General features: G+C 30.4%; 9 protein-coding genes and 1 pseudogene across 14 annotated transcripts in view; 7 read left to right on the forward strand and 3 right to left on the reverse strand.

The window, feature by feature from the left end:
• Window positions 1-2265: 2265 nt before the first annotated feature.
• Window positions 2266-4654, forward strand: LOC107911834 (UDP-glycosyltransferase 83A1). Its single transcript, XM_016839785.2, has 2 exons — window positions 2266-2885; window positions 3577-4654. Exons 1-2 carry the CDS (start codon window positions 2405-2407, stop codon window positions 4464-4466), a joined length of 1371 nt encoding a protein of 456 aa, XP_016695274.2. The 5' UTR covers window positions 2266-2404; the 3' UTR covers window positions 4467-4654.
• An 8408-nt stretch (window positions 4655-13062) lies between these two features.
• LOC107911835 (UDP-glycosyltransferase 83A1) lies at window positions 13063-15456 on the forward strand. Its single transcript, XM_016839786.2, has 2 exons — window positions 13063-13694; window positions 14379-15456. Exons 1-2 carry the CDS (start codon window positions 13214-13216, stop codon window positions 15266-15268), a joined length of 1371 nt encoding a protein of 456 aa, XP_016695275.1. The 5' UTR covers window positions 13063-13213; the 3' UTR covers window positions 15269-15456.
• Window positions 15457-20347: 4891 nt separating this feature from the next.
• On the forward strand, window positions 20348-22755 carry LOC107911836 (UDP-glycosyltransferase 83A1). Its single transcript, XM_016839787.2, has 2 exons — window positions 20348-20967; window positions 21738-22755. Exons 1-2 carry the CDS (start codon window positions 20487-20489, stop codon window positions 22625-22627), a joined length of 1371 nt encoding a protein of 456 aa, XP_016695276.2. The 5' UTR covers window positions 20348-20486; the 3' UTR covers window positions 22628-22755.
• Window positions 22756-24083: 1328 nt separating this feature from the next.
• Window positions 24084-24560, forward strand: LOC107910871 (UDP-glycosyltransferase 83A1-like). The gene has a single exon (XM_016838795.1). The coding sequence runs from the start codon at window positions 24084-24086 to the stop codon at window positions 24558-24560; it is 477 nt and encodes a 158-aa protein (XP_016694284.1).
• Window positions 24561-30934: 6374 nt separating this feature from the next.
• LOC107911837 (uncharacterized) lies at window positions 30935-33235 on the forward strand. Its single transcript, XM_016839788.2, has 3 exons — window positions 30935-31130; window positions 31453-31700; window positions 32803-33235. Exons 1-3 carry the CDS (start codon window positions 31062-31064, stop codon window positions 33083-33085), a joined length of 600 nt encoding a protein of 199 aa, XP_016695277.1. The 5' UTR covers window positions 30935-31061; the 3' UTR covers window positions 33086-33235.
• Window positions 33236-34443: 1208 nt separating this feature from the next.
• Window positions 34444-35793, reverse strand: LOC107910873 (uncharacterized). The gene is made up of 2 exons (XM_041105753.1): window positions 35168-35793; window positions 34444-35076 (listed from the first exon to the last, which is right to left on the reverse strand). Exons 1-2 carry the CDS (start codon window positions 35791-35793, stop codon window positions 34854-34856), a joined length of 849 nt encoding a protein of 282 aa, XP_040961687.1. The 3' UTR covers window positions 34444-34853.
• Window positions 35794-36261: 468 nt separating this feature from the next.
• Window positions 36262-37128, reverse strand: LOC107911838 (uncharacterized). Its single transcript, XM_016839789.2, has 3 exons — window positions 36803-37128; window positions 36610-36718; window positions 36262-36462 (listed from the first exon to the last, which is right to left on the reverse strand). Exons 1-3 carry the CDS (start codon window positions 36994-36996, stop codon window positions 36418-36420), a joined length of 348 nt encoding a protein of 115 aa, XP_016695278.1. The 5' UTR covers window positions 36997-37128; the 3' UTR covers window positions 36262-36417.
• Window positions 37129-37990: 862 nt separating this feature from the next.
• Window positions 37991-44911, reverse strand: LOC107911839 (protein RIK-like; annotated as a pseudogene).
• A 9672-nt stretch (window positions 44912-54583) lies between these two features.
• LOC107911840 (uncharacterized) lies at window positions 54584-64083 on the forward strand. Of its 6 annotated transcripts, XM_016839791.2 has the most exons (17): window positions 54588-54805; window positions 55161-55274; window positions 55373-55505; window positions 55688-55748; window positions 55876-57379; window positions 57492-57523; window positions 58287-58419; window positions 58775-58872; window positions 59196-59240; window positions 59792-59897; window positions 60862-60988; window positions 61598-61713; window positions 62272-62348; window positions 62664-62798; window positions 63207-63275; window positions 63475-63768; window positions 63890-64083. In XM_016839791.2, the coding sequence occupies exons 2-16, from the start codon at window positions 55175-55177 to the stop codon at window positions 63745-63747; spliced, it is 3009 nt and encodes a 1002-aa protein (XP_016695280.2). In that variant the 5' UTR covers window positions 54588-54805; window positions 55161-55174; the 3' UTR covers window positions 63748-63768; window positions 63890-64083. The 6 variants fall into 6 exon arrangements, with proteins under 6 accessions (XP_040961691.1, XP_040961688.1, XP_016695280.2 ...); XM_041105757.1 differs by lacking the exon at window positions 63890-64083 and having other exon boundaries at window positions 54584-54805; window positions 62664-62760; window positions 63475-63597; XM_041105754.1 differs by having other exon boundaries at window positions 54587-54805; window positions 63475-64083.
• A 5473-nt stretch (window positions 64084-69556) lies between these two features.
• Window positions 69557-71148, forward strand: part of LOC107911841 (LRR receptor-like serine/threonine-protein kinase RPK2) — a 3910-nt gene continuing 2318 nt past the window's right edge. Inside the window, exon 1 of the mRNA XM_016839794.2 lies at window positions 69557-71148. This exon is cut by the window's right edge and continues 2318 nt beyond it. Within this exon, the coding sequence (XP_016695283.2) occupies window positions 69791-71148 (1358 nt within the window). The 5' untranslated portion in view covers window positions 69557-69790.

Consider the following 71148-nt stretch of genomic DNA (forward strand, 5'->3'; position numbering starts at 1 on the left):
GAACAATCCTCGACGCCAAAACCTTTCCCTTCGAGTCCCTAATGACAATCTCAAAGGACCTGTTTGGGTAAATTTTGGGTGAAAGTATTAGAATGTAATTTATTAGAAATCAAATTATATTTTGTTTCTATACTAAAAAATTAAGATTGAATCTTAACTTAATTAGCATTAATACTATTGTCAGTGGAGTGACTAAAGCGTATTATCATTTTATTTAAATATTAAGAAGGAATATGGGTAATTGTCTTTGTTTGAAGTGGCCACCACAAGGTTGAATAATTTTCTTTGTCGGTTAGTTAATTTTTTACGCACGACTTTTGTGTGTTGTGATAGAAATCAAATTTGAGTACCATACTTCTAATAATTTAATTGTTAGCAGAGTTCCACGGTTCATTGGCACTCTTAAAATTTTGAGAAATTATTATTTATTTTTTAAAATTTTATTTATCTTTTAAAGAAAAAAAAGTAAGCTCCTCAAATTTTAAAAAATTATCATTATATTTTTTATTTTTTTTGAAATTGTAATTAAAAAAACTCACTTAAAACATTTAAAAATTCTCATTAATTTCACAAAAATTTTAAAAATTTTAATTAAACCGTTAATTATTAAAAAAATCTCATTAATAACCTCAAAACTTAGTCCAAAGATCTGCCACTGACTATGGGTAAGTTGTTTTTGGCTCTTAACTATGAAAGAAAAGTTACAAAATTATCACTTAACTATTTCACTTTTTCCTTTATGGTCACCAGTCATAAATGATTGATAGAAAATTAACATGATAGCTTTTAAAATTGACATAATAATAGCTTTAACCTTCAACATTTATAACTTGTGTCAATTTAGTCTTAATTATAAACAAAGATTAACCCTCAAAATTTACATATTGTGTAATTTGATCTCTCCTCTTTTCTTTTCTTTTTTTGCCTTTTTTTTTGTTTCCCTTCCACCTAAAGAGCTAAAAGAAAAAACAAATCTATCAAGTAAATTTGATAGGAAATATATCAAAAAGGAAACATTTGAAAATTCAACATAATCATTTTTAACTTTTCTTATTCTTTTAAAATTAACCATCAACATTATAAATAAAAAGTAAAATTTAAAAAAAAACCAATTTATACGATGTGCAAATGTCGAGGGTTAAATTTTTTTTTTAGAATCAAGACTAAATTAATACAATGTATAAATGTTGAAGGTTAATGTTACTATTATGCCAATTTTAAAAACTGCTAAGTTATTTTTCGATTAGTAATTGAATGGCCGGTGATCATAAAAGAAAGTTTCAATTAATTGGGTGCCCAAAAAAAAAAGTTGAAAATTTGAGTAACTATTTTGTAACTTTTCATAGTTGAGAGAAAAAAAAACACACTAATAATTAGATGAATATAATTATAATAAAGTCAAAGTATTAATAATTCATATTATGTTATCATGCTTATAGTATTTATATGCATATAATTAATTATAAGTAATAAATATAATGTAATTTTTATTCTTCGTAATATAATATATCATTATATAATATAACAAAGCAAATCATGTGTAAGGTAGTTTCATATTATAATATATGTTACATATATAAATAATACGAAGATTTATTAATTTTTATACTATAATATAATACAATATATGTTAAATATATGTATGGCACGTTATATGAGTAAGGCTTAATGATAAATTTGATCACTAATATTTATATGTTTTGTCAAAATGGCCCTAATTGTATTTTTGAGTTTTTTGTTCCATCAACCTTTGATTTATTTTCAACTACATTTTAACATATTTAATTAATTAATTCACGAGATTTAATGAATAAATTTAAGGTTTCAATCTTTCATATGTTTGTTTATTGAGAAAATTTTCTACTGAGTTACATTTCTTTAGATAATTACGTTATTTTCTTTAAATTAAGAGTTATTTTTTAATTTAATGTATTATTTATTTATTTTATTATTTTTTTCACATGCAATTATCTTATTAAATTATCTAAGTAATAAATTACATCTCATTAAAAATATTTCACATATGAAATTTCACATCATTCCCTTTAATTATTTTAATTGTACTTTCATTAAAACTGTTAAAAAACGGATTAAAAAAATAAAGGTCAATGACCAAAAAATTAAAAAAATACAATTAAAATCATTTTTAGTAGCCATTAGTAATGCGTACTAAGTAAAAAAAATGTATGATCGTAAGCTTGATTTTGTTGTAGTGGGAGAATGAAAAATCCAACTATATAACAAGACAGAAGATGCACCATAATTAAATCACATGACACCATATTATTATTATATTATTATTTTCTTTAGAAGAGGGGTGGCATTGGAAACGTATATTGGCCCGAAATGGTTGCTATAAATAATCAAAGTGTAAGCCCTCAATTTTCCAGAAGCACAAACGAAAATGGGGAAACCACACATTGTGGTAATCCCTTATCCAGCACAAGGCCATGTTATTCCTCTCATGGAACTCTCCCAAAACTTGGCCAAACAAGGCATCAAAATCAGCTTTGTTAACACAGTGTTTAATCACAAGAGGGTCCTGGATGCATTCGGCGAGAAGGTGGATAAAAATGGCTTACTTCATCTACTTTCAGTCCCCGATGGACTGGAAGATGGGGAAGATAGGAATCAGTTAGGGAAATTAACTGAAAGTTTATGCCAGGTTATGCCTACTCAACTCAAGGAGCTCATTCATAAGGTTAATGGATCAGATGATGATAAGATTTCATGTGTTTTAGCTGATATTAGCATGGGGTTGGCTCTTGATGTTGCAGCGGAGTTGGGGATTCCTACAGTGGGCTTGTGGCCGGCTGCGGTGCTTCAACTGGCGGTGTTGCTTAGGGTCCCCAAACTTATCGATGATGGACTGATAGATGAAAATGGTAAGACGTACCATGTCTTGCTTTAACTACTTACCAGTGCAGTACCTATGAATAAGGGAAAATATAAGTTTTTTTTCTCGTTTGATATCTAATTTGATTCGACTTAGGCTATTTTCTCATAACTTTTGAACTAAAAATATTTTTAAACCATTAATTTAAGTGTTTATTATTATTAATAACAAATATTTTTAAGAAATAATATATTTATTTTAAACATGATATTGTGAAATAAAAATATGCATTTGAATAATATTAAAACTCGTTATTATTATGATATTAAAATAAAAAATATAATTTTTTTTTATCATAACTCATTATTAATATTTTGATATATGCAATATAAATTTTAAATATTTGTAAGCAATTAATATTAATTATTTATAAAATTTAATTTAAGTATATAATCTATATTTTAAATATCATTAAAATATAACTATAAAAAAATTAACTATATAATAGTATATATTTAAAATAAATTTCAATAGAAAAATAATTGTATATCCAATATAATTAGTACATAAAACACATTAAATAATAAATAATGGTTAAAAATGTCACTTGACTTTAAATATGTTTTTTCCAAGGATTCAAAAGCATTTTCTTACTTCTGAAACTGTCAGTTTAACATTACTTATAGCTTAGAAAACACTTTCAACAACGTTATCTTCAATTATTTAAATCTGTTTTGCAGGCACTCCACTCATGAAACATAAGATGATTCAGTTGTCACCAATGACGCCTTCTATACACCCAATGAATTTGATATGGCTTAACCTTGATGACTCTCCTTCAACCCAAAAAATTATGTTTGATTTTCTACTTAGGAACAACAAAGTTGTTGAAACAACAGATTGGGTACTTTGCAACTCAAGTTTGGAATTAGAGCTTCAAGGGTTCAACTTAGTTCCCAGAGCCTTACCCATAGGCCCATTTTTAGCCACCAATCGGCTCGGAAACTTGTCGGGGAATTTTTGGCTCGAGGATCCAACTTGTTTGCAGTGGCTCGATCAACAGTCACCTGGTTCAGTCATATATGTCGCATTTGGTAGTTTCACAGTTTTTGACCAAATCCAGTTTCAAGAGTTAGCTTTGGGGCTTGAAATCACCAAAAGACCATTCCTTTGGGTTGTAAGAGAAGATATTACAAAAGGAAAACACCATACATACCCTAAAGGGTTTAATGAAAGAGTTGGCAATCAATGTAGGATAGTAAGTTGGGCACCACAAGCAGCAGTTTCGGGTCATTCTTCCATTGCATGCTTTATAAGTCACTGTGGGTGGAATTCCACCATGGAAGGTGTAAGCAATGGGGTGCCTTTCTTGTGTTGGCCTTACTTTGCTGATCAGTTCCTGAATGAAAGCTACATTTCTGATATTTGGAAGCTTGGATTAAAACTCCAAAAGGATGAAGGAGGTATCATTAGAAAAGAAGAAATTAAAAGCAAAGTGGAACAATTGGTTGGTGATGAAAAGTTCAAAACAAGAGCTATTGAACTGAAGCAAATGGTTACCAAAAGTGTAGGTGATGGTGGAAGTTCTGATAAGGTATTCAAGAACTTTGTTCAATGGTTGAAATCATAGATCACTTCTTTACATTTCGTTTTCTTGTTGAAGTTGATTTATTAGGGGTTGTTCTAGTATGTTAATTTGATTTTGTCCCTTCAATTTAAGTTTCGATTAAAATAATGAATGTTAAAAAATTAAGTCAATCAATTCTCCAATAACCATTTACTCTATTTATAATAAATTGATTCCAAATGTTACGATGATTGTGATCTTATATGTTTATTTTTTTATTTATTAAATATTATGTTTACAGTTTATAAAAATATATTCCTAGATTAAAAGATGATTGATCTAATTTATAATAAAAATAGATTAATCTAAAATAATAAAATAACATTTTTAAGATAATCAAAAGAATAAAAAAAATGGATAGTGAAATATTAAATAAATAGATAAAAGTAATTTATGCTTATAAGTCAAATTTTCATCTACAAATCATCATCACGTCAAAGAAAAACATCACTTTAAATTAAGGTATAAAGTAATGACTTTTCCTTTAAAAAAAATGCTACTTAAGAATCAAACATATTGATATTAAACATCATTTCATTTAGGAATTAGTTGAGAATTGTCTATTGAATTGAATATGTGTCTCCTCCAAGTTAACTAATTGATTTATTCCCCAGAATCTTGGACTGAAACAGATTTGAGAGCTTGAAAACCCTAAATATGTCGAGCTTAAAAGTGTTAACTATTTTTTGGACGATATCTACATGACTTAGCTTGATCTAACTAAATTACATAATGTATAAATGTTGATGATTAATTTTTTAAATAAAAGATTAAATTAAAACAATATAGAAATATTGAGGTTAAAGTTATTATTATACCAAATTTAAAAATTGTTACGTCATTTTTTTCCGTTAACTATTTAATAGTTGGTGGTCAAAAAACATAATCAAGTAAAAATTTTATAACTTTTTATAACTGAATAACCAAAAATAAAACTTACTAATAGAATACCAACCTAAATAAAGTGGATGACATGTGGGAGGGTCCATGGTTTTATATTCTAAGAGTGCATCCAAAATGTTCATTAATTTGCTCTGCAGGACGCTGTTCCTGGTCCCCAAACTAGCCCTTTATTATTATTATTATTATTATTATTATTATTATTATTATTATTATTAGATATAAATTAACTGAAATTTATTATTAACCTCTAAAAAGACTTTTTGACTCCTACTTTTTGATTTATACTTTTTTTACAAAAAAACAAGCCTATTTTCTGGACTAATATAAAAACATAGTGAAACATCACATCTAATTTATGACTCATATAACAAACATAATGAAACATCACTTTTAATTTGGCAAATAAAAAAAATACAAATAAAAAATAGGCCTATGCAAGAGATTAAATTACCAATACATGTTGAAAATGCTTTTAGGTGAAAGTGGTTTTTGCTATACCAACACTAAAAGTGGCAACACCAAGAAATTTTTTTATTTTTTGGTACCACATATTAATATGAAATAAGATTTACAGAACATGTATTTATATAGACCCCAAATCTCATTTCCCTCATTTTTTAAACTATGTGAAATGTGAAATATGAGTATATATAGACTCATAATCCATTTACAGTTTGTTCTTAAACAATGTAGTAATTCTTCCATTAATTATCACACCTTTCAATCCTTCAAAAAAACTTTTCATCTTCTAGATCCTCTTTCATTTTTTCCATTCTTCAACTTTCCAAAATGTAAATCGACACCACACATATCAAACTTGCACACTGCTTTGTCGATCTATTTCCACTAGCTCCTCTACGTAATCAGGGCTCCTTTATTCATATCTCTTTGTTCCCCATTTCCTAGACCTTTTGTAGCCAACTTCGTTCTTTGTTCTTCATTCTTTGGACATGTTTGAAATTGCAGATCTGGAATCCCTTACTCAGCCATTGTCAGTCTTTAATGAGAGCACAAATCTCTGATATATCATCCCTTTTCTTTTGTATATTTTTAATAACTGATAAAATATCTCCTTCTACCTCTACAATCATGATTTCTAAATCCAACCCCAATTGAAGCCCTTGGACACATGCAAGGGTCTCTGTTGTAAAAATCGAAGGTACCCTCTCGTTTAGAACAATCCTCGACGCCAAAACCTTTCCCTTTGAGTCCCTAATGACAATCTCGAAGGATCTATTTGGGTAAATTTTGGGTGAAAGTATTAGAATGTAATTTACTAGAAATCAAATTATATTTTATTTCTATACTAAAAAATTAAAATTTATTCTTAACTTAATAAATATCAGTATTATTGCGAGTAAAGTGACTAAAGCGTATTATCATTTTATTTAAATATTAGGAAGGAATATGGGTAATTGTCTTTGTTTGAAGTGGCTACCACAAGGTTGAATAATTTTCTTTGTCGATTAGTTAATTTTTTACGCACAGCTTTTGTGTGTTGTGATAGAAATCAAATTTGGGTACTATACTTCTTTTAATTTAATTGTTGGTAGAGTTTGACGGTTCATTGGCACTGTAACACCCCTTACCCGTATCCAACACCGGAATAGGGTACGAGGTATCACCAAAACACATACACTTGTAAGCGTATTTAACCGAGTTATAAAATTCATCTAAATAAAAACTTTCAAAATAATTAACATGCTTCTATAACTTTTCACAATATATCCTCGAAATATTATAATCATAATAATTAGGGCCTACGAGACCCGTCACATACTCATGCAATTCAATGCTTCATTTCCATTTCATTCAATTCGCAATTTCTCATGCTTACAATTTAGATCATATCACTAGCAATTTCCATTTAATTCATGTACAATTCAATGTCACTAAGTTTAACACTAATACGTATTTACCATTTAACTCAACGTTTATCGATTATACCATTCACTAACACATTTATGAAATTCTCAATTTTGCAATGAAGATATCACTTTAGCTTAAATAACAACATCATCCTGGTATAAATACACTACCACTTATCCAATTGCTTTAATTCTTTTGGGCCCATTTGTCACTTACCATCCTTAATCAAATTAGGGAACGGTTACGGAAAATTGAGTACTTCACTTTCACTTTGCCATAGTATAACTATGGTCTTACATATGATCACTTATCACTTGTCCCTGATCAGATAAGTGTAGCCACTTATCACTTTGTTTCTTGATCAGATAAGTGTAGCCACTTATCACTTTGTCTCTTGATCAGATAAGTGTAGCAAAAGCTATCACTTATCACTTTGTCTCTTGATCAGATAAGTATAGCCGAAGCTATCACTTATCACTTTTCACTTGTCACTTGATCAGATAAGTGTAACCGAAGCTATCACTTATCACTTTCCACTTGTCACTTGATTAGATAAGTGTAGCTGAAGCTATCACTTATCACTTTGTCACTTGATCAGATAAGTATAGCCGAAGCTATCACTTATCACTTTGTCACTTGATCAGAAGTACTCAAATCCGGCGTTCAGCTCAATTTGATCATTTATTCATATATAAGGCTTACCAACATGTGTTAATTCATAAACCATTCATGATATTATTTCATGCCAAATCATATACTGAATATACCATACATATACTGTGAAACCTTATTTTCACACATGAGCTTAAACATGACCAATAATGCACAAATATAAGCATCATTCATATTTCATCGTTTATCAGTTATAATCAAACATATGACCATTTATACACGAATCATTCATATATTTCCCAATTTTCCTCCTCCTCCTCTCCATTCCACATCCTTAATGTGTATAACACACTTAAACAACATTAACCATAATTTCAGTATTCACTAACATGTATATTCAAAACTATTTATCCGAGTCAGAGTCACTAAATTATTTTTATCCGGAGCTACAGAGCTCTGGATTAAGATCCGTTAATTTTTCCTGAAACTAGACTCACATATCTTCATATCATAAAAGTTTCAGAATTTTTGGTTCAGCCAAATAGTACAGTTTATTCTTTAAAGTTTCCCCTGTTTCGCTGTCTGACAGTTCCGACCACTCTTCACTAAAAATTAATTATCTCATTGTAAAGAATTTGGATGATGTTTTCGTTTGTTTCTTATAAAAATATACTCATTAAGGATTCTAACTGATACGCCCCGGCCTCGGTGATGAGAGTCGAGTCGTTGATGTACCCGATCGTGAATTGGAGTAATATCAAGGTTTGTCGAAGATAGGTTAAGAAAGAAGGGATAAAGGCTCAAATTTAGTTCAAAAGGGGTTATGAAGTGTATTGAGGATGATAGGTGAATGAAAACCAAGTATTCAAGTTGAACCAACACAATATAAGTGTGTTAACCCGGGACTTATACGAATACTTAGGAAAGGTTAAATGTTGTATGGATGGAAAACAAATAAAATGGAACCTTGACCCACTATCAAAGATGATAGGAACCTCGGTATAACTTGAACGCCACACTTTGGATGCAAAGTGATAAGTTCGGATAAGAAGAATGGGTTGACGCCACAAGGGTTACTTGATAAGTCAAACGAGTCTTTGGAGAGCAATGAGAGTTGTAAACAATCTCACAAAATGTAAAAACATTAATTCAAGGCTCTTCTCCCCTTACAATGAAATTTAACACATATTTATAGGCAAAACAAAAGGGTAGCCGAATGGGTAAAATTGGAAGCCAAATTCGGCCATGGTGCTTCCTCAATTTGTTCCTTAAATTATGCATGATGTTGGCCAAATGCTTCCTTAAATTCTTCCATGAATTATGCATGATGTTGGCCAAATGCTTCCTCAAATTCTTCCATGAATTATGCATGATGTTGGTCAAATGCTTCCTCAAATTCTTCCATGAATTATGCATGATGTTGGTCAAATGCTTCCTTAATTTGTTCCACAAATTATGCATGATGTTGTCCACCTCTTCTTTGCCGTCCATGTACATTGTCCTAGCAAATTCAACAAATTTACTTAGCTTAAATCTCACACATTAATTCGGCTGAACCATGACATGTTTAACATTCTGCATTTAAACAACAGCAGCATTAAACAACAGCAGCAAAACACATTAATTAACAGCATTAAATTCGTCCAAAGTACACAATATCCTGCACATTAAATTCGTCTGGAAAAATTAATTGACAACATGAATTAAATTTGTCTTAAATTTAGACACACTTAATTAACTATTAGACATCTATTTAATAGGTAATAAACTAAGACACATTAAAATAAAAATGTCCAGATTTTTAAACAAATTAATTAACTTATTTAATTAACTAATCAGCAACTTATTTTTCCATCATCTAAATGCAAACTTAATAAATTGCATTCTAGCTCCATAAGCTAGAATCCGCCCAAATTGAGCTGGGACGAGCTTGTGAGAATAACGAGCCTCGCTCGTGAGTCGAGCCAAGAAATGTTTCCAGGGCAGGGTCGTATCACTAACCATATAAATTATAACTCATAATAATTTTTGTACGATTTTTAATGATTTTCCAAAGTCAGAACAGGGGAACCCGAATTCATTCTGACCTTGTCTCACAAAATCTATTATATCTCATGATTTACAATTCCATTGCTCACACCATTTCTTTTATAAGAAACTAGACTCAATAAGCTTTAGTTTCATATTTTATTAATCCTCTAATTCAATCTCTACAATTTTTGGTGATTTTTCAAAGTTACACTACTGCTGTCCAAAACTGCTTTAGTGCAAAATGTTGATTTCCATTTTGCCCCAAATTTCACAGTTTATACAATTCAGTCCTTTCTCAATTAACCCCTCAATTAATCTAATTTTCTCAATTAATACTTCACCTAGACATTATAAGTTGTTACTCAACTATTTAAATCCAGAATTTCCACATATAACTCTATCTTCAAACTCTTTTACTATTAGGTCCCAAACATTCACTTTCTATTCAATTCTTTCAATAAAATCAGCATATGAACAATTTAAAGCTCTAATTTCATGATAAATCATCATATAATTCCAGCACATATTCATATCAACTTTCAACTTCTTTCATAAAATCAAAAACTAATGAATTTAACAAGTGGGCCTAGTTGTAAAAGTCATAAAAATACAAAAATTTCAAGAAATAGTCAAGAATTGAACTTACTTGTAGTAAAAATATGAAGAACCAGCTTGAAGAAGCCCTTCCATGGTGTTTTTGCTGATGAGAATTTAGAAAAATGAACAGAAATCTAGATAATTCCACTTGGGTCCTAACTTTATTAAGCAAATTTTGCAATTTTGCAATTTTGCCCTTAATTCTCCTTACTTTCTTGCTGATTTCATGCCTCTGCCGTCCAGCCCAAATAGACCTTGGGTCTATTTGCCTTTTAAGCCCTCTTCCTTTTATCATTTAAGCTATTTAATCATTTCCCAAAATTTTGCATTTGTTACAATTTAGTCTTTTTTGTTCAATTAATTATCGGAACTTTAAAATTTCTTACCGAAACTTTAATACTAACTTTTTAACACTCCATAAATATTTATAAAAATATTTATGGCTCAGTTTAAAATCCCCGAGGTCTTGATACCTCATTTTGATTCTAATTATTTTAATATTTATTTCTAGTGCACTATTCACTATTTCAAAAATTTTCCTAACTTCACATTTAACTTATACTTACTAAATTAATAATATTTTCTACCCATTTGTCGAATTTAGTGATCTCGAATCACTGTTCCGACACCTCTGAAAATTCAGGCCATTACATTTTTTTTTCTCGTCAGATTTGTGGTCCCGAAACCACTGTTCCGACTAGGCCTAAAATCGGACTATTACAGGCACTCTTAAAATTTTAGAAATTATTATTTATTTTTTAAAATTTTATTTCTCTTTTAAAGTAAAAAAAAAGTAAGCTCCCCAAATTTTAAAAAATTCTCATTATATTTTTTAATTTTTTTTGAAATTTATTTTAAAAAGCCCACTTAAAACATTTAAAAATTCTCATTAATTTCACAAAAATTTTAAAAATTTTAATTAAACCGTTAATTTTTAAAAAAATCTCATTAAAATTTTTGAAAATTTTAATAATCTCAAAACTTAGTCCAAAGATCCGCCACTGACTATAGATAAGATTTTTTTGGCTCTTAACTATGAAAGAAAAGTTACAAAATTATCACTTAACTATTTGAGTTTTTCCTTTATGGTCAACAGCCGTAAATGATTGATAGAAAATTAACATGATAGCTTTTAAAATTGACATAATAATAGCTTTAACCTTCAACATTTATAACTTGTGTCAATTTAGTCTTAATTATAAACAAAGATTAACCCTCAAAATTTACATATTGTGTAATTTGATCTCTCCTCTTTTCTTTTCTTTTTTTGCCTTTTTTTTTGTTTCCCTTCCACCTAAAGAGCTAAAAGAAAAAACAAATCTATCAAGTAAATTTGATAGGAAATATATCAAAAAGGAAACATTTGAAAATTCAACATAATCATTTTTAACTTTTCTTATTCTTTTAAAATTAACCATCAACATTATAAATAAAAAGTAAAATTTAAAAAAAAACCAATTTATATGATGTGCAAATGTCGAGGGTTAATTTTTTTTTTTAGAATCAAGACTAAATTAACACAATGTATAAATGTTGAAGGTTAATGTTACTATTATGCCAATTTTAAAAACTGCTAAGTTATTTTTCGATTAGTAATTGAATGGCCGGTGATCATAAAAGAAAATTTCAATTAATAATTGGGTGCCCAAAAAAGAAAAAAAGTTGAAATTTTGAGTAACCATTTTGTAACTTTTCATAGTTAAGTAACAAAAAAAACACACTAATAATTAGATGAATATAATTATAATAAAGTCAAAGTATTAATAATTCATATTATGTTATCATGCTTATAGTATTTATATGCATATAATTAATTATAAGTAATAAATATAATGTAATTTTTATTCTTCGTAATATAATATATCATTATATAATATAACAAAGCAAATCATGTGTAAGGTAGTTTCATATTATAATATATGTTACATATATAAATAATACGAAGATTTATTAATTTTTATACTATAATATAATACAATATATGTTAAATATATGTATGGCACGTTATATGAGTAAGGCTTAATGATAAATTTGATCACTAATATTTATATGTTTTGTCAAAATGGCCCTAATTGTATTTTTGAGTTTTTTGTTCCATCAACCTTTGATTTATTTTCAACTACATTTTAACATATTTAATTAATTAATTCACGAGATTTAATGAATAAATTTAAGGTTTCAATCTTTCATATGTTTGTTTATTGAGAAAATTTTCTACTGAGTAATATATTTTTAGATAATTACATTATTTTCTTTAAATTAAGAGTTATTTTTTAATTTAATGTATTTTTTATTTCACCTTCAATTATCTTATTGAATTATCTAAGTAATAAATTACATCTCATTAAAAATATTTCGCATATGAAATTTTACATTATTCCCGTTAATTATTTTAACTTCACTTTCATTAAAATTGTTAAAAAAAAGATTAAAAAATAAAGGTAAATGACCAAAAAATTAAAAAATACAATTAAAATCATTTTTAGTAGCTATTAGTAATGAATACTAAGTAAAAAAAAAGGTGTGCTCGTACGCTTGATTTTGTTGTAGTGGGAGAATGAAAAATCGAGATTACAAGACAGAAGATGCACCATAATTAAATCACGTGACACCACGTTATTATTATATTTTTATTTTCTTTAGAAGATAGGATGGCATTGGAAACGTAAATTGGCCCGAAATGGTTGCTATAAATAATCAAAGTGTGAGCCCTCAATTCTCCAAAAGCACAAACGGAAATGGGGAAACCACACGTTGTGGTAATCCCTTATCCAGCCCAAGGCCATGTTATTCCTCTCATGGAACTCTCCCAAAACTTAGCCAAACAAGGCATCAAAATCAGCTTTGTTAACACAGTGTTTAATCACAAGAGGGTCCTGGATGCATTCGGCGAGAAGGTGGATGAAAATGGCTTACTTCATCTACTTTCAGTCCCCGATGGACTAGAAGATGGGGAAGATAGGAATCAGTTAGGGAAGTTAACTGAAAGTTTATGCCAGGTTATGCCTACTCAACTCAATGAGCTTATTCATAAGGTTAATGGATCAGATGATGATAAGATTTCATGTGTTTTAGCTGATATTAGCATGGGGTTGGCTCTTGATGTTGCGGCGGAGTTGGGGATTCCTACGGTGGGCTTTTGGCCGACTGCGGTGCTTCAACTGGCGGTGTTGCTTAGGGTCCCCAAACTTATTGATGATGGACTGATAGATGAAAATGGTAAGACGTACCCTGTTTTGCTTTAACTACTTAGCAGTGCAGTACCTATGAATAAGAGAAAATATAAGTTTTTTTTCTCGTGTGAAATCTAATTTGATTTGACTTAGGCTAATTTCTCGTAACTTTTGAATTAAAAATATTTTTAAACCTTTAATTTAACTGTTTAGTATTATTATTAACAAATATTTTTAAGAAATAATATGTTTATTTTAAACTTGATGTGGTGAAATAAAAATATGCATTTGAATAATATTAAAACTCATTATTATGATATTAAAATAAAAAATATAATTTTTTTATCATAACTCATTATTAATATTTTGATATATGCAATATAAATTTTAAATATTTGTAAGCAATTAATATTAATTATTTATAAAATTTAATTTAAATATATAATCTATATTTTAAATATCATTAAAATATAACTATAAAAAATTAACTATATAATAGTATATATTTAAAATAAGTTTCAATAGAAAAATAATTGTATATCCTATATAATTAGTACATAAAACACATTAAATTATAAATAATGGTTAAAAATGTGACTTGCTTTAAAACTGTTTTTTCCAAGGATTCAAAAGCATTTTCTTACTTTTGAAACTGCGAGTTTAACATTACTTATAGCTTAAAAAACACTTTCAACAACGTTATCTTCAATTATTTAAATCTGTTTTGCAGGCACTCCACTCATGAAACATAAGATGATTCAGTTGTCACCAATGACGCCTTCTATACACCCAATGAATTTGGTATGGCTTAACATTGATGACTCTCCTTCAACCCCAAAATTTATGTTTGATTTTCAACTTAGGAAGTACAAAGTTGTTGAAACAACAGACTGGGTACTTTGCAACTCAAGTTTGGAATTAGAGCTTCAAGGGTTCAACTTAGTTCCCAAAGCCTTACCCATAGGCCCATTTTTAGCCACCAATCGGCTCGGAAACTTGTCGGGGAATTTTTGGCCCGAGGATCCAACTTGTTTGCAGTGGCTCGATCAACAGTCACCTGGTTCAGTCATATATGTCGCATTTGGTAGTTTCACAGTTTTTGACCAAATCCAGTTTCAAGAGTTAGCTTTGGGCCTTGAAATCACCGAAAGACCATTCCTTTGGGTTGTAAGAGAAGATATTACAAAAGGAAAACACCATAACTACCCTAAAGGGTTTAATGAAAGAGTTGGCAATCAATGTAGGATAGTAAGTTGGGCACCACAAGCAGCAGTTTTGGGTCATTCTTCCATTGCATGCTTTATAAGTCACTGTGGGTGGAATTCCACCATGGAAGGTGTAAGCAATGGGGTGCCTTTCTTGTGTTGGCCTTACTTTGCTGATCAGTTCCTGAATGAAAGCTACATTTCTGATATTTGGAAGCTTGGATTAAAACTCCAAAAGGATGAAGGAGGTATCATTAGAAAAGAAGAAATTAAAAGCAAAGTGGAACAATTGGTTGGTGATGAAAATTTCAAAACAAGAGCTATTGAACTGAAGCAAATGGTTACCAAAAGTGTAGGTGATGGTGGAAGTTCTGATAAGGTATTCAAGAACTTTGTTCAATGGTTGAAATTATAGATCACTTCTTTACATTTCGTTTTCTTGTTGAAGTTGATTTATTAGGGGTTGTTCTAGTATGTTAATTTGATTTCGTCCCTTCAATTTAAGTTTCGATTAAAATAATGAATGTTAAAAAATTAAGTCAATCAATTCTCCAATAACCATTTACTCTATTTATAATAAATTGATTCCAAATGTTACGATGATTGTGATCTTATATGTTTATTTTTTTATTTATTAAATATTATGTTTACAGTTTATAAAAATATATTCCCAGATTAAAAGATGATTGATCTAATTTATAATAAAAATAGATTAATCTAAAATAATAAAATAACATTTTTAAGATAATGAAAAGAATAAAAAAATGGATAGTGAAATATTAAATAAATAGATAAAAGTAATTTATGCTTATAAGTCAAATTTTCATCTACAAATCATCATCACTTTAATATTTCATTGCTTTGGACATATAATTTCAAAACACAATGATAAGATATATTCGCAATTGTGTGAGTATTATTAAAGTCAGATAATAATAAAGAGGAGGGATTCACTTTTACTAATGTAAAATGAAAGTAGTTTTACTTGTGACCCCTTATTATAATGAGAATGTATATAGTCCTATTCCGGTTTGGTCTAGTATAGAATGAACTTATAATCATAGAATCGACTCGATTATCAGATTATAGATTATAAGTTCATAACCCTAGCCTATTCCCGTTTTGGGCAGAACAAATCCATTAACTTTTTTATTTCAGTCAGTAATGAGGGACATTGAACTAAGAAATAGATTCTAGAAGCTAAACTAAAAAAGGATATCTTGAGCAATTACAACAATCGGGTTCATTGTCATTCCTGGTATAGTAGATGCTCTTTCTTTGTACGATTAATATTTTTATAATTCAATAGTCGAATATCACGATGGAATTGTACTTATTAATGAGATAGAATAAATAATAAATTTATGATTTAAAAACATTCATTTTAATCTAATGATTGATAATATTTTCATTCTCACGATTTTCATTACAAAATTCTCACAATCATTACTTCCTTTTATAATTAAATTAAATTACAAACAACTTGAACAATACAAAGACAGTTTTGTAGCATAAAAGCAATTATGAAAAATCAAATTCATTTCTTTGAAAACTTGGATCGGGTACTACGTCAAAGAAAAACATCACTTTAAATTAAGGTATAAAGTAACGACTTTTACTTTAAAAAAAATGCCACTTAAGAATCAAACATATTGATATTAAACATCATTTCATTTGGGAATTAGTTGAGAATTGTCTATTGAATTGAATATGTGTTTACTCCAAGTTAACTAATTGATTTATTCCCCAGAATCTTGGACTGAAACAGATTTGAGAGCTTGAAAACCCTAAATATGTCGAGCTTAAAAGTGTTAACTATGTTTTGGATGATATCTACATGACTTAGCTTGATCTAACTAAATTACATAATGTATAAATGTTGATGATTAATTTTTTAAATAAAGATTAAATTAAAAAAATATAAAAATATTGAAGTTAAAGATATTGTTATACCAAATTTAAAAGTTGTTACGTTATTTTTTTCCGTTAACTATTTAATAGTTGGTTGTCAAAAAACATAATCAAATAAAAATTTTATAACTGAATAACCAAAAATAAAACTTACTAATAATTGAATACCAACCTAAATAAAGTGGATGACATGTGGGAGGGTCCATGGTTTTATATTCTAAGAGTGCGTCCAAAATGTTCATTAATTTGCTCTGCAGGACGCTATTCCTGGTCCCCAAACTAGCCCTTTATTATTATTATTATTATTATTATTATTATTATTATTATTATTTTATATAAATTAACTGAAATTTATTATTAACCTCTAAAAAGACTTTTTGACTCCTACTTTTTTATTTGTACTTTTTTAAAAAAGACAAGCCTATTTTCTTGACTAATATAAAAACATAGTGAAAGATCACATCTAATTTATGACTCATATAACAAACATAATGAAACATCACATCTAATTTGGCAAATAAAAAAAATACAAATAAAAACTAGGCCTATTCAAGAGATTAAATTGCCAGTACATGTCGAAAATGCTTTTAGGTGAAAGTGGTTTTTGCTATACCAACACTAAAAGTGGCAACACCAAGAAATTTTTTTATTTTTTGGTACCACATATTAACATGAAAATAAGATTTACAAAACATGTATTTATATAGACCCCAAATCTCATTTTCTTTATTTTTTTTAAACGATGTGAGATGTGAAATATGAGTATATATAGACTCATAATCTATTTACAGTTTGTTCTTAAACAATGTAGTAATTCTTCCATTAATTATCACACCTTTCAATCCTTTAAAAAAACTTTTCATCTTCCAGATCCTCTTTCATTTTTTCCATTCTTCAACTTTCCAAAATGTAAATCAACACCACACATATCAAACTTGCACACTGCTTTGTTGATCTCTTTCCACTAGCTCCTCGACGTAATCAGGGCTCCTTTGTTCATATCTCTTTGTTCCCCATTTCCTAGACCTTTTGTAGCCAACTTCGTTCTTTGTTCTTCATTCTTTAGCCATGTTTGAAATTTCAGATCTGGAATCCCTTACTTAGCCATTGACAGTCTTTAATGAGAGCACACATCTCCGATATATCATCCCTTTTCTTTTGTACATTTTTTATAACTGATAAAACATCTCCTTCTACCTCTACAATCATGATTTCCAAAACCAACCCCAATTGAAGCCCTTGGACACATGCAAGGGTCTCTGTTGTAAAAATCGAAGGTACCCTCTCGTTTAGAACAATCCTCGACACCAAAACCTTTCCCTTTTTTGTCCCTAATGACAATCTCGAAGGATCTGTTTAGGTAAATTTTGGGTGAAAGTATTAGAATGTAATTTACTAGAAATCAAATTATATTTTATTTCTATACTAAAAAATTAAAATTTATTCTTAACTTAATTAACATTAGTACTATTGTCAGTGGAGTGACTAAAGCATATTATTCTTTTATTTAAATATTAGGAAGGAATATGGGTAATTGTCTTTGTTTGAAGTGGCTACCACAAAGTTGAATAATTTTCTTTGTCGATTAGTTAATTTTTTATGCACAACTTTTGTGTGCTGTGATAGAAATCAAATTTGGGTACTATTCTTCTTTTAATTTAATGGTTGGCAGAGTTTGATGGTTCACTGGCACTATTAAAATTTTGAGAAATTATTATTTATTTTTTAAAATTTTATTTCTCTTTTAAAGTAAAAAAAAGTAAGCTCCCCAAATTTTAAAAAATTCTCATTATATTTTTTATTTTATTTTTTTGAAATTTAATTAAAAAATCCCACTTAAAACATTTAAAAATTCTCATTAATTTCACAAAAAGTTTCAAAATTTTAATGAGACTGTTAATTTTTTTTAAAATCTCATCAAAATTTTTGAAATTTTTAATAGCCTCAAAACTTAGTCCAAAGATCCGCCACTGACTATTAATAAGTTTTTTTTGGCACTTAACTATGAGAGAAAAGTTACAAAATTATCACTTAACTATTCGAATTTTTCCTTTTTGGTCACCAGCCGTAAATGATTGATAGAAAATTAACGTGATAGCTTTTAAAATTGACATAATAATAGCTTTAACCTTCAACATTTATAACTTGTGCCAATTTAGTCTTCATTCTAAAAAAGATTAACCCTTAAAATTTACATATTGTGTAATTTGATCTCTCCTCTTCTTTTTTTGTTGCCCTTTTTTTTTGTTGCCCTTCCACCTAAAGAGCTAAAAGAAAAGACAAATCTATCAAGTAAATTTGATAGGAAATATATCAAAAAGGAAACATTCGAAAATTCAACATAATCATTTCTAACTTTTCTTGTTCTTTTAAAATTAACCATCAACATTATAAATAAAAAGTAAAATTTAAAAAAAAATACCAATTTATACGATGTGCAAATGTCGAGGGTTAATTTGTTTTTTTTTTAGAATCAAGACTAAATTAACACAAGGTGTAAATGTTAAGGTTAATGTTACTATTATGCCAATTTTAAAAACTGCTAAGTTATTTTTCGGTTAGTAATTTAATGGCTGGTGATCATAAAAGAAATTTTCAATTAATAATTGGGTGCCCAAAAAAGAAAAAAAGTTGAAATTGAGTAACTATTTTGTAACTTTTCATAGTTAAGTAACAAAAAAACACACTAATAATTAAATGAATATAATTATAATAAAGTCAAAGTATTAATAATTCATATTATGTTATCATGCTTATAGTATTTATATGCATATAATTAATTATAAGTAATAAATATAATGTAATTTTTATTCTTCGTAATATAATATATCATTATATAATATAACAAAGCAAATCATGTGTAAGGTAGTTTCATATTATAATATATGTTACATATATAAATAATACGAAGATTTATTAATTTTTATACTATAATATAATACAATATATGTTAAATATATGTATGGCACGTTATATGAGTAAGGCTTAATGATAAATTTGATCACTAATATTTATATGTTTTGTCAAAATGGCCCTAATTGTATTTTTGAGTTTTTTTGTTCCATCAACCTTTGATTTATTTTCAACTACATTTTAACATATTTAATTAATTAATTCACGAGATTTAATGAATAAATTTAAGGTTTCAATCTTTCATATGTTTGTTTATTGAGAAAATTTTCTACTGAGTTACATTTCTTTAGATAATTACGTTATTTTCTTTAAATTAAGAGTTATTTTTTAATTTAATGTATTATTTATTTATTTTATTATTTTTTTCACATGCAATTATCTTATTGAATTATCTAAGTAATAAATTACATCTCATTAAAATATTTCACATATGAAATTTCACATCATTCCCGTTAATTATTTTAATTGTACTTTCATTAAAACTGTTAAAAAACGGATTAAAAAATAAAGGTCAATGACCAAAAAATTAAAAAATACAATTAAAATCATTTTTAGTAGCCATTAGTAATGCGTACTAAGTAAAAAAAATGTATGATCGTAAGCTTGATTTTGTTGTAGTGGGAGAATGAAAAATCCAACTATATAACAAGACAGAAGATGCACCATAATTAAATCACATGACACCATATTATTATTATATTATTATTTTCTTTAGAAGAGGGGTGGCATTGGAAACGTATATTGGCCCGAAATGGTTGCTATAAATAATCAAAGTGTAAGCCCTCAATTTTCCAGAAGCACAAACGAAAATGGGGAAACCACACATTGTGGTAATCCCTTATCCAGCACAAGGCCATGTTATTCCTCTCATGGAACTCTCCCAAAACTTAGCCAAACAAGGCATCAAAATCAGCTTTGTTAACACAGTGTTTAATCACAAGAGGGTCCTGGATGCATTCGGCGAGAAGGTGGATAAAAATGGATTACTTCATCTACTTTCAGTCCCCGATGGACTGGAAGATGGGGAAGATAGGAATCAGTTAGGGAAATTAACTGAAAGTTTATGCCAGGTTATGCCTACTCAACTCAAGGAGCTCATTCATAAGGTTAATGGATCAGATGATGATAAGATTTCATGTGTTTTAGCTGATATTTGTATAGGGATGGCTATTGATGTTGCGGTGGAGTTGGGGATTCCTACGGTGGGCTTTTGGCCGGCTGCGGTGCTTCAACTGGCGGTGTTGCTTAAGGTCCCCAAACTTATCGATGATGGACTGATAGATGAAAATGGTAAGACGTACCCTGTCTTGCTTTAACTACTTAGTTGTGCAGTACCTATGAATAAGAGAAAATATATGTTTTTTTTCTCGCCTGAGATCTAATTTGATTTGACTTAGGCTAATTTCTCGTAACTTTTGAATTAAAAACATTTTTAAACCTTTAATTTAATTGTTTAGTATTATTATTAACAAATATTTTTAAGAAATAATATATTTATTTTAAACATGATGTTGTGATATAAAAATATGCATTTGAATAATATTCAAACTCGTTATTTTTTTATATTAAAATAAAAAATATAATTTTTTTATCATAACTCATTATTAATATTTTGATATATGCAATATAAATTTTAAATATTTGTAAGCAATTAATATTAATTATTTATAAATTTTAATTTAAATATATAATCTATATTTTAAATATCATTAAAATATAACTATAAAAAAATTAACAATATAATAGTATATATTTAAAATAAATTTCAATATAAAAATAATTGTATATCCAATATGATTAGTACATAAAACACATTAAATTATAAATAATGCTTAAAAATGTCACTTGACTTTAAATATGTTTTTTCCAAGGATTCAAAAGCATTTTCTAAACACATTAAATTATAAATAATGGTTAAAAATGTGACTTGACTTTAAAACTGTTTTTTTCAAAGATTCAAAAGCATTTTCTTACTTCTGAAACTGCCAGTTTAACATTACTTATAGCTTAAAAAACACTTTCAACAACGTTCTCTTCAATTATTTAAATCTGTTTTGCAGGCACTCCACTCATGAAACATAAGATGATTCAGTTGTCACCAATGACGCCTTTTATAAACCCAATGAATTTGGTATGGCTTAACATTGATGACTCTCCTTCAACCCAAAAATTTATGTTCGATTTTCAACTTAGGAACTACAAAGTTGCCGAAACAACAGATTGGGTACTTTGCAACTCAAGTTTGGAATTAGAGCTTCAAGGGTTCAACTTAGTTCCCAAAGCCTTACCCATAGGCCCATTTTTAGCAACCAATCGGCTTGGAAACTTTTCGGGGAATTTCTGGCCCGAGGATCCAACTTGTTTGCAGTGGCTCGATCAACAATCACCTGGTTCAGTCATATATGTCGCATTTGGTAGTTTCACAGTTTTTGACCAAATCCAGTTTCAAGAGTTAGCTTTGGGGCTTGAAATCACCGAAAGACCATTCCTTTGGGTTGTAAGAGAAGATATTACAAAAGGAAAACACCATAACTACCCTAAATGGTTTAATGAAAGAGTTGGCAATCAATGTAGGATAGTAAGTTGGGCACCACAAGCAGCAGTTTTGGGTCATTCTTCCATTGCATGTTTTATAAGTCATTGTGGGTGGAATTCCACCATGGAAGGTGTAAGCAATGGGGTGCCTTTCTTGTGTTGGCCTTACTTTGCTGATCAGTTCCTGAATGAAAGCTACATTTCTGATATTTGGAAGATTGGATTAAAACTCCAAAAGGATGAAGGAGGTATCATTAGAAAAGAAGAAATTAAAAGCAAAGTGGAACAATTGGTTGGTGATGAAAATTTCAAAACAAGAGCTATTGAACTAAAGCAAATGGTTACCAAAAGTGTCGGTGATGGTGGAAGTTCTGATAAGGTATTCAAGAACTTTGTTCAATGGTTGAAATCATAGATCACTTCTTTACATTTCGTTTTCTTGTTGAAGTTGATTTATTAGTTGTTGTTCTAGTGTGTTAATTTGATTTCGTCCCTTCAATTTAAGTTTCGATTAAAATAATGAATTTTAAAAAATTAAGTCAATCAATTCTCCAATCACCATTTACTCTATTTATAATAAATTAGTTCCAAATGTTACGATGATTGTGATCTTATATGTTTATCTTTTTTAATTTATTAAATATTATGTTTACAGTTTATAAAAATATATTCCCAGGTTAAGTGATGATTGATCTAATTTATAATAAAAATAGGTTAATCTAAAATAATAAAATAACATTTTTAAGATAATGAAAAGAATAAAAAAATGGATAGTGAAATATTAAATAAATAGATAAAAGTAATTTATGATTGTAAGTCAAATTTTCATCTACAAATAATCATCACTTTAATATATCATTGCTTTTGACATATAATTTCAAAACACAATGATAAGATATATTCGCAATTGTGTGAGTATTATTAAAATCAAATAATAATAAAGAGGAGGGATTTACTTTTACTAGTGTAAAATAAAAGTAGTTTTACTTGTGACCCCTTCTTATAATGAGAATGTATATAGTCCTATTCCGGTTTGGTCCAGTATAGAATGAACTTATAATCATAGAATCGACTCGATCATCAGATTATAGATTATAAGTTCATAACCCTAGCCTATTCCCATTTTGGGCAGAACAAATCCATTAATTTTTTGATTTCATTCAGTAAAGAAGGACATTGAACTAAGAAATACATTCTAGAAGCTAAACTAAAAAACGGATATCTTGAGCAATTACAATAATCGGGTTCATTGTAATTCCTGGTATAGTAGATGCTCTTTCTTTGTACGATTAATATTTTTATAATTCAATAGTCGAATATCTCGATGTAATTATACTTATTAATGAGATAGAATAAATAATAAATTTATGATTTAAAAACATTCATTTTAATCTAATGATTGATAATATTTTCATTCTCACAATTTTCATTAAAAAATTCTCACAATAATTACTTCCTTTTATAATTAAATTAAATTAAAAACAACTTAAACAATACAAAGATAGTTTTGTAGCATAAAAGCAATTATGAAAAATCAAATTTATTTCTTTGAAAACTTGGATTGGGTACTACGTAAAAGAAAAACATTACTTTAAATTAAGGTATAAAGTAATGACTTTTATTTTTTTTTTTTAAATAATGCCATTTAAAAAAGGTGTGATCGTAAACTTGATTTTGTTGTAGTGGGAAAATGAAAAATCCAGATTACAAGACAAAAGATGCACCATAAGTAAATCACGTGACACCACGTTATTATTATATTTTTATTTTCTTTAGAAGATAGGATGGCATTGGAAACGTATATTGGCCCAAAATGGTTGCTATAAATAATCACAGTGTGAGCCCTCAGTTCTCCAGAAACACTAACGGAAATGGGGAAACCACACGTTGTGGTAATCCCTTATCCAGCACAAGGCCATGTTATTTCTCTCATGGAACTCTCCCAAAACTTAGCCAAACAAGGCATTAAAATTAACTTTGTTAACACAATGTTTAATCACAAGAGGGTCCTGGATGCATTCGGCGAGAAGGTGGATGAAAACGGCTTAAGTCATCTACTTTCAGTCCCTGATGGACTGGAAGATGGGGAAGATAGGAATCAGTTAGGGAAGTTAACTGAAAGTTTATACCAGGTTATGCCTACTCAACCCAAGGAACTCATTCATAAGGTTAATGGATCAAATGATGATAAGATTTCATGTGTTTTGGTTTATATTGGCATGGGGTTGGCTCTTGATGTTGCGGCGGAGTTGGGGATTCCTATGGTGGGCTTGTGGCCGGCTGCGGTGCTTCAACTGGCGGTATTGCTTAGGGTGCCCAAACTTATCGATGATGGACTGATAGATTAAAATGGTAATACGTACCTTGTCTTGCTTTAACTACTTAGCAGTGCAGTACCTATGAATAAGTATTTATTATTATTAATAACAAATATTTTTAAGAAATAATATATTTATTTTAAACATGATGTGGTGAAATTGAATAATATTCAAACTCGTTATTATTATGATATTAAAATAAAAATATAAATTTTTTTATCATAACTCATTATTAATATTTTGATATATGCAATATAAATTTTAAATATTTGTAAGCAATTAATAATAATTATTTATAAATTTTAATTTAAATATATAATCTATATTTTAAATATCATTAAAATATAACTATATAATAGTATATATTTAAAATAAATTTCAATAGAAAAATAATTGTATATCCAATATAATTAGTACATAAAACACATTAAATTATAAATAATGGTTGAAAATGCGACTTGACTTTAAAAATGTTTTTCCAAAATTCAAAAGCATTTTCTTAGTTCTGAAACTGTCAATTTAACATTACTTATAACTTAAAAAATACTTTCAATAACACTATCTTCAATTATTTAAATCTGTTTTGCAGGCACTCCACTCATGAAACATAAGAGGATTCAGTTGTCACCAATGACGCCTTCTATACACCCTGTAGCGACCTAAAAAATTTTAGCACGGGCGCTAGTCGAATTGATTGTTGAAAATTTGAAAACAGAGTCTTGATTTTTTTACAAAAGAGGAGTCATCACCGATCTTTTTTTTTCTAGGTGTCACCGGACACCTATCAAATTCTCTTTTTTAAAAGAAAAAATATTTTATAAATTTCTCTTTTTTAAAAAAAAAGACCGAGTTTAGGTCTACGTCAAAATTCTAGAGAAAATTAGAGTTCGGGAGTCTGTTACGCGCAAGGAAGGTATTAGCACCCTCGCGACGCCCAAAATTGGTATCTCGTTAAGCGCGCGTTGTCCTAATTTTCAAAAATATGAGTTCTAATTATTATTTAACTATGATCTGATTGAAACACGAGAATTTAAAAAAAACAAAAATTTTGAAACACGAGAATTTTTTGAAAACACGAAAATTTTTGAAACAAGAAAATTTTTTGAAAACATGAATTTTTTTTAAAACACAAAGTTTTTTAAACACGAGAATTTTTTGAAAACACGAAAACACGAAAGTTTTGAAACACGAATTTTTAAAAAAAAAACAAGAAAATTTTGAAAGACGGGAATTTTTTTTGAAAACACAAAATTTTTTTAGCACAAAAATTTTGAAACACTAGAATTTTTCTGAAAACACTAAATTTTTTTAAAATACGAAAATTGTGATAAATTACATATTATTATATATATTTTTAAATATAATTTAATAATTTACAAAAGATAGACATTTTATTCTCAACCCGATGATTTTTGAATTTCTCGATTTTTTATAAGGGCGTCCCTTATTTAACACGAGCCAATGATATTCACCCAATATAGCGATGAAATCAACGACTTAATGTTAAACCAGTTCGTTGCCTTATGCATTAAAATTATTCGAATTAAAATAAAATTAAATTAAAAACATAAATACAAAATAAAATGCTAAAAAAATGCCAATAATATTAAACACGAGACAACATTTAAATATTTGGACGAAATTAAAAGATCAAGAATTTATCAAAACCCAAAGTTATGGACTGCACACTTTTGGGCCTTTTCCCTTTTTTTTCTATTCCCCTTTTTTGCTGTTGGGCTGCTGCTATTGGGCTGCGAAGGACTGGGCCGAATCTGCTGGCCTGCTGGATCAGCTGAGGTGCGGCCCGTGTGGAGTGGGCCGACTGCTGGGTGCTGGACTGGCCTGCTGCCCAACTGCTGGAATGGGCCTGCTGTTGGCATGCTAAAAATGGCCTGCTTTCTTTTTTTTCTGCTGGGTTGCTATTTTGGGCCACTGGGAATGGGCCTGCTGCTGCTGCTGGTGTGGCCTGCTGGGAGTGGAATGGCCTGCTGTTGGCTGGACAGGTCTGCTGTGCTGCCTGGGTGTGGACTGGCCTGCTGTTGGGTTGATGGGTGCCGTGGGTCGGGTCGGGTCGGGTCGGGTTGACCCGACTGTGATCTATATATAATTTTTTCTTTTTTCTTATTTCTTTTCTTTCTCTTTTTCTTCTTCGGGCCGAACCCTAGCCTTACGCCGCCGCTAACGCTTCCTCCGTTCGGTGGTGCAGTGGTCGGTGCGCCTCCCTTCTCCTCTCTCTCTCTCTCTTTTTTCTTTTCTCTTCTCTTTTCTCCCTTCTTTTTCCTTTTGGTTGCTGTTTTTTTTCTTTTTTACTTGCTGTTTTTTTTTCTTTTTTGGTTGTTGCCTTGCTTGATTGTGTTGTAGGTGCTGGCGGTGGAAGGAAAGCAAGGGCACGGTGGTGGTGAAGGGCGGCCGGATTTTTGAACTCTTTCTTTTGTTTTTTTTTCTGCTGCTGCTTTTTTTGTTTTGCTTTTCTTTTTGATTAATTGTGGCTTTCAAGTGGTCGAGGTAAGGGGAAAAAGATGGTGGCGGTAGTTGCGTGATGGTGGTGAGGGCCCTTTTGCTGCTGTTTTCTTGGTGTTTTTGCTGCTATTTTCTTTCATTTTTTTTTTGCTTTCTCCATGTTTTACTCTTGTTTACTTTTTTTTTTGAGGGTTTTTCACGTGAAATGTTTGTGTTCGATCTTCTCCACTTTTACTATCTCGTTGTTTATGCTAGGCGATCCCCAATAGATAGCAAACATAGGACATGTTTAGTAGCACTTAAAAAAAGCACTTCTGGCTCCAAAAATATTTTTAAAAGAAAAGTTGTGCTAAATAAGTTGCTTTTGGCTAAAAAAATTTTGTTCAAAAACACTTTTGAAAAGAAAAAGCTAAAATTTTTTAGCTTTTCTTTCACAAAAATACTTTTGATGCTTAATTACTTTTTATCACTCCAATAACATAGTACTTTCCATTTTTTTCTTTTAGTTGTTTAATTACAAATGTGTTAAAATCATTCATTAAAATAAAATAAAAAATATTTTTTAAAATATTAATTACAAATATTTAATGGTTATATTTAAATATTTAAAATATGGTTTATATATTTTAATTAAACTTTATAAATAATTAATATTTATTGTTTAAAATATTTAAAATTTATATTGCATATATTTAAATATGAAAAAATAACAAGGAAATGAAAATTATGGAATTGATAAGCTCATCAATCATGGTATAAATTACTGATACATAGAAATTGTTGGACTAATTTGAATGTTGAGTTTGTGCATGATAGGGGAATAATGTATGGAATGGGTGTATGAATATTTATTGCATTGTATTGAAAATATTAGGTAAGTATAATCCTTGTTACATGAACTTACCAAGCATAAAGTGCTTACCTGTTTCTTTTTCCCCTATTTTGTAGTGTTAAGAGCTCGGAGGTTGGATTCGGTTAGAGACGTATCACACTATCAACCTCAAGATCTCGGTATATAAAGAAACTTTATTTTGGAAATCGATGGCATTTATAAGCTAGTAAAGTAAATGTTAATGTGAAATGAATGAATGGTTAGCCATTGGTATGACTAACAAATTTTGGTTTTGGTATGTGATGAGGTTATCTTATGAAGACGTTAAATCTATCTTGAAAATATGTTGAAATTGATTGGTTGTGTTGGTTTGGTCTCGGTTTAAAATTGCAGGGAAGATTAGATACTTGTAAAAGGGGTTATATTAAATTTAAAAAAAAAAACTTTGGGATTTTGCGAAAAAAACTTAGACGATAATCGACGAGCAATTGAAAAAGGGCTAAAATCAGCCCGACGTTGGGACAATGAGGTCCCCGACGTTGGGACGGTGCGACTAGGGGTATTCATTCGGTTAATCGACCGGTTAACCGACCCGAAATTACTATAACCGAATTAACCGACCTTCCAAAAATTTTAAACGTTAACCGAACCGATTTTTTTTAAAAAAAATTAACCGAACCGAAATTTTTTCGATTAATAAGGTCGGTTAACCGAATTAACCGAAAATTATGTATTTTTTATTTTTGGTTAAAAATTACCCGAATTACCCGAATTTTTTTATTTTTTATTTTTAAAATTTAAAAAATTTATAAATTATTAAAGTAAATTGGATTTTAGACTTTAACAAATTGGGTTGTCTTTTAGTTTTAGTTTTATTGGATTGGGTAAACTTTAGTTTTAGTTTTATTGGGTTGGGTAATTGAGTTTGGGCTGGGTTGGATAATTTTATTTATTAATTTTTTTGGTTAACCGAAAATTTTCGGTTAACCGACCGGTTTCGAACCGAATTAACCGTTAACCGAAAAATCATAAAAAAATTAATCGACCCCCGACCGAAAAAAATCGGTTAACCGACCGATTAACCGAATTCGGTCGGTTAACCGAATTTTTTCGATTTTACCCGAATTATGCACACCCCTAGGTGTGACAGGTTTTGGTAATGGACGTGACAACGACGTCGTAACGAGGAAAGCTAGCATGTCATGACATCACGATGATGTCTGATATTATACAACCACGGTTTGGACAACTCAACAGGACTTCTTCTAGTTGAGCTTTGACTATTTCAGGAATATTTTAGTATAATTAAAACTCTAATATTAGTTATTTAAAGGGCCATAGTAACCTTGATTTAGACATGCTAATCAGTGAGTGTTTTTCTTGAGGGTGACAAGATGTAGTTGTATATGAGTTTTTATGAGAATTTTGTGGTAACTATGAAAAGAATTTTGTTTTTGAGTTATGACTTTATTTTTGGGATTTAGGATTATACGTTAGTACATTTAAGTTTATTTTCTCCATATTTTACTCTTGCTTGTTTACTTATTTAGTGAAAAGTCGAAGTCACCATTACCCATGGTTTTTCCCTCTTTGAGGGTTTTTCACGTGAAATGTTTGTGTTTGATCTTTTCCACTTTTACTATCTCGTTGTTTATGCTAGTCGATCCCCAATAGATAACAAACATAGGGCATGTTTAGTAGCACTTAAAAAAAGCACTTCTGGCTCCAAAAATATTTTTGAAAGAAAAGTTGTGCTAAATAAGTTGCTTTTGGCTGAATTTTTTTGCTCAAAAACACTTTTGAAAAGAAAAAGCTAAAAATTTTTAGCTTTCCTTTCACAAAAACACTTTTGATGCTTAATTACTTTTTATCCCTCCAATAACATAGTACTTTCCCCTTTTTTTTTCTAGGTGCTTAATTACAAATGTGTTAAAATCATTCATTAAAAATAAAATAAAAAATATTTTTTAAAATATTAATTACAAATATTTAATGGTTATATTTAAATATTTAAAATATGGTTTATATATTTTAATTAAATTTTATAAATAATTAATATTTATTGTTTAAAAACATTTAAAATTTATATTTCATATATTAAAATATTAACAACTAGTTATAATAATTTTTTATATTCTTGCTAAAATATAATAATACTAACTAATTTAAATATTATTTAAATGTATATTTGTTACTTGATAATAACATTTTTAAAATGAACATTTTATCTTATAAAAGCATTTTTAACAGCAATGGTAAATACTTAAAATTTAAACCAAACTTTTCAAAAATATTTTTCCACAGCATTTTTCAAAAGTATTATATTAACCATAATAGAATGGGAAACATCTTTAAATCAACAATGAAATTCTTTTACCAGAAGGTGAAGTATACAAACTAGAAGGGAAAATGCTTAAGAAAGTGGTTTTTTACTTTTGGTGGTTGGAATAATGACAAACAAATCATGCAAGTTTGATGTTGAATTAGAGAAGTTTATATACCGTAAGAGTTGGGATTCGGTCACTTAAATTTTGAGCTTCCCTTCACACATACGGAAAATGTTATTGGCATTCATTTTCTAATATAATCAACCAAATTCACAATTATTTTAATACGTGCAGTATACATTATAATTGTATACATAAATCTTTAATTTGATCTAATTTTTATAAATTATTAATATAATTACTGATATTTATATATTACATATATAAATAATTATATTTATTCAATATAAAAATATATTGATGTATTTAGTTCTTTAAATGTGCATGATTAAAACAAAATTAAAGTTTTAAATATATACTTAAACCACAATTAAGGTTTCATTATATCAAATTAAAATTTATTTATACAATCACACATTAAATTAAAATTTAATTTTTTAAAGGATATTTATACTATTATTAAACAACCATTTCAACCTCAAAACCTATCGATAACTTTAAAAATGACATCTGATGGTTGGCCAGTGAATTTTCTTGTTAAAAATATTTACTATTTTTGATGTATGTGTTTTTACACAATTTACAAAATCCTTTGTGGGCCTTCTTGGGCTTTCACCAACTCATCACAACAAAACCCAAACAATGAAATGGACATTACATAAGGCGCGTCAGATTCCAACATATGACCATTTTCAATGAGAAAGGTCATTAAAGAGATCTATCTTAAACCCTACACCCTAAATCTATAATGAAATTCTTATTTGCGGAAACGACGACGCCGTGCCTAAATCCATGGAAGAGATTTCAGACCAACCAATTTTCAAGAATTCATGGGAGAAATGTAGGCTCTTGGCGAAACAGGTATGTAATCAATTCTCGTTTGGGTGTCGATTATGGTTGATTGTGTCGATCGTCAGTTTGTGTAAAATAAATCAAAAATAAAATTTAATAAACCATACATGTAAAATCATCAATAATAAATCACGAACAAAATTAAATGTAGAAGTGTACTTCTTGAAATCTACAGATGTTAGAATTTTGATCTTCTAAATTAGCTGGCTATGAGATATTAGAAATTTTACCTAATAATTTTTAACCAAATTAAATTCCTTTTCATTTGGGTTAACTTATGTATATATATATGGTATTAGTAATTTTGATTCTAATGTTGTTTTCTTGTCAGGATATTACACTGCTTTCCTGGTTGCCATTGATGAAGGGTGTGGAAGAAGCAATCATGTTCCTGATAAACATACTCATGGAGGCTCCCATAGGAAAAGTAGTTTGCATGGGAAGAAAGATGAAGGAGATGGTTATGGGATCCTTTTCAAGCTTCATTTCGAACTTCTATAAGAGCAAAACCTTAAAAATTGCTCAAGAAGCTCAGGTGTCGGACTCAAAATCAACAAATCAAGAGAAAGGCAGAGGATGGTACTTCCTTTCTCTCTCTTATTTCCTTTTTTATTGCTTGATATATACATATATAGTACCGGAGATTGCCTGTCTGCTCCACCCCTATAAGATTCTTGTATGATTTGTATGTTTGAGTTTAAAGTTAAGTAGTTAACTAGCTAGGTGAGGAGCATACTGTGTCCTAGCTGCAGATAGTCTCTTCCAATACAACCCGATAAATCACTTCGCTAATATCAAGCTATTGATCTCAATACTTGACAAAACATGAAACAATTAATGGCTGAAATGGGTGTTGCTTGTAAAACTGATTTTGAAGAACTTTTTTTTTTAACTTCGTAAAAGAAATGTTTTGTTTCATCCACCTCTTTCTCCTTTCTTTTTTCTTCTCCTGCCAACCATATATGGAAGTCCAAAAGATCTTTGTGTTTATTGGTGTCTTGGATCCCAAAAAAGGCTCTTGAACTCATTTTGATCATATTCTCTCATGCTGCTGATAAAAAACAGTGCCAACTTCTTAAATTTTATCTTCTGTTCAGAGTTTTCTTCGTATACCAATATCAGTAGCATGGACTTTACCTTTTCTCTGTTAATTTTGGCTTTTCCTAATATAATACTGTCATGCGTGAGAGAAAAATTTAAGTGACTTTTGGTCTCCTTGCAATTCACCACTTTGATCTCTTGCAAAGATGGTGAAGATGCAGCAATCCACCGCTTGTGTACATGTAGACACAAAACAACTCATCCCCACAGATACAAACATCAAGACTGGGGGGCTTTGGTAGGTTGCATTTGTTTGACTAAATCTCCTCATCCTGGGATTCTCCGAGGAGAAATTCATTCATCTCATCTCATCTCATTGTTTTGGGTTCTGCAGTCTTCAAGATGTCTTCAGTAAAACACTTAAGTTGTTTTCTTTCAACTGTACATTGCTTTACATCTCTTGTAAAACATCGAAAAGATGACACATCCAGTAACCACTAAGATTGCAATTCAAATGCTTCAGAAGCAAAAAGTTAACACAATGGTGATGAAACAATGTATAAATAAATATACAAGCCTGAGTCTTGCATTACTTTGTCTGGAGGTGTTATGTTGGCTAATCATTTGGTGAATGTTGTAGGGTTTGCCTTGTGCTGTTTGTGTTGCTCACCACTGGACCAAAAGGTGTCAGATGTGAAGATATTGGTAACCCTCTAGTCCCTGGGAGCACTGCAATGGATTCTTTTCTGGCTAACAAATATCTAAGAGGAGGTGCAAGACATCTAGCTGCTGCAATCGACTACAAGGTTTTGTCACATGGGTACCGTCGATCAAATACCTCAGGGCGTGAGAAAGTGAATCCTTATGAGAGACCACATAACCCTGAGGATCGTTATCGTCAAGGTAACACAGGAAAGCACTAGTAGTGACTGTAGTGGCAAATAAACCAATTACCATACTATTCATATAATTGTTTATGTTTGGAAACAAATCTTGTGGCCTTAACTTTTGAGCATTGGGTGGAAGCGTGACTAGAGACTAAATATTATTTGATAAAAGCATAACTCCCTGCATCTAGTCCTTTTGAGTATCTGTAGCTGCTTCATTTTAGCTTTATTTTTGAGATGTTCTAGTCATTAGTTTTGTTAAGAACAATTATTAACTGCATAAGGCCTTTCCTTAAATCGAGTGATTCTTTTTTCTTTCTAAAAAGTTATTTACAAAAGTAAAACTCCCATATTTCGGTGAATTTATAATTTTAAAATTTCAAGATTCGTAGTTATTAAGGTACTAATTTATAAAGAATCGGCTGAAATGATTTCTTTGGCTTTTTAATGGTGGATCAAAGGTTTTTATTTTTATTTTTAAATGATTTAATATATATAAGATGAGTTTGTAGGCGATTGACAAGCAAAAAAGACCCCCATATTGCTGCCTTTTATGACTCTGCATTTTGAGATTCATACTTGCTACAAACATATCGTCCAGTTTAAGTCGAGCAATACCAAGAGTTCGCTCCCATATCTATTCTGTGACATTAAGTTAAAAAATGTTTTTTGAAAGACTTTGATAGATTTAAACCTAATACTACGATTTGGGTCAATAAGAGTGAAAATCGGTGAGAAAGAAAATCAAAATCACAAATAACAACTATAATATGTAGTTATTGTCGCAAAAAAAAAAAAAAAAACTTAAACCATTTTATTTAGAAGCATGTTACAGGAAGATGTAGGGGTTTTTTTTGGGAGCATATTTTGCAGAAATAAAATTGAAATTATACAGTATAAACAAAGAAAATGTAAATCATCAAAAACAAAATGGAAAATTGGAATTTAGGTAGATCCAAATTGTACACTTTGATGATTAAAATGTTGGAAAAACATGTTGCAAAATAAACTCGTTAGTATTGACTGAAAAAATAAATTAAAGATAAATATATAATAAAATAATTATTGTGCCGTGAAAGAACCATCATCTTAAAAATAAATTTATCTTAATTATCGCCCTCCAAGATTAACATAATATTTTTATATTTGTACATCAAAAAAAAAAAGTGGAACAACTATTGAAATTGTTCTTCTCAAAAGAATAGGACACTTGATTGAAAAATGACTAAAGCAAAGCAGGCAAAGAGGAAAGAGTGATTTCTCTTTTTGTTGTATAAAATGAGAAAGAGGATTTGTTGTTTATATTGTTTTCCAAAAGGCAAAACGGTAGAAATGTAGGGACAAAACGGTAAAATATAGGGGCAAAAAGGATAAAATTCTATAAATAGTGCAACTGAAGGAAAGTGATCAAATTTTCAATATATGTTTAAATAAAACAAAAATTTTAAAATAAACACACACCATACTTATTGTAGACACGTGTTAACATGAAACGATAACGCATGTGTTGAACAATTAAAGGTAAGAACAATCCTATATATTTAACTCCTCTTCAGAGTCTTTTCTCAACCAATGTTCAACTTTGCATTACCAACACATAAAATATATATATGTAAGATAAATATCTGTACATTGATAATTCAAACTATCTTCCTCCCAATACATGCTTTTCTCTTTTAATACAATACTAGAAACCATCTAATATGACATTATAGTTAACTAGAGGGCAGGCAATGGATGTTTCCCTTCCCTGGGAAATGATTAGATGAGCAGATAGGGCAGGTCAGATTGTTTTAATGAAAAATCAAGGATATCGGCAGCAATGGAACCAGGCAAACCAGCTTCGACCGGAAGCATTTTGGGGAGTACCCTGAGCTTTTGGTTTCACTTCTTCAGCATATTGCTTCGGCTCTTGCTCTTCCTCTTGAACTTGCTGCTGCTGTTGCTTTACTGACTGTATCTTGAATCCTCGGTTGTTTTGGTAGCTATTTACTGAACTCAGTCTTCCACCATCCGTTCCATTCAACCTGTAATTAATTTACAGCTAAACAAGTTCAGTTCCATGCTTTCCATAAAATAGATGAATCATAATCAAGTGTTGCAAGTATAGTTTCTTACACAGGGAATGCAAAGGAAAGAGTGCTCTCATCAGACAGACAAGACACGCTACTTTTAGGTGAATTATGGGCCTCTGCTGGGAATTTCGGTTCATGGGTTTGGTTTCCACTGCCATATCTGTAGCCATTATCCTGTGCAACTTGTTTGGTTCTGATCCCTGTCGTTGGCATTTCTTTCTTGCCTATATTTTTATCTTCCCTTTCCGCCATGTCATCTAGTTCTTTCAGTGAAGGCAAGACGCCACATTGGGCAATAATCTGCTCATCCAACTTGGTTAATTCACCAGATTTATACAGCGTAAGGAATTGATCCGTTGAGAAGCTGTTATTCCCAACATGAATGCTGAATAACGATTCGTTTGAAGCATTGCTCCAGTCCGTTGGTGTTGCAGGTTTGCTACTGAAAATGGACGATGGTATCCGATCTGGTACGTACACTGCTGGAGTTTGTTGTGCATCCATTCCATTACCTGGGGTCTGCTCAGTAGCTGTTGATGACTGGTTGAGTTGGGATTTTTCAAGGTTCTGAGAATAAGAAGATGATGAAGAAGAGGAGGCTGAACTTTCATGCCTTGAAAGAGGTTTAACTTGAATATCTGTTGATTTCATGCGGCTTTCATTACCCATAGCTTCAACTCTATGATAACTTAGTTGGAATCTTCAATCTGATCACCTATTTTTGCTTAGAGAAGTGGAAGATGGAAACTTCATGATGAGAGGAAAGAATATAGGGAAAAGTAAGATGAGAAGATCAATGGGGGTGGGGGCATAAACAAAAATGATATGTATAAAGAGTCTGGGGGCGGGGGGGAGTTATTATAAAGCTAACAATGGAAGGCAGAGAGAAGATATCGGGGTCATTGGTTTTAACCAAGTTATTCTGGAGAGTTGTTAGAATGAGCCATTTTCTTCAACAAATCATCAAACCATATTTTTTAAAGTTCTGTTTGGTTAACTTTTCCAGATAAAATGGTTGAAAAACAGTTTCTTCTTCTTCTTCTTCTTTTCTTTTGAGAACAGAATATAAGAGCTCATTTTTCCTTCTGTAAAAACATCACTTTACTCGCTCTCCCATGAAGCACTTGAACATTATGATTAATCAGCTACCAAAAATATGTTATTATTAGAACAAGATTTCGCATCCAAAAAAAAAGAGAGATTACATCCCATAAACAGCATTCTTTTTGCTTGTAATTTATATCGACATTAACACCATTTCATTTCAGACAAATCCATCTGGTTTTAGCTTGTTCAGTTGTGAGAAAGACCAACATCTTGAACACGCAATTCATGGATCTGCAAACATCGAAGAACACAGTAAATAGCTTGAAAAATTAGAATAAAAATATGCAAATGATAAATCAATACAAACTTCATAGATTGACTTAGGATTATAAATTTCTCATCTCAATAACAGATTACAAGATTGAATTCGAAAATTACCTTAGTTTGATTTATACTAGGTGGTAAGAGTGAACCTCCAGCTTTCCTGTTTCTTGCAAGAAGACCTTTTGTAACAGGCGACATCATAGAATCGGTTGGACTTCTATACCTGAAACCAACCACGAAAAAAGAGAAATTCATGAAACAGATCATAATTTTAAACCAAAATAAAAGATATGTTGGAGTTACTTACCTTTCAGGGAACTTGAATGCCTTGGGGACTTTAAGCCTATCAGGGGTGCACGTTTTTTTCAAATCTTTGCCTGAATCTTCTTGAATATTCTCATCAACTTTCTGGTCCTGGAGTGGCGGGGTTTTCTCCAATATTCCACCATTTTCAGACTCAGATGAACTGTTAAGTGGCTTTCCCACCGCTTGCTCCGCCATTGATACGGGTGGATATTGCTTTGAACTATTGAGATCAATTAAAAGAAAAAAAAAGCCTTAAATTTTAAGTGGGGTTGAAGAAATGGATATATTGAATTGAATTGTGGTGTGAAGTTATTTATATTTATAAATGGAATGGAAGGTTTGGAGGGATGGTAACGTTCTAATTTTGAGGGCCCCAACTAGCCGTTGAGATTTAAAATAAAGTTTGGAATTTACCATTTTGGCTTCATTTGCCCTGTATTATCTTAAATTCTAGATTTAACGACACTGTTTTATTTATAAATAATTTAGTAAAGGAAAAGAAGAAAATGTTCTCTTTTTCTTTTAATTTATATATTAAAAAACCATATCACTAAATCAAAACTCATCTGGGTTGCTATTAATTATTACTAATAAAATCTTAATATGTTGAACGAATTAGGGGTGAAGTCCGAATCTCAGTCAGTTCTGTTGTGGCTGAGACAAAAAGTGCATTAACATTTCAATTTCTCATTCTACTTTTTCAAGACAATGTCAGATCCTTTAAACACAAATTTTCACTGCACATTTTTCATCCAACTTTAGGAATCCATTTTTGGTCGAATTGTCAAGAAAGTGCATCTCAACTTAGCCTTTGGAATTTCACTTAAGACTTTAAGACTAATGGCAGCATAAGTTTTGAAAAATAGAATTATTATGTTTCTCCCCACATTCTCTAGCTTAATATAATTGACATGACTTTGACATTTCTCCTAGTAAAAATGGGTCCAAAATCTGACCAGAAATTTTTTTTACTCGAACATAGTACATTTGATATATGAGAAAACAATATTATAAACATGATAAAATAAATTTAATACATATATCTAAAATTTCGAAACAATAAACTCAAGACTGACAGGAAAAAGAAAATACAAAATACTGGACTTTATGATAGACAGTTTTCTCTTGTGAGTTGCTTTTGAGAGAACAAAGAGAGATGATGGTTAAACTAGAAATGTTACCATTAAACTTTTGACACACCAAAATGAATGGAGATTTCCATTACCATCAAAAATAAAATTACAGGGTTAAAGTTTCATGTTCCATTAACAGCCTCATAACAGAATTTGACTATCTAAAGATTTTCCAATCTCACCAAGACACTAACGGAAACTAATAGTCTACACTAGTGACAAATTACAACCAATATACAACACAAATTCTATCAGATTTTAATCCTCTAAATGCTGCAATGCAAGTAGTCTCACTGTGATAATTTGGAGTTACTTCACCTTGTCTGCACTCAATTAAGTACTTGTCATGTTGCAATCACAAAAGAATCAAAGCAAAACATGGGCTTGATACCCGCTTGACAGAAGCCATCAGAATGAAGAGTCATAAAGCCCAGAATGGTTTTCGAACTGCATCCGCACTGTTCTTATTATTTAGTGATTCATCACTGCTCTCCTCGGAATCATCATCTTCGTCCCCATATGACATTAACTGCATCAAGGTGTCTGAAAAAACCAAACAATATAGATAAGTACAATAAAGTTCACAATTCAATATATCATTGACTAGATTTTACTTCATATCGAAGTATTGGTCATTACAGGGAAGTAAATTCAGAATCAGAAACCTTTATAATAGTCAGTTTAGGAATCAATCCTACCAGGGACAGCATCAAGTTTAGCTTTACTGGTAACTTTGATCTTGTCATGCAATTTCCTAGGTGATGTGGAGGATGTGAACTTGGGAGGAGGCGGTGGAGGCAGCATGGTTTTTGAAGGCGGAGCTGGTGGAGTCTGCATGGTTTTTGGAGGTGGAGGCGGCAAGGATTTTGGGGGTGGTGGTGGCGGCATTCCATTAGATGAAGGATGAATCAGCTTCTTTGGAGCAGGCATATTTGATACATTTTTCACACCTACATCTCCCAATGGCTTGTTTGGATTTAAAGATTCAGATTCCTGAAATGAGTTACAGAGAAAAAATCCAAGCCTAATTTCTCAATAGGAGTAATATAATAGTTAATGAGAAACATCTGGAAAAAGAAGAATGTTAAGATCTCAAGGGTACAACAGAATCTTTAAAAAGGTCCTGTGTCAGAAGACAAAACGACATGGAATTAGTGAAAGGCCGTTATTTAGTTAGTTAATGTGACCCTTGATGTCTTCAGCGAACAGATGCTAGGATCCTATAAGCCAACAAGCCTTGAAATCTTCTTATTCAAAAACTAAGGTAGCTTGTGGCAAGATGCAAAAATTTTAAAAAAAAATGCCAGATATCATACAGTGTCACTTTTAACAAATAACAGTTGCAGTGGCACAAAATTTATGGTCAGCTTATGCACTTAATAAATCTATTCATGCATTTTCAGTAGTTATTTCAGCTTCTAAGTTATCCTTAACAAAAAAATGCACACCGTATTGACACCAAAGAGCCTTTAAATGAAACTTCAGCTGCACGTTCTATAACGCTAGCCATGTAAGACAGGACACTAGAAATGCGAAGTTCATGATATGAGGCTATACACCCATCAAAGGGTAAAAAATCTTGAATGGTCCTTGATCATGGTTTTGAAGCAGAAAAAACTCATCAAATTGCTCCTCTGAAACTGAAAACCCTGTGAAACATACAAACCAATGGCCCTAACAGAGGTCTGGTATCAGCCTATTAGCTTCTTAGAAGGTCAGAGAAAATACCTGGAAGATAAGTAGAGAAAGTCAGCAGAAAGGATAATCATAAATCCAATACCATAAATGCAAAGTAAGACAGGTAATCACATTAACTTGCAAAGATTTTCCCTTTTTACATAATGTTTCTTTCCCTATTTAATAGGGTGAAACTGGAGATGGAGGTGGATGCATAAAAATAAGGGGCACAAGTACCAGCATGAGTCAGCAGAATAGAGGATTGCAAATGCATGGCCACACATGCAGACAAACCTGATTGACTTGGGAACTACCAAGCATAGGTCATTCGGGATTGAGATAGTTAAAAGTTAAGTTCAAGAATTAGCAAGATGGAACCATTGTCCTTTACATCCCCCGCCATATGAACTATGGCAGTAGTCAAGATTCAATTTCTACCACATGGAGTTACGGACCATAACATGGCCACTGTAACTCAATTACTTGGAAATGCCTCCATTCACAAATATACTTCTGCTTTTCTAAATAAAAAGCTTCCACCCATGGGCTAATAATAAATATTACTTTAAATGAAATATAAAGTTAATTGAAATGCCATTTTCTATAAGATAAAAGTTTCTCTAACTTCGAAAATGAGTCAAAGCCAGTTCAAACTTATGTATCATCATCCTAATTGCATTAACACTTATCAAGTAGAGATAGGCACTCTAGCATGGGCCAGACTATCTTCCTCACAAGATGGTCTTAAATTACTCATAGTCAACATTCCCTTTTGAGGAATGATAGTCAACATTAAATAAAAACCATTTTTCTTAGTCGACAAACCCAAATTCCAGAGCCGTACCCCCTACCCAAAAATCAGTGAGATTAGAGAGACATAATGCTCTTTGGCCTAGGATAATATTATGCATACACTAAACTGCCATGAACCAGAACTTGTACACGGTTAAAAACCAAAATGCCAGAATGGAGTTGGACTTCATCTTTGGCCATTATGACACTCAAAATATATAAATTTGTATACCTTACAGCTTCGCTTGAAGAGAAACTAGCAGGAAAATTCACAGATACCTGGTTGGCTCTTGCTGATCCCTTTGAACCAGCTGGTAACTCCTGGAACTTCCGCTTTTGTGGAGGCCATCGCTCTTTCTCAGAATGTAAAGTAGAGCTAACACTTGATTTGGTTACTGTACTGGTAGCTGATGTTGTAGGAACAACTGCACTTGCTACAGATGTTGCAGGTACAACAGTAGAGGAGATTGGAGATGATTGTTTAAGAGCTAATGCTACCTGTTGCAATGGTGTTGCTTGGGGGTATATCCCGCCATATCCAATATAGCTTGTCCCTCTGGTCACCAAAGGCTGTGGATAACCAACTGAATTTGCTTGGGGTGGCCCAGAATTAGGCATCCCCACAGCCATCGCTTGAGAATAGCCAGTAGTAGCCACAGGGACTGCAACAGGTGGAGCTGGAGTAGCAACTGGCATTGATGCCAAACCAGCAGCTGAACTAGCATTCACATTGCGTCCTGTTGCGGAACATTGAACTCCAGTCAACAACTGCTGTGGAGGTGGAACTGCACCATAAACCTTACTTGATGAAATCCTAAAATGGAAGGAAAGAAACAGGTTACACCAATCCAAAATGACAACAATGAGATTATACAATTACCATCAAACCCCTCAACAAAATAAAAACCTGATTACCTGGATGCACCGAACTCTACGCTGATAGTGTCCAGAAGATTCTCTGCCAAACGCTTGGCATCATCAAGACTTTTAGGATTGTTACTTGACAAGAATAAGTGCAGTGGTGGTTGTGCTTCTGCATCAACAACAAAAAAAGATAAACTATAATAATTTAAAAGTAACATTAGCATAAATCCTTTGGTTTACCTAAAACTATAAAGAAATAGTAAAAGAAAAAGAGGTTGCATTTTGCACTGCATAAAAGTACCTTAACCCTGAAGGCTCTCAAGGTTTCCGGAACCACATCCACGTAGCATGACAGTTGCTCCTGTTTCATTTATAATGTGATTTATATACTGGTCCTGCAAGTACAAAACCGAACCACCAGCAACAAAAAAAAATGCTCTCCCAATTGCATGGAGATGTCAGAGAGAGCTTCGAACATTAGAATCTCTCATCTTTAACATATGAAACAAAAACTTCAAATAACAACTGATTAAACAGAATACTCAATCAAGTAAATCGCTACAAGACACAAATACCAGATGCATGCACATTAATAAGAGGATAGATGAAGGGTTTGTTCAGGGAAGGTGAGAATTAGTCCACATCCTTGACATCAGATAGCTGGTTTTCATTTAATTATGCAAGATTGTATTGCCATCTAATTTTAAAATCTAATTGTAGAATAGATGAGCAGCTATAGGTCACAAATACTTATAAGATGATATAGAATAAAAACAGGACCATTAACTAGGCATAACAAAACATCATGATAACATATGAGAGCCGTATATAATCCCTTAAAAGGATTAATGAAAATGCAGAATTGAAGTACATAAAAATCTCACATTGGGTCCACGAATACGAGCAGCAACATTCAGTGATGGATCTGCATCGAAGCCCAAATATACACATGTGCTAAATGCCTGAGAAACCAGGTTTGATTAGACATTTATCATTCAATCAATTATCTAAATCTTACAGCTCAACAAATTCGGTTGCAGTTGAAACATACCTTCACACCATTCATCACAGCTTCCACAAAAGGGGAAGAACCTGCCTGTGAGCTCTGACCATGTTTTAACAGTTCTTCCACCATGGCAGCTGCACGATCTACAGCTAAAATTCGCTCTGCTGTCTCTTTTAACTGCAGTGATAATTAAACAAGCTTTGTAAATCTCTTTTCTTTAAATAGACCGACCATTTAGCTTTTTAATTTTATTTTTTATGTCAACCACAAGCTGAGACTATAAGAAAGCATACATCCTAAAACTTTCACAAAGACGGAATTTCAAAAAAATTCACTCTATAACCCACAAACGGTCTGTAAAGATCAAAAAATTAGACTTACATGAGCAGCAGCAGATATATGAAGATAAAGAGGCTTTTCGCCATCAGCTGGAGCATTCGGTGGGTGATACTTGCCCCTGCACACCAATCATTTCAAGGAATTAGAAGGAAAAACAAGAAAGAAAAATAATCATCAAAAGCTTCTGATACCCACTTAAAGAAACTTACCTAGTTATCACCACAGCACCACTGCACCTTTGTATCTGAAAGATGATAAGCTTACTCATCAAAATTTAACAAAAGAACTATTTCCGCTGTTTTAACAACAAACCCTTTTTTCCATATTGCTAAACAAAGAAGTGATTTACCTCTTCCTGTGTCTGGCGCTTCGTGAGCTTGTAGCGAATAGAAGATTCCGCATCATTTATTACAATTTCTCTAGCAATCACTAATTCATCCTGGATTTTAGTCTATAAAATTGTACAAACAAAATGCACAAATAAATTATACAATTAACAAATTTGTAAATATGCAAGTAAAAAAAATGTACAAAAAAAATCATCAAAAAGAAAATAAATCCAAATTCCCTGCATATAACAGTTCTTGGGATACCCTATGACAGAATACAAAAGCCAGCAGTCATTTTGATCAGATGAACACTCCATATATGAAACAATCCAAGCAGAAATATCAATAAAAATATACTAGTGGCAATTAATAAAGGAAGGGAAGAAACAATTAAAACATGTCCTTACAAATATTTGGTCCATATGCTTGAAATATCACGTAAAAAAATCACCTAAAGCCAAAAGCTGTTGCAAAGTCAGGTACATTGACTACCCAAATTTATCAATGTTTGAAATATCATTTCAAATACTAATGTTGTCAGCAGTGAAGCATTGACATGGCAAAGAACGAATGACATTTTATAATACAAGACAAATTATTGCCATAATCATAGAAAACAATGAATTTCTTTGTGCAAAACCATATCTACTTTTCGTACTTGATTTTGTTGAGAGGCCACCGGAGCGGCATGCTGTTGAAAGACCGGTGTAACAGCTGCACCACTAGCAGCAAGTATATTTGACAGAAAGGTGCCTGGTACTGGAGCTACAATAGGAAGTGGCATGCCAGCAAGAGTTCCCATGTTGCTAAATGGGACAGCAATTCCAGCTGAAACAAAAGCCTCTGCAGGTTGATCCCACTTTCTCTTCTTCCTGCATAATACCCCAACTAATAAAATTTGCAACTACCAAACATGGCATTAATCTGGTTTATAAATATCAAACAACTACATATTCCATAGTTTGTTTGAAAACGAGCACTTGTGAGAGTTATGCAAATTGCAAGGATGGATATAGTAAAAATTACTAAAAAATTAATGATACATATTTTCACAATCAAAATTCTTGCTATAAAATGTAATCTTCCAAATGAAACTAAATACATTTTCAAAATCAGATTAAAAGGAAACACTTTTCCCTCCCTAGAAATGAAAATCACAGCCAGAAAACCGTTTCATGTCATAGCAACAACCTAGTGTTAATAGTTTTGATGTAATATTTACCAATTCTTGGTAGATGTTCTTATGCTTGATAATCATCTGACAATAACTCGCTCCGACTGGATTTTTTTTTGTTGTTGTTGTTGTTTTTTCGCCTCTGTAATTATCATTAAATTTCTAGCTTGATTATGCAAATGTGTTAAAAAAATTCAGCTTTTGAGATGATCTATTTCACCTCCAATAAACCAGTTGAATTACTATCAAATTCAACAGATTCTTTTGAGTAATTCCACAAATTAACTCTTTAAATTTAGAAATTAAGCATATGGGGAAATTAGGGTTTAAGAATTGAAATTAGGGAGAAAAGAAAAAAGAAACTCGATAACTTTGTCGAGGCTGTGAATCACTGTTGGTTACAGTGCGGTCATCCAAAGAAATTAAGTACATGGGGAAATTAGGGTTTAAGGATTGAAATTTACGACAAAATAAAACAAATTCGGTACCTTTGTCTAGTCTGTGAAGCATCGTTGCTTACAGTCGGATCATCGGAAGAAACCCTAGCGCCACCGTCCTCCGTCATCTCTTTGCAAGAATTTCAGAATTCCAGAAAAAAAGAAGGAATTCGATGTTGTTACTTTTCCAAAATTCTAGTTAAAAAAATCGGATTGGTTTGGTTTTAGGGATCTGATTTCGATTGAAGCGTCAAATTGGGGCTTTCGGCTTTTCTCCCAGGTGCAGGTGAAGTTCGGAGACTTCGCGCAAAATCCAAACTGAGGGGGCACGTGAGAGCGGATGTTAATGGCGTGACAATGTCACGTGTCATATCTCATCTATATTTATACCTAAATTATCCTTTGTTTTATTTTGTTCCCTAAACTATTTAAAAAGTTTACATTTTAAGTGGTTAAGTTTTTTTTTTAAATTCTATCAATCGAGTTAATTTGATGGTTAATATTAGAGATAAAAGAAAAAAATCATTTAAATTTTGATTCATAGATCCGTGACGTCTAAACTCTAAAACTATTTTATGAAAAAAAAACTTAATTGTAGAAGAGGATGAGAAAGAAATTTTTCGATTGGTGCATGCAGTACAATAAAAAAAACTATATATTATCAATTTTAACAACTCGATAACTTAAATAAAATCTTTTAAGTAATATAGTGACCAATTTGTGACTATTTTAATTAAGTGGCTAAAACAAAAATATAATCAATAACTAATGGTATAGTGTATCCATATATATATCTATATCAACTTATTGGTCAAATTTTGATTTTAGTTGTTTATATTTTCGCTGAAATTTAAAATATTTTTCCTTTAATTTGGTTGTTTCCAACCCTCAAACGTTTGTTAGAGTAAGGAATTAGTTGAAATCGTTAATGGTGTTAATTTTATGTTAAGATCAAATTATGATTCTTTTTATAAAGATTAGATTCTAAATTTGATTTTTTAATGAGTTATAAATATAATATCATCAAATTTAGAATTTAATATCTTTACTTTTACTTGGTTGATGATTCCCGAACTCTTATTAGTGGGGGATTAGTTTAACTTGGCAATGATATTAAATTCACATATTAAATTTATAATTCAATATTTATATCTTTTGTTAAATTTTTTTTTATTTTTTAATTAAAATCGACACTCAATCTTTTAAAAATAATTTAATTTGAACATCGATAGGGTTTTTTACCCAAATATTATAAAAAAATTAAATACCAAAATAGTATTTTTTTAATCGCACCTATCTAACAGGCGCGAATCAATTTTTTATATTAAAAAATATTTTTTTGTTTAAATAAAATATTATTAATTTTTTTCCCGAATCAGTATATAACTCGGGTATAGATATGAAATACACGGTAAATATCTATTTTTATTTTTTTAATTCGTATGTTTTTATATTTAGATAGTTTATATTAATTTTAATTATATTATTATTGTAATCTAACGTAAATTTTTTTATTGTAGGTAATTTATGGGAAATTATTAGATATTTACCATGTTTTTTCTGAATTTTGAAATAATTTATTGTATTTTTTGAAACAAATTAAATGAATTCATTTTTTTAATTGCAGATTTCCAGCAAATGAATTCTTTGATTAATAATAATCACATATCAAGTACTATTAATGAGATGGTAATAAAATTTTTATTTGATACTCATGTTATTTGTTGAATTAAATTATATTGTATTAACTATTTTGCTAAACTAGTCACGCCTCTGAGATGGGCTCAACTAGTCTTGTATTTCGTATCTATACCCGGGTTATATACCAATCTGGGAAAAAATTAATAATATTTTATTTAAACAAAAAAAATATTTTTTAATATAAAAAATTGATTTGCGCCTGTCAGATAGGCGCGATTAAAAAAACATATCATTTTGGTAATTATTTTTTCTGACAACCTATTTCGGTATTTATTTTTTTTATAATATTTGGGTAAAAAACCCCATCGATATTTTTAATAAAAGTTGAATTATTGTTTTTAATGAAAATATTAACTAAAACATTAAAATTTTAAGCATGAAAGTCTGCATATCAATCCACGTACACTTAAGGCAATTTTTAAAATTTAAAGTTTTATATTTTTAAATATTTTTAAATTATTTGTTAACGTGACATATAAAACAAATAGTATCATGTCAAAATGAAATACATGTGGATTACTACGGGGGTTGCAATGCCAAAATCGTTAAAAATTAATGTTTTAATCAAAATTTCTATTTATAAAAATTTTCTGACTATTTTTAAAAAGTTGATAACCAAATTTAGGTAAGAAAAAGAATAAAGGTTAAATTTTTAACAATGTTGGCATGGCAACCCAAGTGTCAGTCTATTTGTACTTCATATTGACATGACATTTTTATCTGACACATTAATAAATAATTTAAAAATTACAAAAAATTAAAAAAATTCAAAATTCAAAAAAAAATAGCATCAAGTACATGTGAATTATCATGTGGGCTACAATGCCTAAAAATTTAACATTTTAATTAGTATTTCTATTAAAAAAACAACAATTTAACTCTTTTGAAAGGTTAATGGTCAAATTCAATTTTTCTTTTAAAGTTGATGATCAAATTTAACTTAAAAAAAAAAGAGATAATCAAATTGACAAAAAATTTAAATATTTAATGCTAAATTTGACTATGTATGTTTAAACATGCTTGAATTAGTGTTTTTTTTTTTTTTGTGAAAGTAACAATGTCAATTGAAATAAATTTTAATTGTTGGAATATTGTATATGTTAATAGGTACTGTTGAAGGTAATTTTTTGAGTGTTTTCATTTTAGTCTCTCAACCATTAAATCTCTAATGACGGTTAATTGTATACACCGCATTATGTTCACACTTTCATTTTAGTCACAAAAAAATTCCTCCTTTTAAAGTGTTGATTGGAATTAAAGTGAAAATACTAAATTAATACTTTAAAATTTTGTCAATTTGTATTTGTTTACCCATTTACTAGTTCTCAATATATGTTTTTTAATATTGAAATTTTAAATTTTAAAACATTAAAACCAATTAAATAAATTATTAAAAAAGTTTTATCCCTTAATAGTGTCAAACAATTTGTTACTATAATATTAAAATCAATTAATTTAATCTTTAAAAATTTATTTTATGTTTCAAATTTAAAATAAACTCATTTTTAATTATTGTTTATGAAACCCAAATTTATTTTAATTATATGATATTGAGTCTTTTATACTAAGCTAAAAGTAAATAAAAACCTTACAACTAATTAGATTGATTAATTTTACCTTTAATACCAAACAAAACCCAAAATTTTTTTGTCTTTACTGAAATGAAGAACTGTAATACCCCGAAAATTTCTACATTAAAAAAAGTAAGATAATATCTCTGATATAGTAAAATAAGGAAATAAAGTGATAAAACGGGTAATTTTTAGTTATGTTAACATTGGGAAGTATATTATGACATATTAATTCAAGAAAGGATTAAATCGTAAAAGGGAGAAAGTTTTGTTGCCCAAGAGTAAATACTCAAAATTTGAGGGGTTAAAGTGTAAATGCGAAAAAGTTGAAGAACCAAAGGTGTAAATATTTTAAGGGTGGAATGATCTAGAAACTAAGGAAAATGGATGGATTAGGACCAAATTGAAAAAGGTGAAGAATTTTGAGGGACTAAATCGTAATTTTACCAAATTAAGTGATGACTCAAGGATAGAATTTTAAAAAATTATAAAGGGCAAAATGGTCAATTAGAGAGGGAGAACTCTAGAAGGTAATGATGATGTTGGTGATATTTTTATTAATTAATTAGATAAATGTTATTTAATTAATATTTTATTAAGATTTTTAGTATTATTTTATTACTAAATGATTAATATAAAAGGGAGAAAAGATGAAGAGAATTCATCATCTTTTCCATGCAACCAACGTGAGAAGAGAGGAAAAGAAAGAAATTTTCCTTTCCTTACAATTTGGTCATTTTTTTCAAAATTTCACTATTTTCACTTAGAAATTAAAAGAATTTTCATAGCTTGCAGAGAGAAAAATAATAAGGAGACAATGGGGAGCTAGAATATCAAGTTAGATTCAAGAAATAGAAGTTGAATGAGAGAGAAAATCAAGTTAAAGATTGAAATCAATAGCACAAGGTAAGAACATCAAGATTTCAATATATTTTTGAGTTTGATATTATTAAAAAAGTAGGAAATTAATGTTATAGTAGAGTTTTCTTGTATAAGGTATTGTGTTCTTGATATATTAGTGAAGGGAAATAAGTGAAAGTGATTAGAAATATTATAGAGAAAGGGAATAAGGGAGTTATAAACTTAGTAATCAACATCTTGCACTAAAACAATTTTGGACAGCAGTAGTAGGTTAACTTTGTAAAATCACTATAAATCGTGGAAATCGAATTAGAGGATGAAAAAAATATGGAATTAAATCTTATTGAGTCTAGTTTATCATAGAAGAAACAGTGTAAGTAATGGGATTGTAAAACATGAGATATAATAAATTTTGTGAGACAAGGTTAGAATGAATTCAGGTTTCCCTGTTCTGACTTTGGAAATCATAAAAAATTGAATAAAAATAATTAGAGGCTTAAATTTATATGTTAAAAATCCTGAATGATTCTATTTTCCATAGAAACAAACGAGAACATCATCTGAATTATGTACAAAGAGATAATTAATTTTTAGTGAAGAGGGGCGGAACTGTCAAACAGTGAAATAGAGGAAACTTTAAAGAATAAACTGTACTTATTGGATAAATCAAAAATTATAAAAATTTTATGGTAAGAATATATGTGAGTCTAGTTTCATAGAAAGCTTTCAGATCTCAATTCGGAGTTCTTTAGCTTAAGATATAATTAATTTAGTGACTATGACTCAAGTGAACAGCTTATTATGAGTAAACAAATAAATAGTGGTATTATGTATATATCAAGGATGTGGAATGGAGTGGAGGAGGAGAAAAAAATATATGTGAATATTCAGCTAATATGAGTTTATTTTAAAATAACTAATTTACATGTTTTAGATTCAGGGACTAAATTGAATAAAAGTGAAATTTTAAGGGTAATTTTGTAAAAATGTCAAAAATGACCAAATTGCATGAAATGAATTGTTTTATCATAAATTGAATGAAATATTAATTTAGATCCAGATTGGGTGAAAATTTGAGAAAAATGGAAAATTACCAAAATGTCCCTGAATTTTGGTATTTTTGCAATTTAGTCGGTAAGTTCATGTAACTTGAATTATATTCTTAAATGCTTAAAATGTTTGTTATTGATGTGAACATGATTTGAATGTTCATTGTATGAAAATTGATGAAACATTGATATATTTGATATAAAAAGGGGAAGAAATCCCGGTTGAATGAAAGGAAAATTCAATGGATCTCTGAAAATGAATTGATAGTAAAAAGAATCTAGCCCAGAAGGGTGATCCTATCTTGATATAACCCTCCCGAAGAATATGTGGAAAATGGATTTAGCTTGGATTGGTAATCCGAAATAGGGTCTGAATTTAGCTTGGACTGGTAATTCAGATCCAAGCTCATTAGAGTAATTGTCATTGTAGGGGATTTAGCCTGGACTGGTAATCCCGCTGTAAGTATAAGGTTCGCGGGAGTGTGCTCTCTGAAACGGAAATGTGCGCACATGAATATGAATTAATGGACCCGGATTTGTACACTAAAAGTGTACCTCTGAAAATCCATTGAATTTCTGAGAAATTCAACGGGATAAATATGGAAAATAATAAGGGTAATAGAAAACATAGAATTGAATTATTATTGGAAATATATTATCGAATTTAATACCCAGTTTGGATTGAACGCGAGATTGAGTACAATCATTCTGTGCCAAATGATGAATTGACGGATAAGACCATAAATGGGTTATGCATTACAAATGTAAAGGATGAATTGACAGCAAATTATCCAAGTAAACCGAGGTTCAGCATTTGTTGCGGACTTTCGTGTTTACTATCTATTTAGCTCTCATGAGCTTAAGTTCAGCCTTCGGGCTTCTGAAAGCGATGTACTCATATTCGTAAGTCGTTATTCGATACAGAAAGAAACGGTAAAAGACTTATGTGGTTGAATTGAAAGATTTATAGATTACTATTGGTATTGATCTAAAATAAATGTAACAGTTGATATTTAAATGATATAACGGGTAAAGTTCTGAAGTGAGATAACATGAGTTTGAAATGAACTATTACCGGTATTTATGCGAAATTCATGAAAATGATTGTACATGAAATATCGAAATAATGAAATGAATGATATATACCTATGAATAAACGATAAGAGAATGATATGTATCATGACATGTAAATGTATGATTATCTTTAATATGTTGATACAAGAAAATTATGTATGATGAGTTTATATGTAATATGTGCAAGTACACTAATCAGTGTTGTTGCTTGATGCTTAGGCAAATGCCAAGCTATTGGTTGAATAGTAATATGATTATTTAATGGAAGCATTGAATTGATAAGTATTTGAGGGAAAATATGCTAGTGTTCATGAAAAAGTGGTATCTTTAAATTATGCAATTTATTATGAAATGACTTATCATGTAATCAATTCGGAAAAGGCTTTAGTTAAATGCACTAGCTTGTGACTATGATTGAATGATATGTTTACGACTTGTGTGTCACGCATATGGAATAAGTGTGGAAAGTAAAGAAATGCAAATGAAAATAAAGAAATTATGAAGAGTTAAAGTTATATAAAGTCCTACTAAGCTCGGGATAAATATGTAAGTGATACTGTGAATTTATTCACCTTGTGAGTTAATGAGTATAGCTTCATGAGTACTATGGTATTAATATTGGATTATTCTTGATATGTATAGATTTCATATTTTAAATGAACTAATATGATTAAAGACTATACGAGCTTACTAAGCATCCATTGCTTACGTATTTGTTTTTTTATTTATTTACCCTACAGATTATCGAAAACTCGATTGGGTTGGAAGCTTGTCAGAGATATATCACACTATCCATTGGTTCTATCGGTAATTTTGGATGATTTGATTCTGGTTATAATGGCATGTATAAGTTAATTTGGCCAACGTTGGCTCATTAATGTTTTGATTTTGGTTGGTTTCAAATATGAATGCTAGATAAAATGAAATGTCTGAAAATTAATTTGTAAATTTTGGTAATACTTCGTAACCCTATTCCGGCGACAGATTCGAGCTAGGGGTGTTACAAGAACAAGCAATTAATTTAATTAATTGAAAAGATTTTCTTTACTTTTAAATTACCATGGAGGATTCAAGATTCTATAATAATTTTTTTTTTAAATTTGTAGACAACTATTAAATATGAGTTATCGAGTTTATTTTATTAAGAATAATTTGAAAACATAAAATAAAAATTTAAAAATTAGAAAAATATTAATTTAATTAATTTCAATATTACAATAACAAATCGATTAATATTACCAAGGGATAAAAAAACAAATTGTTTAATTGATATTGATGTTTTGAAATTTAAAATTCGAATATTGAAAAATAAAAAATTTTAGAATTTTCGACAATACAATAAACAAGTTCAAATTGATATTATTTTTAAATACATTATTTTAATTTCTACAACTTCTTTCACTTTAATCAATTTTTTTACCCCAATTAATACTTTAAAAAAATGATATTTTTTTTACTGACCAAAATAAAAGCCTAAACATGATGTGGTGGCCAATTGTTGATCAAAGTTTGGGTTGGTGATCCCTAGTTATAGATAGGCTTTCACCTTCCTTTTTTCGTCCAACGAGGATTTTAGTGTTTGGAGAATTCTTCCTATTTGACTCGATGCTATACCCTTCACGTGTTCATGATACACGGCCGAGGTACATATTCTACAAAAACAAGGTTCGACTACGAGAATTGATAAGTTGTTCATTTTATAACCTTCACCTCTATCTATACAGTTTTATTCCTACGTCTTTGATGAGCAAGACTTCACTGTTGACATAGGGTGAGGTTTCAACAGGCCAAGCGAATATTATCCAACATGCGGTCAGCTATGATATACTCGACTTCATATGGTCAACCGTGATTAGAAATTTAACGGTTGAGAGATTACAATGAAAATATCCTAAAAGTTGAGTGACCAACTATAAATTTACCCTAAAAATTATAGAGGCTGACATGTCAAACTTGTAATTATATTATAAAATAAATGGTCACTTTATTGATTGATAGGGAAATAATTGTTTGCTTTTCCAAAATATTGGAAAAGCACGTTAACTTTTTAGCTGACAAATCCTCGTGAATAACTGAATATCATCTAACCTCTCAACAATTTTACTTAAATGCCCTTCAATTTTACACCCTTCTAATTGTCTTTCGTTTTTTTTTAAATGACCGGTTTGATACTTTCATCCGTGTTTTTACCTTTTGTCATATGTTTTTTTAACCTCATCCAACTTTTTACATTCTAATCACTCTACTTTAATAAAAATGGTATATTTATTTTAGTCACCCGATTTTACTTTTTTAAAAATTAATTTTATTTTTTAAAATGATTTTATGAAAATTTGGATTGTGTGGAGATGAAACTCAAGTTTTTTTCCTGCAATTTAATTCTTTGTAAAAACTCAAAAATATTCCCAAAATAATTTAGGCTTTTATTTTTCTTGGAAAAACTAAAAAAATATAAAAATAATTAAAAAGATAAATTAATATTTCTCAGAAACCTCATGTTTTTATCGGGAAATAACTAAAATTAATTCTAAAAAGTAAAGAAATTAAAAAGGTAATTTTTTTATAAAACCCCAAATAATTCTCTGTAAAATATCATGTTCTTTAAATGATCTAAAAGTTTTCCTATAAAAACTTAAGTAATTCCTATAAAATCCATGTTTTTCCCTTTTACTTTTATCTCTCTCACCAATTAAAATTTTATAAAAGTGATTATTTTTCATCATGCTGAATACAAGTGTTAAAGTTTTCTCATTAGTGAATAGTTTTTAATGTTAGAGTTTAATAACACGACATTTATAATATTAGGGATAAATCTTAAAATTATATATGAACTTTGATTTAATGTGTAATTGTATACATGAACTTTAATTTGGTGCAATTATACACATGAAACTCTAATTGTGGTTCAAATGTATACTTAAAATTTTAATCTTGATTTAATCATCCACATTTAAAGAAATAAATACATCAATTTATTTTTATATTGGATAACTATAATTATTTATGTATGCAATATATGAACATAAAATGATGTTATATCAATAATTGTATTAATAATTTACAAGAATTGAATCAAATCAAATCAAAATTCATGTATATAATTACACATAAACCATAGTTTATGAGCAATTTTAGTATTTATCCCATACTCTTGGATAATTTTAATCTAATGCATTTATAAGACTTTATAATTTTTTAAATAAAATGATAATTTTAAAATTCATTTAGATTTAGCTTTTTATTATTGTTGTTGTTGAGAAATTCTTTTAGAATTTTTTTAAAGTATTGGAAAAGTGTTTTATTACTTAAAATGTATTTTTTAACATAGTTAAAATGTATTTTTAAATATAATGCTAGAAAGTAAAAAATTAATTAATTTACATTATATTTAAATAATTTAATATAATAATATATGAAATATTAATTTTTAAGTAATTTTTAAATAATTAATATAGTGTATAAAAAACAATTATTGTAAATTATTTATAAAATCAATGATGATAAAATATTTTAAAATTTTTAATATAATTATATACATAAATATAAAATTAATTTTAAATTTTAAATAATTAATATAATATAGATATTTTGATATGTTTATTCAAAAAGGCAAAAATACAAAACTAAAAATACTTCAATATCAGTTTTTGTATTTGAGTGGAAAAACAAAGCTTGTTGGAACCTAGAAGTGCACCTGAGGGCAATAGATTGACAGTCAAATTGCATAAATATGACATAAATAATAACTACTATTATTATAATTTAAGTAAAATGACGCAAATCTAAAAAGGCCACTCCACTTTTCTCTACCATAGAAACTGCCTGACTCACCCCCTCCATTTCCTCTCTCTTCCCTTTTCTTGTTTCCTCTGCAAATGCTGATCTCCAAACCCAATTTCTCCTTTTTATTTTCTCTTTTGTCTAATAAAATACTCGACCCTTCAACCTATACAATGAACTGAATTCCCACAACTCTTTTCAGCTCAATACATATCAGGTTTCGTTGTTTTTTTTTTGGTCTTTTAAACATGTTTTCATTTGTTTTACATAATCCAATGGCTTATTTGGATGCATTAAAATGTTCTCTATTATGGTTATTTGTTTTGTATTTTTTACTTTTGTTTCTGCTAGAATTGATTAGTTTCTTAGGTTGGTTTCGTGTCTCTCTTATTTATTTGTTTTTGAATCAATAGTCTAGACAATGGCATTATCTGCTCCTATAGAGCAGACTTTTTTCTGATTTAAATTTCTTTACTCTTACATGATTTAATGACTTTTGTGTAAAAATGCATCACAATGTTCACTTTTAAGAGGTTTATCTCTGTCTTTTTTACTTTTTTGTTTCTCTACAGATCTTTATTTGTTTATGCTGGTCTTGAGATCTTTATTGATTTGTTTTTTCTGGAAGCAATTATCAGGGCAATGTCTTCTTCTTCTTCTTCTTTTTTTTAATTATAACGCAGAAGGTGACTTGCTTTTTATGACAGAAACTTGTTTGCTAATTAATTATAGTTGGTTTTGTAAAGTCCAAAAGGTTGCTAAAGTTCTTATTGTCTCTTGACAGAAAGCAAAATGGGTGTTTTTGTATTACCAAGTTCAGCCTTTGGGGTGCTTCTTCCCCACTTCCCTGTTGTTTCATTAGGCACGCCACGTGGGCAGTTTCATTTAGTCTTGGGAGGCTCTTCTAACAGGAAAAGGTTCTTTGTATAAGTTTGAACTCCATGCTTTTTTGGATAACTTCCTCAAAGCCTCTTGTCTTTTTCTTTGGTATTTATATGATGGTTTGACTTTTATACATATACTTATTTAGAAATGAATGGCTGTTATAGGAAATGCGAACTTATTATCAAATCATTGATGGAAGATGATGTTCTTGCAGGAAGAATTTACTTACTGGAAACTGGCAGTGCAGACCAAGAATAGTTGTTGCCTCAAATAGGGTGAGTCATGAGTGTTTGTCATTAGTTTTCCTTTATTTAAGAAATAAATGAATGTAAAAGCTAAGCGAGTGTTGTGCAAAGAAGTTGGGAATGGATCCTGATTTTTTTTTTTTAATTTCTGTGGCAGGATAATTCCAAAGACAATGTCACAGATGATGAGGATGGTTCTTTGTTGGGGAGTTATGAAATGTTGGAGATGAAAGAAGATGAGTTAGTGGAGGCGAGAAAGGCTCTTTCTGAGGTTAAGGCCAGACAAGCAGCCCTTGAAAAAGAAAGAGATCAATTGCTTGAAGACTTTGCTAGTTCTGAGGCTAAACAGAAGGAATATGTGGCTTCCGTTTTACATGACAAAGAACTGGCTGTTTCAGAACTGGAGTCGACCAAATCTCTGTTCCATCAGAAGCTACAGGAGTCAGTGAAAGAGAAATTTGCGTTGGAATCTAAGTTGGTTCTTGCAAGACAAGATGCTGTTGAACTTGCAGTACAAGTTGAAAAGTTAGCGGAGGTTGCTTTCCGACAGGCCACATCTCACATATTAGAAGATGCCAAGCTGAGGGTTTCAGCTGCAGAAACCTTGGCTGCTGAGTCTGCTTTTCAAATTGACGAACAGATAAGAAAATCAACCGAAGGTACTATATTCTCAATTATAGTGGAGTCTAAAGATGCTATAAATAAGGCCCTTGATGTGGCAGAAAATGCCATTGATGAGGCTACACAAGCTGTAGCAGTATTCACTGACGCTGTAAATCCCATTGATGTTATTGCTTCTGCTCAGTCTGAGAATATTAAGTTACAAGGTGCTGTCAGTGATTTAGAAGCTCAACTATTGGTTTCAAAGAGTGAGCTTGATAGGTTGAAACTGGAGTTGCAACAGGCCCAAGTACAAGCAAATGCAGCTGAACTCCGATCCAGTAATGCTGAGAAGGCATTGCTTGAATTCCAAGAGTTGAGTAGGAAAAAGGCTCTTGAGCAGGAAGAGGAGATTAGGTCTTTATTGGAGAAAATAAAGAAAGAAGCAGTTGAAAGAAAGAAGGTTTTGTCCAAGGCTTTTAAGGCTGAGTTGGAAAGCATCAAGGCTGCTGTTGATGCTTCCAAAGAAATAACATGTTCAAGAGAAAATGCCTACATGAGAAGATGTGAAGCCCTGCAGAGGTCACTGAGGACATCTGAGAGTGCTTTAAAGATGTGGAGACAGAGAGCAGAGATGGCACAGTCATTGTTGTTGAAGGAAAGATCAGAAAAGGAAGATGATGAAGACGTCATCTATATAGCTAATGGTGGGAGGATAGACCTTTTGACTGATGATGATTCACAGAAATGGAAACTTCTGAGTTATGGTCCACGTAAGGAGATACCTCAGTGGATGGCAAGAAGGATTAGGAGCATCCGTCCAAAGTTTCCTCCTAGAAAGACTGACATATCTAAAGCCTTAAATTCCAATTTTAAATCGTTGGAATTGCCCAAACTTGATGAGGTTTGGTCTATTGCTCAAGAAAAGCTAAGAGAAGGTGATATGCTGACTGAACATGTTATTGAAAAAGAAGTAATAGAGAAGAAACGGAAAGCTTTGGAGCGAGCACTCCAGCGAAAGACAGTTAAATGGAAGAGGATTCGAGAAGAAACAAAAATAGGTTAGTTTTCCTTTCTTTTTCTTTTTTTCTTAAATGTACTTCTTATCGTTATCTAAACAACTTTGTAGAAGGATCATATCTAATTTTTATTAGATTTTGAAACTCAATGCAGAGCCAGGAACTGGAACAGGACGAGAAATTGTGGTGAGTTGATGGTTGGGTTTACTCAGTCTTGATTCATACCTTATGACACTGACTAACAGAGGCTTCATGATTTTAACTTAAAGCTGAGATATCTATTAAATATATCATCCTGGTCAAATATCTATTATGTTTGGAAAATGAAATGATTTTATTTGGCTAATGATAGGACTTACATCTAGTTTACATATTTTTAGGTTTTGTATTTGTTTATTTAAGGGAGCATTACACCTTTTCTAATACTAACTTATGGTAGCATGGATCCATGCTATGTAATTCATTCCTTGGAGTAGTTGGAATGACTGATTTACGATCTTAAGTATGCACACGATTAAAATAAATGAATCTAAATCCATGGCTGATCAATCAGACTCACACCACATGATACCTTATTGCTTTCATTCCTTAAATCTTACAAGGTGGGTAAAGGTTTTCTTTTTCTGTTTTGGTCATATGGTGGTGCTGTCTATGATGTATTTTCAAAATCTTTCAAGGCACCTAGAGAATTCTCTGATTACATCAGGAACATTTTCTTGCCTATAACTTCATTCTTTGTCCATCTTGTCTCATTTTTATGGTAAACTTGGTAGGACTAGAGATAACTTTTTTTTCCCTACCAAAGGAACTTAAGCTTATTTGATTGAGGCTCGTGTGAGGTTATTGATGTCTAACTATGAAACAGATAAAAGTATTATTCATTAAAGCAGATATCAATCTATTGTTCAAACTTTTATCACTCATAATTCTTAATTTCTTGGTCTTCAAGTTCCAAGGTTTCAATTGGGAAAGTTGGAGAAGGCAATGGTACCAGGAGCTAGCTTTCAAGGCAGCTGATTTATCTCATTCTGGGATAACAGCAGTATGGCTCCCACCACCAACACAATCTGTTGCACCCCAAGGTAAATCTCCAATAGTTTCAATTATTTCATCTACTATTATCTTGTTTGTCATCAGAATTCTTGTTCATCTGAAATTTAAGCTATTCTATCACCTTTTATAAAATAAATTGTCATTATAGATGACATACACTGTATGCATGTGGTTATTCTGGACCGGAGAACAATGTCATGCTCATGTTATGATAATGTTGCAATCCTAAGAAATCAACTTAATGAGCTGTTAGTTTTTCTTCTGACTTTATGTGTTCAGTAGTAAGAATATCATATCAATTAATATATTTGCGGTTGTTAAACATTGTGGAGGTTCATTTTTGTGTTTCACACACTGTTATAAGTTTTATGGAATAACATGCAGGTTATATGCCTTCTGATCTTTACAACTTGAACTCCTCATATGGATCTGTCGAAGACCTGAAATCTTGTATAGAGGAAATGCATTCTCAGGAACTTCTGGTATGTGGACCAATTTTTATGAATAGTAGCTTTAGTGCTTAATTTTTGGGTTTCCTTTCTTCTTGCTTCTGACATTTTCTTATTTTTGGTTCAAAGTGGAATTTCTCTGTATATTTATGGGCATTATTCAGAAAATCATTGGGAGTAATAACAAAGTGTTTGGAGCAGATACAACTGTTATTTTGACTTTTGAACTAATCTTATATTCTTTAAAAGCTATTTAAGGGTACATTATCATGAAACCTCATCTTTCCTCTTGGAAGCTGCAAACATGATACTTTTATGGTGAACTGAACCTTATATTTTGTTGCCTATGTACGCAGGCATTGGGAGATATTGTGCTTAACCATAGATGCGCGCATAAGCAGGTAGCCCCTGCTTGTCTTTTTACCTTGATAATTGCTTTTTCTAAAGTCCCAAATTTACTTTTTTTTTTGTGACTGTATTTCCATATCTGAAAGACTTGGTAAACTTCACTCTGACAAAGAGGTATTCTTCATGTTCTGCAAACTATGATCAGTAATCTCAAATATGTATATTTTATCTATAACTAAATGTCCCTTTGATTTGAAACTATGTAAGAATAAAGTGAGTGGTTTTGGATTCTTTATTTGTTTTCTATTTTCCAAGAGAGTTTGGTTATTTATTGCTGTACGTGTCCTTTTGCTTATTTGCTTATTTTAAGTTCAAATACTGGAAAACCAATTTATTTTGTGGTTGTTAATAATCCATTGTATACAATCTTAACTACAAAAACTGAGAAAAAAGTTTGCTGCTAACCTTTCTTTGTGAAGTCAAATTACATAAATACAGAAGTATAAACTTCTAACTATGGCATTACTGATCTTTTAATGGCATGGCTGAAAGCATGACAATAACTTAACAAGTCTATGGTTTAAATAATTTTTGCTCATTTCAGAGTCCAAATGGTGTCTGGAATATTTTCGGCGGCAAACTTGCATGGGGGCCTGAAGCTATTGTTTGTGATGATCCAAATTTCCAGGGCCGTGGGAATCCTTCAAGTGGTATGTATATGATATTAGTTTGTTTTAGAAGTGCTGAATTGAGTAGCAACCTGGATCATGATTGTCAAATTTAAGGCTATGTTTGTTGTGTTTTATGTGGAACTAGGCTCTAGCAATTTGCAAAGGTTTTAAACAGTTATGTTTCTTAATCAAATCAATAACCTTTAAATAGGTTTCTACATTTTCCTGGTAAAAGAAAATTTAAATAATAAAAAAAGACACTCAGAGGTGGATTGAGTTTTACCATATTAAATTATACTCTTCATTCATTTATAGAGATAGCAGCTGGAAGAGATAGTTTATTGCCTGCCCCGACCCCAACCTGATTTTTACTTATATATACTCCAACCACCTGCCCCAACTTTATTCAATACTTTAGCTTGTGACTCCAATCCTGGAATGATTTTGCCGATCCCACCTCAATCCATCTCAAAATTTTACATAATCTTCTATATGATAAAAGTAAACTAAATATATCATGTAAAATATTGAAAAATTAAGAAATTGTAATCTAAATTATTTTTTTATAAAATTAAAATGTTATAAATTCATAGAAAATTCAAAAATATAAAAGATATAAAATTAAAAGAGGAGCATTCTAGTAAAGATATTGGGACGGGTAAATTTTACCTGCCCCGACTTGACCCCAAAATTTGAATGAGCAAATTGTCCCACCCCGCCCCAAAACCTGATCTTTTTTAAGCCGTACCCCTATAGTGTGGGGGATTGGCAGAACCTAGCTGGTTAGGGGCTTTTTGCCACCCCTATTCATTTAATCAAAGTCCAGTGGCTACTAGAAACTGATCTAAAATATGTGAACTAGAGCAATGACATTTTGACAAAGTGCTGACTAACTACATTAGAGATTGGTATTGATTGAACCAGATGGAATGATATTTCCAATTATTGAGTTCATAAAAAAATATGACTTCCTATAAATTTAACTGATAAGTGTTACTTTTAGGTGATATCTTCCATGCGGCACCAAATGTTGATCATTCGCAGCACTTTGTGCGAAAAGATGTAAAGGAATGGTTATACTGGCTCCGTAATGATATTGGTTATGATGGGTGGCGGCTTGACTTTGTGAGGTGAGGTGTTTCTGTTGTCCTTCTATACTTACATGTCATCCTTTTATTTATCGTGTGTGTTGCATGTGAACAATATATACGTTAATAAAAATAATAATTAATGTAACAGTGAAATATTAAAAACTATATAATTAATGTAAACATTTTGTAGTGGTAAACCACTGGCAGGGGGAAACATGTAAGCACTTAAAACCAACCTTGTAATTCTACATGTTTGAATTAAGTTGGTATTTTATAACGTAGAAATTATAATGCATCATTTCATGCAATACTTCTTTTTCTTTTTTGGTAGTAAGCCAAGTTCTTGCAATATTTCTAATATCATGTATTCAGGCTCAATTATCTAAGAATTTGAATAGCCTGATATTGCATAGAGTTGCAATACTTCATACATACAAGCTTAGTATACATATATGTATTATTTATATATTCCAGAAAGAGAAATTGTTGATACTTGCAATGCATTACAAAGTTCAAAGATTAGTTTGAGTTTTTGGATGAGAACTGCCTTAATTACTGGACTCCAAAAAGGTGGAAATAGAAGGCAAAAGCATTTGAAGCATACCATGGATGATGCCGTTGTTAACAGCACTAATGCCTTGTTTGCAGAGGCTTCTCTGGAACCTTTGTGAAAGAATATATAGAAGCTTCAAATCCTGCATTTGCTATAGGAGAATATTGGGACAGTATGGCTTATGAACATGGTAACTTATGTTACAATCAAGGTAATCATTTAATATTACCTATGAAATATGAAAATTTTGTCTGATTTTGTTCGAGATTTTGGACAATAGCAAACTCCAATTTCCTTAAGCTTGTATAATCTTTTGTTCCCATTCTCAAAATTACAACTTCTTTGCCAGGCATTTTATTGAAGTAGATCTTATACGGGGGCTTTTCAAAAGTTCTTGTCAATAGTCAAAGTTATGATATATGAAGTTTTTTCCCTCTAATTTGTGTCAATAGTATCATATTCATTGCACAAAAGTTGTTTTTGGTTGTTTAGTCAACTTCGCTTGTTTCTTTCTTTTTTTTTTTTTGGGGGGGTGGTTGGCTTGGTTTACACGTTATTCAGGAGTTTTTAAATCAGTTTCAGACTTTGTGCAGTGTGCAACATGATCCCCATTTTAAATCAGGAAGCCTCTCTTACTCATGTTTTGTGCCTCTAGGTCTTTCTGGTCACTAGATGAAAGTACCATGTGTTTCTTTGTCCCTTAATATATATATTCTTAGAGTTACCCTAGTCCCTACAATGATATTTGGGACATTGTTTACATGTCTAGATGCTCACCGGCAACGGATAGTAAACTGGATCAATGCCACTGGTGGTACTTCCTCAGCTTTTGATGTCACGACAAAGGTATTCCTTGATAGATTTTTACCCCATTTTGAGAAAGAAATTACTAAAAAGGCTAGTGTTTGGACAAGCCAAAGGGGGCCCTGCCTGCCTGCTCCCCTTTTGCTTTGTCTATTTATACTTTGTGCATGTTAAATAAATTAACGTCCCATTATCATTATAATTCCTATCAGGAAATTGTTGTGTATCATTTATCTGAAATATGGGCTAACCTCATGTTTCCGATGACCATATAATTTCCATTATAAGCATTATAGAAAATTTGTTGTCAAGATAGCTGCTGCTTCCTCCAAATGAAGAAATAATTTGCCATTGCAGGGGATACTCCACTCTGCTTTACATGATCAATACTGGAGACTGATAGATCCTCAAGGAAAACCAACAGGAGTAATGGGATGGTGGCCTTCACGCGCATGTACGTTTTTAGAGAACCATGATACGGGATCTACCCAGGTGCTCCCTATATCTCTAATGGAAGTGCATATATACATTGCATATGCAGTACACAAACTCGAAGCAGTACCATTTTTCTGAGAGTCGCATAAGTGTACTTTTGTTAACACCTTAATCCTGAAGCTAAAAGGAACTTTTAAGATTCTATGGCTTTCATGTCTCACTTTGAGGGTTAAAGTAATCTCTTTTCTCCTTTTTAGTCCAGATTAGAGCATAGCCAATTTCAGAATAGTGTATACATCTTGCAGTCATTTCAGTTCATGAACTTGTGATCTCTGACACCTCTTCATCAACCCAAGTACCTGTAGATGGCTATAAAGTGTCTCATGAACTTGTGATCTCTGACACCTTTTCCGTAAATAATGTCTGCATCAATCTAAAATTTCTAACTTTTGAGTTTTATTTTAGGGTCACTGGCCTTTTCCCCGTGATAAGCTTACACAAGGATATGCTTACATCTTGACGCATCCGGGAACTGTAAGTTGTCATCAAAATCTCTATATGATTCTAAACATGGGCACAACCAGAACTCTGAGAAATATATGTTCTTTTACAGTATGTTTTTTTTCCCTATTTCTTCAAATGTCTAATAACGGAGCATCAAAGGATGGACATGATCTAGATTTCATACTTTTATAATGCACTCTTGTGACATTTTCCACTCTTAATATTGCAGCCTGTGATATTTTATGACCACTTCTATGAATTTGGCATCCGTGATGTCTTGACGGAATTAATAGAAGCTCGAAGACGGGCTGGGATCCACTGCCGAAGTTCTGTCAAGATATACCACGCCAATACCGAAGGTTATGTTGCTCAGGTCAGCAATATGCTAGTGATCAAGCTAGGGCATTTCGATTGGAATCCTTCAAAGGAAAATCAGTTGGATGGGAGTTGGCAAAAGTTCATTGATAAAGGAGCAGATTATCAAATTTGGTTAAGACAGTAATTCAATGAAATCAGCAAAAAGGTTAGAAGTTATCCTCTGCCACATTATCTCTACTTATAATAATAGAAGAATATCTGCAATAGTACACACACAAAAATAAAATAAAATAACACACCCCCATCTGCGTCGACTACAATATCAGCTTCAGCAATGGCAACATAAAACCTTGAACAAGGATCGGGAACGGCCGCATCTCTATCAAGCAGCATGGGAATTAACGTTATGGTTTACAGACGTTATGGTTTAAGTCAATAAATCTGATATGCTGATTTCAGCCATTCTTATGTACTTTTTTCATGTTTAGTGCCAATGCTTAATTTTTGTTGCTTTCTTGCATAAGATCATGTTTAATATTTGGGACTGTAGTCATACTAAGCAAATTCCCTGTCAATGTTGTGGAATCTGAAACCAGAGCTTGATGCATTTGGTTAATGAAAATATTTATTTTTCTTTTAAAAAAATAGAACCTCGACTTCAATATGGCAACTTGGCAATTTGGGTTCCCATGGAAAATCTCACTAATTTTACTTTCACTTTAATCAAATTTATTTCCATAGGGACCCCCATTCTTTTACCTTAATATATAGTGTCCCCTAAAAACAAAGGTAATCTCAAAAAGCGTATAAGAAAATTAAAAAGAAAGGATAATGGACCCACTTTACCTTCTGGAAGGATACGCACGTGGACTTCTTTACCCACCTCAGAAATCCAAATAAAGCTTTAAAGTGTATCTACTGACTACTGCACTAATTTAAAGCAATTTGTCACATTGAGGGATTGCTTTTCCTTTAGCTTGTCAAGTAAAATTATTAGGTTATAAAAAGCATAACAATTTGTAACTAATATATAAAGCTTGCAAATAAAAAAATTATAAGAAAATAAAAAAAAATTTACTCTGCTTTTATATTTTCATAACTATATTTAATGTTCAATTTTACGTATTAAAAATTTATTTTAGATAGATTTTTGTTGACAAATGAAATCAATAAGGAGTAGATGGTGATAATGATATCGGTTCACTTTAATTCGGGGTAGAGAGTTGCATGTTGGTAAGAGGAATTGAGAGGGTGAGTGTGTTTAGGAAGGAGTTAAGCGCTCTATGGTCCCTTGTGTGCTATAGGCGAGCTCATATAAGGGAGATATAGGATGTCATGCGTGTTTGAGTTTATTAATGGTTAGAGTCACACTTTGTCTCCTTGCAATCGCGGTGATATAACTTTCTAGATTGGAGAGATGACATTTTAAAATGGCCAAGTAATTAATGGATCTAAAGTTTCATGCGCTCCTAGTGGAGATAGCTTAGTGAGAGCTTACCATGATATTGTTTAATGCCTACGTTACGCCTAATGTGAGGTTTGTCTAATAAGAACTCATGTATTGTATGAGGCTCGTCTGTTAAGGAAACGTGTAAGGGACTCGAGAAGGTGATATAAATTTTTTAATATATTCTTATATTTATATCGTGTTTATATTATTTCATATAATATTTTTTTATGTTGTGTTGTTGTTGTATTAATTAAATTATTATATTGATTATATAATTTAAATGTTAAATTTAAAACTTAAGGTAACATGCAATGTTTATACTTTCTTTTAAAAGGGTAAACTATATAAATGGTTTTCAAATTATGCATGTAATTTAATTTTTAAATTTTTTTAATTTAGGCATTAATGTTTGAATTTGTTCTTATTTTGGTCACTCGTTATTAAATTGATAACGGAAAGTCTTTTTCTAACTGGTATAATACATTTAGTCCTAAATATTTACATATTCTATCAATTTTATCTTAATTCTAAATAATTCAATAAATTTAACCCTTCACATTTACAAATTATATCAATTTCATCCTCAACTTCCTAATTAAAACTTTCAGCTTTTAAAATAGAGACATCTCACATCTATAAATTTGTAATACCTAAAGAAGAAAAAAACTTCTCTCAACTAACGAGCTGTTTTTCAAGCCAATTCCTGATACCAATAAGTTTGTCTTGAAATTTTATTTCCTTTTACTCTTTTTTTTTGTATTTGTTTTCTTCTGAATATAATGCTTTATAACCCTTTGATTGATAAATTTTAGCTAAAGGAAATAGAAAAACCTTAACAAAAACACTTTAGATTTACTCTTGTTGTAAATAATATGATATTTCCTTCAAGGTACATAAAAATAGCCCTCGGAAATTGGTCCTTGATATTTGAAATTAAACCAAGAGTTAAAAAAATCTTTAAAAAATCCAATTGTTTGATCAATAATCATATAAGAAAACATTATGAACATTTAATTTTTCACAAGAAAAAAATGCGAAAGAATTAATTGAATTTCCTCTTGTTACATTGATAATAATTTTTTTTAATTTTATAAACTGGTTAATAGATAATTATGTGTTTTATTTAATTTTAATTATTTGTTTTTAATTTTTTAATTTACAATAAGTAATATGTATCACTAATAACTTGATTTAATGTCAAATCATTTACCAAATTAATTAAAAACTAAAATTATGCTAGTCAGAGTGAACATTTTTTTTACAAATATTAAATTATTTATACAATTTTATTTTATATTATATTTTTAAATTTTAAATTTTCTATTATTTTTAATGATGTTTAGTTAATTTCTACTATTAACTTCTTAAAAATATAAACAAAAAGAGTTATGCACCGAATTTGATACTTTCAACCATAAATAAAACAATTAATAGATGTTCTATTTTAAAAGCTGGAAGTTTTGGTTAGGAAATTTGAGAGTCAAATTGACAGAATTTGTAAATATGAAGGGTTAAATTTATTAAATTATTTAGAATTAGGATCAAATTGATAGAATAAGTAAGTATTGAGGACTAAATATGTTATTATACCGGTTAGAAAAAGGCTTTTCGTTATCAATTTAATAGCGGGCAACCAAAACAATAACGAATTCAAACGTTAGTGCTTAAATTGGAAAATTTTAAAGTTGAGTGACCAAAACAAAAATGCGAATCTAGTTGCATGACCATTTGTAAATTTACCCTTCTTTTAAGTAAGAAATAAAATAAACGTTTTTAACATTAATTTTAACTAATGATAACAAATTCGAGGTTTTGGGATTTTGATGTTTCAAGATGAAGTTTCATTTCATGTAAATTACGTGTGACTTTTATATTTATTTTAATTTAATCCACAATATGTAAATCTTTTTCAGATTTATTATGATATTTCTGTACTTAAAACTTTAGAAAACCAATAAATAATGTAGCAAAATTTTATCAGGTTAAACTATTAAAATAGTATTTTTTTATTTACCTTAGGTTATATTTTTGTCACTTTTGTTTGAAATGTCATGTTTTAGTCACTTACGTTATCGCGTTGTATCATTTTAATAACTGAGCCATTAATTACCGTTACCGGTGTAATGGTAAGCTGACGTGACACGTTAAATTATCATTTCAAACAAAAAATTTAGGTTAAATTATACAACCAGTCCCCATATTTGTTTGTTTTGAGCAATTTAATTTTTTTCTTTTATGTTTTTTTAACTTTACTTTTTTTTTTCTTTTTTTCCATTCTCTTTTGTTTCTCCTTCTGTTTTCCTCCTTTCTCCATTTCTCTTAACGTAGTTTTTCTATGTTTTTCATTTGTTAAAACTAATCCCTATACTTTTATTTTTTTGAACAATTTAATTTTTTTGAGTGTGGTGAGCTTGTTAACTAGTTTTAACAAATGAAAATTACGTTAAAAGAAATGAAGAAGGGAGGAAAACAGAGAAGAAACAAAAAGAAAATGGGAAAAATAAAAGTTAAAATAACATAAAAGAAAAAATTAAATTGCTTAAAATAAAAAAATATAGGAGCCAATTGTAGAATTTAACCTAAAATTTTCGTTTGAAATGATGATTTAACGTGCTACATCAGCTTATCATTACACTGTTAATGATAATTAATGACTTAGTGATTAAAATGTTACAACATGATAACATAAGTGATTTAAACGTAGCATTTCAAATATAAGTGACTAAAATATAACCTGAGGCAAACAAAAGTGATTATTTAGTAGTTTACCCTTTTTTTGAATTATATAATATTAATAACTATTTACGGGAAATAACAAATTAAGTTTAAAAAAATGTATAAATCGACCTTAAAGATAATATTGGAAGCTAAATTCCTAACGACTACTAGGGCCCTAAACATGATAACATAAGAGACTAAAACGTAACATTTCAAATATAAGTGACTAAAATATAACCTGAGGCAAACAAAAGTGATTATTTTAGTAGTTTATCCTTTTTTTTGAATTATATAATATTAATAACTATTTACGGAAAATAACAAATTAAGTTAAAAAAAATGTATAAATCGACCTTAAAGATAATATTGGAAGCTAAATTCCTAACGACTACTAGGGCCATAAATTGACGGTGCTGATGCATTTATACCGGTCTGTGGGACCCAAACACCTTCTTGTTGGTTTTTTCTCTTCCGTTTAAAAGCGACAAATCCTAATGGCTTGAACTATTTTAAAGGACAACCAACAGGAAAATTAAAAGGTTAAATTTTGCTATTAGACTCTGTATTACTTGTATATTATTGATTTAGTCCCTATACTTTAGTTTGGTTTTTTTTCGTCCTTGTATTTTTCAAAATTCAAAATTCCAATCTAAAAAAGATAGCTGTTAAATTTATTAAATTCTATTACTTCCAAAAAGTATTATGCTACTAACATATCAACACATTTATAATACTACAGCAGTTTGTTATTTTCAAATATTACTAAAAAAAATTAGTTAATAAAATCATGACTATCATTTGTGTCAAGATTGGAAATTTAAGATTTGGAAAGTATATATACTAAGAATTGTCAAAATGGACTTAATCTACAACTTCACGCACAATACTAATTACAAAATTTGAAATGTACAAATACTAAAATTAACCAAAATAAAGTACAACGACTAATATAAGAAATTTTCCAAATATTTGAAAATCTAAAGTCGAAATATTTGTAATAGAACCATGAAATTTTTGTTCAATTTCCAAAAGCCCCCTCAAAGTTTTGACAACTTTCTCAAATTCTTGAAAACAAACATATGAAAATTTCCTTTTTTCCTTACGTTTGTTTATTGAGTATTTTCAAGGACTAAGAAATAATAATAAAAAACCCATCACAAACCAAAATTTTTGAAAAAAAAAATTTAAAAGACATAAATAAAAAAGTTTTAGATAATGGTTAAAATATATTTGAAGTACCTCTACTTTTTTGTATATCTGAAATATAGTCACTTTCTACTTTTATTTTCAATAATGTAATTTTTTTTTACTTTTTAGATTTTTAAATTCAATGAAGAATGTAAAATTTGTTTTGATAAATTCACGAAAAAATAAAAACCCACTTAGCACTCTAGTTAAAAAAATGATGTTATAATAACCTAAATTTAATAAAAAATTAATCGTGTTAATAATTGAACTTATATTTTTAAATCCGAAAATATAAAAACAAAATTCTTAAAAATAAATAAAAATTTAAATTTAAATATTCCAACATATTTGAACTTAGAATAGTTTTTATTTGTTTCCTTCCAAATAAAATATCACAAAATTCTCTTTTCAAAAATGCCGTCAAATCATTAGAAAATAAAATCAATTAAGTGAACAAGAGCATATATGTCCACTGTATTTGGAAATAAGCAAAAAATCCAATAAAAAAGGACTCAATTAAAAAATTTAAAATATTTCGGATGCTTTCATAAATAAAGCATACTTAGCATACCATTCCATAAATTGTTCCTAAATTGAAATATAAAAATTCTGAAAAAGAGAAACAGAGAGACGAAAGAAGAACAAAAAGCCAAGTAAGACGCGCATTTCATTGTTGAAAATTTTCTTTCCCAGTTTTTTCTTCCAATTTTTTCTCTCCCTCCAAACAGCCTAAAAAGATTAGGGTTAGGATATTAGAAAAACACACACGGAAACCGGAAGAAAAGCCCAGATTTTCATCATCGGATTGTTGTAGAATAAACTTAATGAAAGCTGTATTTTTTTAGTGTTTTAGAGTACCTGTATCTAGAAAATGGGTTTCTTTTCAGCTTCAGTGATCAAGTGGCAGCCATTTTTCTTACTCTTCTCCTGTGTATTGAACAGTGTCGTTTTGGGTGATAATTCTTCAGACAAAGCTGTTCTTCTTGAGTTTAAGAAGTCTGTCTTAGATCCTTCAGGGCTTTTATCAACTTGGACAGAAAATTCCGGTCACTGTTCATGGTCTGGTGTTTCATGTGATAAAAACTCTAAGGTTTTGTCTCTTAACATAACTGGTTTTGGTAATGGGAAAAAAGGTAATTTCAACAATACGAATGCTTTTCTCTCGTTTTCTTGTTCTGATTATAGTGTATTTCCATTTTATGGATTTGGTATTAGAAGGAATTGTGGGGAAAGTAATGGGGGTTTGTATGGGAAGTTGTTGCCTTCTATTGGAAAATTGAGTGAACTTAGAATTTTATCACTTCCTTTTCATAGATTTGGTGGTGAAATTCATGCTGAAATTTGGGAGTTGGAGAATTTGGAAGTACTTGATCTAGAGAACAGTTTGTTATCTGGGACTTTGCCTGTTAGTGTTTCTGGGATAAAGAACTTGAGAGTTCTTAATTTGGGGTTTAATAACATTAGTGGAGAGATACCAAGTTGGCTTTCAAGTTTGAAACAAATGGAGATATTGAATTTGGCTGGTAATCTCGTGAATGGAACCGTTCCCGGATCTTTTGGAAGGTTTCGAGGTGTTTACTTGTCATTTACATCGCTCGGTGGCTTGTTGCCCCCTGATATTGGTGAAGGTTGTAAGCTTGAGCATTTGGATTTGTCTGGGAATAACTTGGTTGGGCAGATTCCTGCTAGTTTGGGGAACTGTAGTCAGTTGAGGTCGTTGTTGTTGTATACAAATTTATTGGAGGAACAAATTCCTCACAAAATCGGTCAGCTTCGAAATCTTGAAGTGTTGGATGTTTCAGGGAATAGTTTGAGTGGTCCAATACCTGTTGAGCTTGGAAATTGTTCTGGATTGACTGTGCTTGTGCTCTCAAATATGTTTAATCCATATGATGACCTTGCCATTGCTAAAGGCGATCGAAGCACTGTAAAGGATGATTTTAATTTTTATCAAGGTGGGATTCCTTCTGAAATCACGAAGCTTTCAAAGCTGAGGATATTATGGGTTCCGAGGGCAACGCTTGAGGGAAACCTGCCAAGTGATTGGGGTGCTTGTGATGATTTGGAGATGGTAAATTTGGCTCAGAATTTTTTTGCCGGGGAAATTCCTATTGGTCTTAGTTACTGCAAGAAGCTCCGGTACCTTGACTTAAGCTCAAATAAGCGGCTTGCTGGAGAGCTTATTGAGGAACTTGCGGTTCCTTGTATGAGTGTGTTTGATGTCAGTGA

Source organism: Gossypium hirsutum, chromosome D11, assembly GCF_007990345.1.
Source record: "Gossypium hirsutum isolate 1008001.06 chromosome D11, Gossypium_hirsutum_v2.1, whole genome shotgun sequence".
Classification (NCBI taxonomy): Eukaryota; Viridiplantae; Streptophyta; class Magnoliopsida; order Malvales; family Malvaceae; genus Gossypium; species Gossypium hirsutum.

What these genes read in the sequence shown, in the direction of transcription:
- LOC107911834 (XM_016839785.2), top strand. Translation starts at nt 2,405, where the DNA reads ATGGGGAAACCACACATTGTGGTAATCCCTTATCCAGCACAAGGCCAT. An exon ending in TGGACTGATAGATGAAAATG is followed by an intron (nt 2,886 to 3,576) that starts GTAAGACGTACC and finishes TCTGTTTTGCAG; the next exon opens with GCACTCCACTCATGAAACAT.
- LOC107911835 (XM_016839786.2), top strand. Translation starts at nt 13,214, where the DNA reads ATGGGGAAACCACACGTTGTGGTAATCCCTTATCCAGCCCAAGGCCAT. An exon ending in TGGACTGATAGATGAAAATG is followed by an intron (nt 13,695 to 14,378) that starts GTAAGACGTACC and finishes TCTGTTTTGCAG; the next exon opens with GCACTCCACTCATGAAACAT.
- LOC107911836 (XM_016839787.2), top strand. Translation starts at nt 20,487, where the DNA reads ATGGGGAAACCACACATTGTGGTAATCCCTTATCCAGCACAAGGCCAT. An exon ending in TGGACTGATAGATGAAAATG is followed by an intron (nt 20,968 to 21,737) that starts GTAAGACGTACC and finishes TCTGTTTTGCAG; the next exon opens with GCACTCCACTCATGAAACAT.
- LOC107910871 (XM_016838795.1), top strand. Translation starts at nt 24,084, where the DNA reads ATGGGGAAACCACACGTTGTGGTAATCCCTTATCCAGCACAAGGCCAT.
- LOC107911837 (XM_016839788.2), top strand. Translation starts at nt 31,062, where the DNA reads ATGGAAGAGATTTCAGACCAACCAATTTTCAAGAATTCATGGGAGAAA. An exon ending in GTAGGCTCTTGGCGAAACAG is followed by an intron (nt 31,131 to 31,452) that starts GTATGTAATCAA and finishes TTTTCTTGTCAG; the next exon opens with GATATTACACTGCTTTCCTG. An exon ending in CAAGAGAAAGGCAGAGGATG is followed by an intron (nt 31,701 to 32,802) that starts GTACTTCCTTTC and finishes TGAATGTTGTAG; the next exon opens with GGTTTGCCTTGTGCTGTTTG.
- LOC107910873 (XM_041105753.1), bottom strand. Translation starts at nt 35,793, where the DNA reads ATGGGTAATGAAAGCCGCATGAAATCAACAGATATTCAAGTTAAACCT. An exon ending in CTTTCCTTTGCATTCCCTGT is followed by an intron (nt 35,077 to 35,167) that starts GTAAGAAACTAT and finishes AATTAATTACAG; the next exon opens with GTTGAATGGAACGGATGGTG.
- LOC107911838 (XM_016839789.2), bottom strand. Translation starts at nt 36,996, where the DNA reads ATGGCGGAGCAAGCGGTGGGAAAGCCACTTAACAGTTCATCTGAGTCT. An exon ending in GCATTCAAGTTCCCTGAAAG is followed by an intron (nt 36,719 to 36,802) that starts GTAAGTAACTCC and finishes GGTTGGTTTCAG; the next exon opens with GTATAGAAGTCCAACCGATT. An exon ending in CTAGTATAAATCAAACTAAG is followed by an intron (nt 36,463 to 36,609) that starts GTAATTTTCGAA and finishes CGATGTTTGCAG; the next exon opens with ATCCATGAATTGCGTGTTCA.
- LOC107911840 (XM_041105754.1), top strand. Translation starts at nt 55,175, where the DNA reads ATGCTGGTCTTGAGATCTTTATTGATTTGTTTTTTCTGGAAGCAATTA. An exon ending in TCGAGAAGAAACAAAAATAG is followed by an intron (nt 57,380 to 57,491) that starts GTTAGTTTTCCT and finishes AACTCAATGCAG; the next exon opens with AGCCAGGAACTGGAACAGGA. An exon ending in TGCATTCTCAGGAACTTCTG is followed by an intron (nt 58,873 to 59,195) that starts GTATGTGGACCA and finishes CTATGTACGCAG; the next exon opens with GCATTGGGAGATATTGTGCT.